At 36.2% G+C, this 52,124-nt stretch overlaps 1 protein-coding gene across 1 annotated transcript; it reads left to right on the forward strand.

Annotated features, from left to right (window-relative positions):
* Positions 1–6,881: 6,881 nt before the first annotated feature.
* Positions 6,882–36,229, forward strand: LOC134171549 (keratocan). Its single transcript, XM_062633893.1, has 5 exons — positions 6,882–7,213; positions 10,132–11,028; positions 16,437–16,587; positions 30,404–31,296; positions 36,027–36,229. The coding sequence occupies exons 2-5, from the start codon at positions 10,152–10,154 to the stop codon at positions 36,197–36,199; spliced, it is 2,094 nt and encodes a 697-aa protein (XP_062489877.1). The 5' UTR covers positions 6,882–7,213; positions 10,132–10,151; the 3' UTR covers positions 36,200–36,229.
* The last annotated feature ends 15,895 nt before the right edge of the window (positions 36,230–52,124 follow it).

A 52,124-nucleotide genomic window follows, 5' to 3' on the forward strand; every position in this document is an offset into this window, starting at 1 on the left:
TGGAAGCAGAGGACTGTCTTCTAAAGCTTGATTTGACTTTCAAAAAATTCCCTATTTTATTTTTTTTAGTATTATGATTTTTAAAGGTGGTAAGAAAATGGAAAATACCTTTGGTGGAATAGAACATGACTGTTTCCAGTCTTGCACATCTCATTTTGCTTGGCTCTATTTCTGTGACATTTCTTTGCAGACATTGTGCTGAATGATCAGTTAAGAGAAGTCTACAGAGAAAACTGTTGGAGAAAATAATCTTCAGACAGTTTACGTAAAGTAAGGATATTACCTCACAGGAGACTGACTATCTCCCCGACTGGCACTCCAAGGGTATCAAAACACGTCTAATGTCATTCTAGATTACTTAGATGTGTCTGGCCTTCAGCCACTACTTCAGGACAGAGCAGGTTTCTTCAAGATCCTGAGTCACAGCAGCTAGCCCCATTTGGATATGCTGTAGTGTCCAAGGCATGTGAGACAGTGGTAGATGTCTTTGCATCACCAGCTCACTGAAGCCCTTTGAAAACAGGCAATTGCCTAAATGCAGATGCCTTGCTATTAGGCACTGTGGGGTACAGTGCTTTATCATCAGCTGCCACTTGAAAGGTGACAGGTCTTCATGTCCTTTTTCATAACTTATACAAATGAGCTGGATGCCTTAGAGCTTCTCAAATGATACTAGATGCCTACATTCAGGTAACTGAAGACTTTTATTGCATCTATGTTAAGGAGTTGAACCACTTCCTAGGCTCTATAACTCTATATACTAGAACCCCATTGACCTTGAAGAATGCTTGGCCTACTAGCACACATGTAGACACTATGTCTGCTGTTTTTCAGGACCAAGCGTAAGATACAGTATCTGAGACCATTTATAAAAGAGGTGGTCTGTATCACACAGAGAAATGGAGGTAATCTTCATATAAGATGGAGCAATTTATGGAATAAACATCTTTTGTAATGGGAATTTTTTTTCATGAGATGTTGCTAGCAGTGCTATGCAGCCCATAATAGAACATTAGTAGAGTTTCACAACACTGCATAATTCCTAAGACAAAGGGTATTGGATACAACATGAGGTAAATACATCCTGGACCTCATCATGATGAATAAAGACAAGTTAATCACTGGATTGGACTATGTGGTTGCCAAAGCTGTCCATTTAATATGGTTAAAAGCATATTTCCAGCCAGTATTTCAGAGAAGCTAAATGTCCCAAAACAGGAAAAGGATGATCACATTTGTCTGGAAGAAAAAAATTACAAGAAAAATAAGAATACCTATAATTGAAAAGAATTTAAGAGATTGTCCTCAAATATCTTATCCCCCTTGAGTTTACAAAAAAAAAAAAAAAAAAAAAAGACCAATTTTAGCACAAAAATGTTACATTGAAAAATGTGGGATCTGAGCATGATGTATGGAATGGTATGGGATAAGGGGTGGATACTGTCCTGCGTTCAGCTGTCACAGTTATTTTTCTTCTTCCTAGTGTCTGGTGCAGTGCTGTGGTTTTGACTTTCAGCCTGGGAGCAGCGCTGCTAACACACCAATGGTTTTCTTTGTTGCTAAGTAATGCTTACATTGATCAAGGACTTTTCAGTCTCATGCTCTATCAGTGAGGAGGGACATGAGAGGTTGGGAGGGAACAGAGACAGGAAACCTGACCCAAACTATTCGAAGAGGTATTCCATACCACAGCACGTCATACCCAGTATATCAACTGGGGGAGAGTTACCCAGAAGGCCCAGATTGCTTCTCAGGTTGGGTTGGGTGTCTGTCAGTGGGTGATGAGCAATTGCATTGACCATCACTGCTGTTTGTTGTTGGGATTTTTTTACCTTTCCCTTTTAGTTTTATATTCTCTCGCATTGTTATTTCCCTTATCATTATTATTATTGATGGCAGCAGCAGTGGCTTTGTGTTATACCTTAGTTACTGGACTGCTGTTATCTCAAGCCATGGGATTTACATTCTTTTGTTTCTTCTCCCCATCCCTCTGGGATTGGCGGGGGGGGGGAAAGGAGCAGAGTAACCAAGAGGATGTGTGGTGCTGAGTTACCAGCAGGGCTTAAACCATGACACCTGGGAACAAGCCCTCTTCTTCTGGGTACTGCCTGCAAGAATAACAAGGATAAAAACTAATAAATAAGCCTCACTCAATTGGCAGTCTAAATTATGTCAGTTGCCACACCAGGATGCAACCTTCTGCCTACAGGTAGGAAAGTTCTGAGTACCTGTCATAACCGGCCATATATTGAAACCAGCCTGGGCAAAAATTAATAGATTCTTGCACCAAACTAGAGACCTCCCAAGCTTTCCATGTCTTGACCATGGTCATACGTTTTCTGAAGCATAGGTAGGCAAATATGTTTTGTTGAACTCAGTATAGCTGTAACAGGACGAGGTTCAGTGGTTTGTGTTATACAGCACATTGGGGTAGACAATGCAACATCCCATCTGACCTTAAACAATAGTAATCTGAAAACAGGCAGACGTTACTAATGCTTAGATTAGGGGAAAGTGTTTAGCACCCGATTATTTTCAAAGGAGGTCTATGTTGATACAGAATCAGTATACGCAAACAATAGACAGTAAGCAAGCCAAGTCTAAGTTCACCTCTTTCTATTCCTACAGATTAACTGTACTGTTTAAAAAAGAGCTGCTACTAAAATTTTTATCTGTAACCACAACTTTCCCACAAACTCAACAACTCCTTGAGATCCTCTTACTGTCTTTACATTAGCAATCGTTTAAATTGGTTCATGTTTCAGGGCCACCTGACTTTCTTTTATACATGGATCAGCACAATTTAAACACTTTAATACAATATGCAGTATATATACATAGAAATCTGTTTTAAAAACAGTATTTTGCCCTCATCTGTGAAGCTCTTGTCATAAAAGAAGTTCAATCAAAGAGTTTTGAATCAACTCAAGGGAATTTTGTCATTGACAATTCAAGTAAAATTAAGTGAAGTATCGTGCAAAAACAGTCTGAAAAGCAGTGGAGAGGAGGCTAAACAGTATTAGAATACAGACACTGTCAAGTTTGAGGCAAAACAGTGAACAATTTTTTTAGAATGACAAAAACAAAGATTCATGCACAAGTAAAATATGTGTTGTGGTCTGCTAATAGGTTGTACCGCTATTACCATTTTTGTAAATTTCCAAAGCTGTTATTTCCTTTTTAGGAGAGAGGCAAAAAAGGATTTGGATTACCACAAATTTTGTAATGCTTATAGTATGTGTTCTAACACTTTCCATTTAGCATGGAAGTGCAGAGTAGAGGCTGAACAAATAAAATTTCAGTTTGGAGGGATGGAAGTTTTTAGATGAAAAAATAATAAGCACCCACAGCCTTCAGAGTCTGGAACTGAATTGTTTTTAGTGGAACTCATTTGATATGGGCCAGCCTTAAGTGTTATTTCCAATATGCTGCAGGACTTCACAAAAACATTGAACTAATTATTACTGGAGATTGAGTTAATATCATATTTTTGTTTATTCAGCATGTATTGGCTATCAGGCTATATATTCATTATTTAGAGATATGGAAAACATCATATGTAAACACTATTACGTTATAATTAAGTGGCTTGCTGCATGGTGCCCATGGAATTGCCTTTTTCCTTAATGGAGATTTCTTTACCTTCTGTTGCAAGTAGCCAATTAAATTGTATTAATCTTCATTTCATCTTGAGAGTTATATTTATTTTAAATTATGAGTGATTGGTGGGAAAACTCATTGCTCGTTTTGTGTGGCAATGTGAAAATTTCCACAAGTACTTTTTCTGGAGCTATATGCTCCTAAGATCCAGATCTCCTACCCCTAATTCTGGGCACCCAAATGGCTTGTTTTTTAGTGTACACAGCTGGTAAGATGGCTTAAGACTAGAAAAAAGTGGTTGATGTAGCTAATATCTGTTAGGTTTTAGTAACTTAAATTGTTTGTGAAAAATGGGATTAAAAGCAAAAGAAGATTGGGAAGAGTTTCCATTCCTTCAGTGTATCAGTTATAAAGAAGGTTTTTTTACAGGAGAGAGAAAGCAGAAAGTGTGTCACTTCTGAGTGAAGAGAGAAAACTGATGCTGTAACTTGACAATATCTGAATGCTAGAACTAGTGACTACAAAGTGATATACAGATGCAGTGATCTCTGCTTTCAGATTTTTTCACTGTAATCTATCAGACTTCTTGGCCATCTCCAGCTGTGAAAATATGAATCAGCAAGAAAAGAGCTTTGAAACAAATAAAAGGAATATTTCTGTTCATGTCTCAGAAGCTGAAGAAAACTAGATGAGAATAGGTTTTGATGACATTTTACATCAAAGGAAAATGAATAAATAAATAATAGGAAGAAAATTAATTTTAGAAAAAACATACTGAGATGGCTTAATTAGGAGCACAGTTGCCGTAAAGGTAAAATATCAACTACCAGGTGTGAAGCGTATTCATAACCATTTTTCAACTTAGATGTCATAGGTGAATTTACATAGTATTTTGTGTATTCCTTGGAAATTAGCTAGACTATGTTCACATGCTGTTCAATGGCTTTTGAGAGCTACAAAAAAAAAAAAAAGATCACCAAAAACCATGAAATAAAGCCAGAAAGACAAAATCACCCACTTGCTTTCCTACCCTTTGCTGCAGAAGAAGCCATACCTTCATTTGTTGGGCTTCAGTTCCTACCTGATCTCCCTCCCATACAGAGGTTTAGGAGGTGAGTGCTTCATGATTCAGAACAATAAAATCAGAAAAGCATATAAAATTATGCTGAAGGGACAGTATTAAATAACAGAGTGGGAAGGTTAAAAAAAAAATCTTATTAAAAAAGGGAAAAAAATCTATTGTTTAATATTTTATCTTTAGAAGGCACATGATTCTTCATCTCGACTATGCAATTCTAGCTAATTTAAACCACTTAGCAACACAGGAATATTATGAATGAAAAAGTCTCAGCTGAATTTTATGTGACCCAAACATTTACCATGTGTTAATTGCAAAAAACACTTCTGTTTAATAATATTTTTCTACAATTTATAAATATATGCATGTTTTGTAATTCTGTTAATAGAATGAGAAAAAGGGTACATATTGGACCTACAGAAATCAGTGTAATAAAAAAACTGGTGCATAAATATAACCGTGCCACAAACATTTTAAGCCTGCACTATCCTGTATTTGCAGACAATGTGCAGTTGTACTGTAAATATAAATCTACATCTATTACCAAAAATCAAAATATGTATTAATTTATTACAATACCAAGCTTCAAAACAAATCTCTACTGACAGAAAACACAAAGAATGATTTTTACTGTGAATTTTAAAATTCTGTTTACAAACATCGTGCTCCATTGCTCAGCTTGCTGCACCCTTCTTCAAAAGAACAAACCTCAGTACTTCCTTAACGGGAAAATATTTAAAAATATTTTCTTTATTCCAGTTGATCTTTTGCTGAATGCCTCTGCTTGTTGTCCCATTTGTCAAAGATACAGTTCAGCCTTTCCTTGGTCTGCGGAAACTAATTCAGATAAGAATCATACTGTGCATGAGAAACTCCATCTGGTCTCTGGTTGTCCACAGCCAGAACAGCTTTGTCCACTTTTACATGTCTAGTTCTGATACCACGCATCTCAGTGTTTCACATTCATTTACTTGCATCATTTGGTAGTTATAACCTGTCATCAGCATGTTTCCTAATGTGTAAATAGTTCTCCCATGATAGGAATAATGTCAGAACATCAAAAGAGTAGTGCTCACTCTCTATGGGCTGCACTGGTATTTAGCACTCTTTCTTGAGAAACTTTGCTAATTGTGTTACTGCAGAAGCACGGGTCTGTAACTGGTTGGCGCCTTTCCTGTTCCCTGTGAAGGGCAGTGAATTATGCCAGGCCTTTCCCTGCTCCCAGTAACCTGCACTGACATGGAGGCCCAAATGCACCAGCAGCAGATTTTGGGGGAAGCTCACATCCAGGGTCCTCTTCTTCAGGAAGCTGTTAGGTTTCTCCAGCCCAGCCACATGCTGTACCACAACTTTTCATAAAGATAGCCAGTAGATAACAAAGAAACTTAACTTGTACGCACAACAACTAAACTTAAATACAATTAAACAGACAGGACACTTTAAAATGTCTTGCACATGCTTTCTATATGCACATTTCATGTTTGTCCCTATACAACTTTATAAGAAAGAGCTTGCCTCCCATAAAAAGGGAAGACATCCACCATTTAGAGATAAGGGAAGGTTCTCATGGAAATATTAAGACTCACTTTAAACAGTTACTTAGTGCATTATTTTTTGGCATTGCCTGGTGAAAATAACATCTTATCCAAGCCTTAAGATGCATTCTTGAACTACATCCATGGAATAAGAAACAGACAACATAAAGCTGAGTAGTTCCAGATTCTGAAAAGCAGGAGAAAGCTGTAAGTGCAAAAATGAACAAATGTATAAAGTGAGTTTACAGTAACTGCTGAAAAGCCATTTCTGGGATGTGTTTTTATTAAGCAAACATACATTTAGTCATCAAAGAAAATCTCCAGACCAAATAAATTCCAGTGCTTTGCAGAAGAAGCTTTAAACTCAGTATTTAGTGCTGTGGAAAAGGTTACAATTTAAAGATAATCCTGCATCTTTGGTACTGATCATTAAGCTAAAACTTTTATTAAGGGTGCTTTACTGTGGACATAAGATAGTTAAAAAAAAGGCAGAAAAAAATGAATGAGTCACTTGGCTGAAGAAGCCCAGCAGCATTGAGGTCTGAGTGCTATTTGTTAGCTCATGTCTAGCAGCATAAAATAAGTTGGAAAAGAAAAGTCTGTTTGTAATTCATTTTACAAACTAAAATGTTTTCCCTCTAAAATACAAAAAAATCTTGTATAAGGTTATGGCTAGTGGTCTAAACTTTCTCAGGTTTGTGAAACACTGATCATTCCTTCATCCCGCAGGAATAACAGATGGATTGTGCTTGTACAAAATATGGTATCCACCTGCACTTCATTAGAGGGCTGCATTTTTGTACATGCCACACCACAAGATCACCATGATGACATAGCAGCTTCAGAGAACAGCGTGACTAGGGCTTTTTTTTTTTCTCTTGTAACACAGAGGATCTGGCAGACTTGTACCTCCTGACACCGTTTACAGCATATATTGGTCGATACAGTCCCTTATTGCATCTGCTCTGGGAATTGAGGAAAGCAGCTTCAAGGAAGTAAGGTAAGTGCTGCTGCATGTTTTAACCGTAATATTCAGCTATTTAAAAGTGGCTGTAATGGGAACGTGAAAACATGTCAGGCTAAGTTTGCCAATTTGTAAATTGAACACAAATCAACTGTTGCTTAGTGGATTCACTTTCTCTGTTTCCTTAAAACCTCACATATTTTGTGCATCAGCATTGGACTGTTGCACTTTTTTTACAGTCTGTTTGTTCTGTTTCAAAAGAGGAGCTGATGTACAGTCCAAAGACATTTTTAAGAATACTCACTGCTCACTTATTCATTCATAATTTGTTAAATCATTTCGCTTCATATACAAAAGAAAAGGTATCCTGATATTTAAATAATTAATGAAGTAAACAATGAGAGGAAAGTTATAAGTATTTTGAAATTTTGTGTTAAATTTAAAGCACATTTTAAGCACACTATTGAAAATTTAACTTAAGGTATATTTAACTTAAGGCTGATTGAATGATACATTCATTTTTATTTTGTTTCACGACAACTTTAGTATTAAAAGTGGCATAGAGTAGCTCCAAAATACTTTGAATAGTTTGTCTATATTGTAGTAAGCATTTTCCACAATCAGGGATTTGTCATTTAGTATATTTTGGCAAGTCGCCTGAGCAACTTCAAAAATATTTTCACAGGTATTTTACAGCATAACTGGTCAGAACAAACACAGGCAATTAGTTCAAGGATGTTTATGTTACAAGAGAAATGTCTAAGAATGTATTCTGATTTTATCTTTTGGATTCATACAGTTCAATGCAACAAACAACTCTGTGTACCCAATCTATTTACCTTTTACACTTCTGACACAGAAACATGAATGAGAAATCCACGAATAAAACAAGTTAACCATGCTACATATGTACTTTACTGTGCTCTTTTATGTTACTTATATGCCCTTGTACTACAGAATTGTCACCCACATTTTAAAATGTTGCTGATAAAATAATTCAAAACACTTGATATTTAACATTTTAAATTTCTTCCAGGGTTCTGCAGGGCAGTTAAACATTGTATGTTGCTTAAAAGAACTGTAAGCCTATGATATCAATAATCAAATTTAGCATTAAAAATATGATTTGAAACTAGAATAACAATAGAATTTGAATTTAAAATAGGATGTTTATGCCACTTTATCAGGAAGACTATAAAATGATACAGATGTCTAAAAATGTCATTGTGAGGCCAGAGCGTAGTCTAAGATGTTCATTACATTATACTTTGAATACAGAAGCAGTAGTTGTCCATCCTTAATGTTTAGTACTTAAACAGGACCAGATTTTGAGCTGAATTGGGCCACTGTAGTGTCTTTGCTCTCAGCAGAGCTGTACTTATTTATACCAGCAGGGGACTGAAGGTTGAGTTTGCATGTTCTCATGCAGCAGTGAAGAACAGACAAAGGAAATTACACTGATAACTCATACAATGATCACTATATTCTCTGTTTTGTGATGTAATGGGAGCAGCACCACGGTGAAGGTATATTCCCCTTATTCAGGGAGCAGCTCAGTACATAGCAAAGGAACTTTGTGGGTAACTGGAGATAACATGATTTTTCAGAAATTTTGTGGTGTACTGTATGAGATCAACAGGCCCTGCCCACAGGTACCTCAGTTGAAATTATTAGCTAACCAGAATGCGATGTGGCTTTTAGCAAGTCAATAAAAGCAAGAAAATTTAGAATTAAGGAAGACTATCTAACTATGGTCCTGCATTTTACCACTATGTATTCTGTGTAACACTAAACAATGACAATAGCAAGGCAAACTTACTCCGCTGGAAGATTGCCCAGATCTGAGATTAGTGTCTGGTGGTCTGTTTACAGGCTTTGCATACTTTCTGAAATTACTTGAGAATAAGAAGGTTCTAAGGATTTTCCTAATCATCTCACTCTCAGAACAGTAGTTTTCCACACAACAGCTATCTAGGTAGTAAGAAGTAAAAGCAAGGTACTAATCTTCACATATTAGCATCTTGTGGAGTATCTGATGAGAAATGCCCTTAAAAACTAAGGTGAGATGACTCACACTGGATCACAGCAAAACAGCTCCAAGGGCACTGAACATTCTTTTACTGTTATGTGAACTGGGAGACCAACTATATGAAGCTTTATGGCTCTATTGAATTAGAATGGTTCTGCAATATGATCAGTGCATTTATTGTTATATAAGAGAGCTTGCAAGAACACTTACACTATCTCAAATCCAGTCATTTCAGATCTGTGGTAAATAGAATATACTCATGCACACATAGGCAGTGCTGCTGATTGTTTGACATGCCCAGGAGAATATGTTATGTATTTTTATTAGTTTGTTCTTTAAGTGAATATGAAAATTAGTGGACCATGCTTTACTGGATGTGCTCCATGAGAAGATATTTCAAGCTACAGGCATCTCAACAACACACTATACAGTACAACATTACCTTCAGTTTGTAACTTCCCTGGCTTTTTTAAACTTTGGTAATTTCACAAAGTGTTATTTTTATATAAAGCAATTTAGTATATTAGGAATGCTTAATACAATCTAAGTGGCAGAGCCGCCTCTGACCATGACCTTTAGCAAAACTTTTCTGTGCCAAGTTTAAAAACCTTGGATTTTATCATCCTTCTTGTGACTTAATGAATGAATTTGGGGAGATGTAAAGAACAGTTTAATTACAACAGCAGAATGGCCTGTAGTTTTCCATTGCAAAAGCAGATTATAACAAGACAGGGACTGTTATAGTAGTTTATAGTAGTAACAATGTAATATTAACAATTTAATATACTTTTTCCTTAATTAATAGTTTTAGACAGGAAGTCTTAATTCATTTTTATTTGTAATACTTACATGGTAAAATATCAAATATTGCTGAAACAGGAAAACAAATAAAGTTTTAACTTTTTTATTTCCTTTTACCATACAGGTACAAGACGCATTGCAAAGATGGCTTTAAACTCCCTACCCATCTTTCTGTTATTGGTTAGTGGCATTTGTTGCCAATATGACTATGGTCCTGCAGATGATTACGGTTATGATCCTTTTGGGCCATCTGCAGCAGTCTGTGCCCCAGAATGTAATTGTCCACTAAGCTACCCTACTGCCATGTATTGTGACAACCTTAAACTGAAAACCATTCCAATTGTACCAAGTGGAATAAAATACCTTTATCTTCGAAACAATATGATTGAGGGCATTGAGGAGAATACATTTGATAACGTAACAGACCTACAGTGGCTGATCCTAGATCACAACCATTTGGAAAATTCAAAAATTAAGGGAAGAGTCTTCTCTAAACTGAAGAATCTGAAAAAACTTCACATTAACTACAACAATTTGACTGAAGCTGTTGGACCACTCCCCAAAACTCTGGATGACCTGCAGTTAAGTCACAACAAGATCACAAAAGTCAATCCTGGTGCACTTGAGGGGCTAGTGAATCTGACTGTCATTCACCTTCAGAACAACCAGCTGAAAGCAGATTCTATTTCTGGGGCTTTTAAAGGCCTGAATTCCCTTTTGTATCTTGACTTAAGCTTCAATCGACTTACAAAGCTACCAACAGGACTGCCTCACTCCTTACTCATGCTGTATTTTGATAATAACCAGATCTCAAATGTTCCTGATGAATACTTCCAAGGTTTTAAAGCCCTGCAATATTTACGGTTATCCCACAATAAATTAACAGATTCTGGAATACCAGGCAATGTCTTCAACATCACATCACTGGTTGAGTTGGATCTCTCCTTCAATCAGCTGAAGAGCATTCCAACTGTCAGTGAGAACCTCGAAAACTTCTACCTCCAAGTCAACAAAATTAACAGTGAGTTAAATTTAAGTATTTTCATTAGTATTTGCCACAGTCTAGACACCGATGGTCAACGCAAGTATCTAAAAAGGTAGATCAAGCCATCTGAAGAAATGGTACTGGTTAGATTGTTTAGTACACTGACACTTCTCTGTTGTCCACATTAATGTTAAAAGACAGACACTAAGCTGTTTAAATTATCCTTAAAGAGAGAAATTTCTGTCCTTGTACTACTGTGTGTATTACTGGGCAAAATCTCATGTAAATTGGAGTAAATCCATAGAAGACAATGGAGTTTTATTATACAGCTGAGGAAAAAGAATTGGGAAAGGACTAATCAGTGTGAAAGATGTTCAGGATTAATAAGTCAGCAAAAAGAGACATATCAGCAGAGCATCAGACTATGGTATGTGTAACCCTTCAGGAGGCTGATAGAGAAAGTGCTGGAGGGAGGAAAGAGGGAGAAGACAACAAATTCATAAGGTATCAGGCACAAAGCACAGTGAAAATGATACAACAAAGTAGCTGCTTTTCTCTCTTTCCTCTCTTCTCTCACGCAGAATTGCTCCAAATCCATCTTGAAATCCAAAGACCTGCAACTGTTTCTTTTAGTTTTCATTCCCATTTCACACATGGTATCATCAGGTGGCAAACTTTTCTCCAGTCGTGATTTGAAAAAATGTTTCTCCTGAAGTCAATAAATGTCACACCTTGCATGAGATCATGGAGGTTTTTTACTGAGATGGATTTTACAAGGTTGTCCTTATCCTGAGGTGGGAAGGAGGTGTTGGAGAGCAGTAGAGGCCTCAACATCATGTCAGAAGCTCTCCAGCTGCACCTGTGTCAGCGGTGGTCTCTGACAAAGAGGCAGATATGTCAGACATAACAGTGCTTCTGCAGGAGGACTTACATTATCTTGCTAGCTGTCATAAAACAAACCATAAACCCCTCTCTTCTGTTTGCCTGGTTGCGCCTATCAGGGTTTTAGAATGTCAGTGTTATCTATTCCATGCACAGCTAACTCCATGCAGATGTAGCCTTTAAAAGACAAATGTTTTAGTGTAGATCATACCAGCCACAGAGCAAGATCTTTCAAAAGGTTTTGTATTTACTATGCTTCACATTTCTTTCAGTGTTCTGATTCTTTTTTTTTTATTTTTTTCCTATTAGATCTCAATCCCTTGTTTTGCTGAGGGGGAAAAAAAAAAAGATTTCTCACCTAAGGCACCATATACAGTGACCTGGAGAATCTATCAGATACTCCTTCTCTCCTAAAAGAGCTAACAATGATGTTTAGTTTCTCATGAGATACATAAGGCAATTTTACACACTTAGAGTAGTTGTTCTGAGCCTCCTGCAAGGTACACACATACTGAAGTTTGCTTTCCATTCACATTTTCAAGGGCTTCCAAGTCAAAGGCTGAGACAACAATTTAATTTTGCAGGGAAAGCCGTAATTCCAGAATGGTGGTCAGCAGCAGAGCGTGTGCACCAGCTACTGCTGCACCATCATTGCTACCCTATGGACTCATGCAAGCTAGCACAAGACCATGAAAGGTTTATAAAAGCCTTTGATTTTTCCGTACCTCAAACCTAAACTTCAAATAGAATCTTGTTTTTTAAATATTTCTTATTAGTAGTAATTTAAGGGTGGAATTTTCTCTTTAATAACAACAGTGGTTTGCCACCATGTTTTAAGATGCCGTTAGGATTATGCACAGACTCACACACACATACAAGCACACACACAGAAGCTTGTTTTACAGACTCCTCAAGGAGTGGAAAAAAGTGAAGGAATCAAAGAGAATCAGTGACACAAGAGCACCAAAGGCAGACTTCACCATATTTCATTTGTAATTGTAGGGGATAAAGGAGATTTGTTGCTTCCACATGAAACCCCAGCAAGAAGACACCATGTGAATGAAGGATAACGAGGGGGAATGTGAAAATGTTCCACGGAACAGTTAAGAGGCCACGTATTCTGCTCCAGTCCATTGTCTGAATCAGTACCTATACGATAAATCATACTTATTCTAAACCAGAGTTAGTTATGGAGGTTGAGGTTTTTCATAATGGCTCACTCCACCAGCCCAAAAAAAGATTTTTTCAATGGCCTGTGCAAAAATGACTAATGTATGATTACTGTGGGACCGCAAAACGGCAAAGATGACTATGGGACTTCAGATACCATTAGGATTGCCCACTGTATCGCACACCTGAACAAGGAAAATTTAACACAGTTAATCTTCCTCTCAGCTAAAGGCTACTTACACTGCTGGTATAAAAGGGGTAGACTCTCACACAGCATAGAGTAAAAAATTAATTCTGTCTGAGATATGTGTTTCTATACTCCCATTTTGCTCTATAGTCTTGGAAGAGGAGGAGAAGGAGAGGAGAGGAGAGGAGAGGAGAGGAGAGGAGAGGAGAGGAGAGGAGAGGAGAGGAGAGGAGAGGAGAGGAGAGGAGAGGAGAGGAGAGGAGAGGAGAGAGGAGATGGAAAAGAGAGGAAATGCCTTTTCCTGTTTCCACCCACACACCCCCCAGATATTTCAAATATACATGTAGCTTGTTAGAATATCTGAATTTCTTATGGCAACAGACACTTTTCATGAGAAAGTAATTGTTCAGAGGAAAAATCCAGTTTTCATTCAATTCTTTTTATCCTTAGTGTCTAGTTCATGCAGGAATTCTGTGTTGGGAAATTATGAATGCTACACTAATGGGAAAATTCCAGTTACACTGAGCCTGAGTATTAGAAAATCAGGAAGAGATTTTAACACCTGCAACATTAGTAAGTGTAATAAAGGAGGACGTAAACTACTGACATATTTTATTCAACTATGCTATAGTCTCACAGACTGCAGCTTCCATACAGACCATGTAAGTAACAGTACATTAAATGCATTTACCAGATCCACTTATTTTCTGCAAGTAGAGACTGAAATTAGAAAACAAACATTTTTAATACACTTCTAACAAGTGAAAATTATATGAGCTGTATAAAAATTTAATACCCAAATGAAAACAGTGCACATGAAATACTGGAGTCAAATCCCTCTGAAGTCTATGATAGAGTTCTTTTGACTTCTGTGAGGACTAGATCAATATTCACTTCCAAAGTGGTTTCAGTCTCAAAAAATAATCAGCACAGGTTAGTATTTTGGGAACACAGAAAAATTCTGTGGTTTACATGCACAAAATTTACATCCTTTGAGTAGTTAAACATCTACCCAACTTCTATAAGCACACCTTGGTTTGCAACCAAATGCTAGCATTTTTGCTGAAAACTAACAATATGGTAAAAAAAAAAAAAAAGTTTTTGAATGCCTAATTTCAATGAAAATTTACTTACAAGGTAGTTGTTGAATTACAAGAAAAATGGGAAGAAAAAAAATCTATATTAGAATTTGTGTTTATTTTAATTTCTATAAATTACACCTAACTATCTGCGGAAAACTGGATCTAAATAGTTAATGGTATAGCCATTAAGCCAAACAAATGAGTTCAAAGTCTCAGGAACTTATGTTTTCACTTAACAAAATTCCACACAGATCTAACCCTATAAACATTTATGAAATTATTTGATCCTAACTCACAAGAATCATCAGTTCACTTCAGCTGGTACATTCTGAATCTGAAGAGTATCAGAATTAGTCTGCAGTCTTAAAATTATTGTAATATGGACTGCACAATAAATGTGCATTAAGGATGCATTTTATCTTTCAGCCTTCCAAAAGAAGGCTGTACAATATACAAACCCTAGGAGATTGTTCTGATTTGCTTTAATCAAATTGGTGATCAAGGTCTAACATTTGAAATGCATTTCTTTAATCCCTACTCAAAACAACTTACTTTGGGAAAGATACAATCTTTACCCATTCTTCAACATGATATCTCACTGTCCAAAAAATTACCTAAGCTCTCATACTTTACAAAGCTGCCTGTACAGATGGGAATAAATTTTTACTTAGTTTTCACAAGCCATATTTCATTAATGATAGCAGATTATCATAGTGCCTGAAAGTATCCAACTGAATTTAAAATGGAGATATAAAAATACTTCCTCCACTTCCTTTAGTAGTGGAGGTCATCACATTTTCTTAGATACATTAAATAGTTATACAGAAAAGATGTACAAGGTGGTGCTTTCAAAACGCCATGAATGACCTATGATTGGTAGCTAAAATGGCATTTGATTTTGAGAACACTACCTTGGTTTCTCAAAATTTATGAGGGCTAGTCATTTGCAACATAAAAGCAACTGAAGATATGAAATTTGGCTGCATACTGGTGAATGGGTTCATCAAAGGAGTCCCTGTAAAATATTTTCTATGATGTGAATTCAATGGATGTAAATGTCCTGAAAAAGAAGTCTCTCACACTGCTTCTTTAGTAGTGATGGAGCTTTTCAATAGACTAATCCTCTCTGACCCAAAGGAAGCACATGTGACAACGAAGGATCATCTTTACAGAATTACACAATGTGGTATGTAGGGGACATCAAGTTTATTCACATACATTCTCTCTTGAGGATAGATCTCTGCGTGGTATAGGTGTATAATATGTATATGTATATATGTATGTATAACATGTGTGTTTATGAAACTGAGTACAGAACCCTATTTCATGTAATTTCTAGCTTACAGTTAATACTGCTCATAAGATGTGAGACAGTTTTACATTCACGACTGGTCTGTTGCTGTGTGAATAAAATAATACTTCAACTGAATAGAGGCTACATATATCACTACATAAAAGTTATGATAAATATAAATACGTTTATAGATATTTTTTACATTTATACTCAACTTCCAATCCTGATGTTCTGGAAAGGTTCAACTGTACAATTTAAATAGAAAACTCTTCTCCAACCCCAGCCTCAAATTTCATTTTGAAAATAGTAAATTGAAATGACACATCCAAAATAATATTTGACAAAAACATCTATTGAACAACCCATTCTTTAGTGAAAAGCTATATCATGATTTCAATTTCTCCAGAAACTTTTTCGTTCTTCAATATTTTACCCTTCCATCATAATGTACCCCTCCACAATTGATTCCTCCCTCTACACCTCCAGTTTTACTGGAGATTATTTTTCTTTGTTTTCTCTAACTGTCAGGTCAGGCTTCCATACAAACTCAAAAAATTAAATGGGTACTGTGAGCATAGCACTTGAAAAACTCGTTCTTAAAATTCTGACCTCTCGCAACTAATGGAAAGAACCTCTCCTAACAGAAGGCCCTCGAATTCCAGTAAGTGCATGGAGAATTACACCAATGGACATGCAAAATATTGAAAAATATTTTAATAAATTAAAGCCACATTTCCCAAACAGTATTAAACAAGTAGAAAAATAGTGAGTTTGCCCTATTTGTCCTACTTATTAATGCTTTCTCTTGTTCATCTCCTTTTCTTTTCAGAGTTCCCATTGAGCAGCTTCTGTAAGGTTGTTGGGCCAACAACCTATTCCAGGATCACACATTTGCGCTTGGATGGAAACAATATCACTCGGGCTGACCTGCCACAAGAGATGTACAACTGCCTCCGGGTGGCTGCTGAGATATCACTGGAGTGAGATAGCTGGGAACATCCATATCCCTTCTAGGGGGAGTAACTACAGGAATTACATCATAATAGCTCTTTAAAACTAGGATATGTCTTAAAGAAGTGTCAATCTGCATATTATCCATGCTGTTTGTTAATATTTAGCATGCACTTGGCAACCTTAACAAAATGTGTGCATATTTTTAGAAACGGTTGTATTTAGGAAGCACAATAACCAAATGTGGTGCAAAATGTGCCTCCATCTGGATAGACAAGCTGATGGCAAGCATTCAGCTTCATAGAAATTGGTGTTCATGCATGCAATATATGCCAGCTGGTACCAGGCTTACATGGAATCAGGTAGGTTTAATCAGAGTGCTGAGCTGTACGGGCTAGCCTGTGTAAATACAAGATTTTTCTCCAACCAGTCCAACTTTCTTAATTATTCACACTTTTTCATATTGCTATAAATTACAGAGGAAAAAAAAGAAAAGAATTAATAATCTAAGAACAATTTGTGAAAATATGTTTTCAGAGGTCATGAATGTTAAATTAACAGAATATGTTTTCAGGTTAAAAAATTGTTTAGTCTTCTTTTTTGTCATACTTTCATTTAAACTTTCATGGTAAGATTTTTATCCATTGCTGATAAAATTGTTATGTTGAAATAATTATATATACAACTATTTTTATTCAATTATTTGCATGCTACTTTTAACCAGACTGTAGAAAAAAAAAACATAGCAAATTCAGGTTAAGATAAGATAAACTAAGCTATTCGATTATTATTAAAATTTATTGTAAGGTTAAATAAAATGTTTTCTCTACTTTCAAGTATCAAAATATTTGTAAACATATAATTTAACTTACTCCACTGCACTTGTGTCGGCCTTTTAGTCAATGCTTTATGGAATTTGCAGTATCGGAGTCACAACACTATGAAATAGTGCAAATTAATTTCTCACTATTGCCAAAAGGAAATATAGTCTCCAGAAGCCACAAGCAATGAGTAAAATGCAAGCCTAGCTACTGATGATAGAGAGATGGTAGTATATGCCATCTGGGAATGGATAGTCCAAATATTGTCAGCATTTTGGAACACACAGTAAAATAAATGTGCTAGTAACCGAGAGACACACATGGTTTGCTTGCAAACACAGATCATCCCACAGGTACTATTTTCCTTTCAACTACTAGACTATTAAACCCTCAAACAGAAACTCTGCTAGTTCTTATTGCAAAACCAGAAACAAACACCTCTGAATAAAAAAGCAAAACCCCGTACCAAAACATTTAGTAGGCACATTGCTGATTCCAGATGTTTAGAATCAATACACAGTTCACAGAAAAACCTTGGACTGAAAAGGAGAGATGTAGGAGACAATAGAAATATTTCCCTCTTATTTTTTGTTATTTTGGAATTCATAAGTGTCATTTCTTTTATTATCCAGATACAGGAACAACTGAAAATAACCTTTGTAAGTAAGCCAGAATTTTTATAGAAGAATAAAGTCTAAAGCTGAGGCTTCCTGAACACATCAGGGTGGGAATCATTATTGTAATATAGGAGAAGAAGAAAGAAGAGCATGCAAAAAAAAAAAAAAAAAAAAAGAAAACAAACCCCAAAGCAACCTAAAGAACATAGAAAGATATGGGAAAAAACCTGATACTGAATTGTGCCACCACACAGCTGTGATCTAGCAAACAGGACATAAATGTTTTCTTTGCAGCTTGCTTCAGCAAACCAGTTATCTTTATGCAAAACAAAACAACATGAACAGCGAAACTGAGAACAGTCCACTTCAGGATAGACTAAAACTTGCTGATCAGGGTATTTTCTACATACATGTATGTTGCAAATAAAACATCCACAGATATTCACAATGCATTTTGAAGTTCTGCTCAAGAGACACAGTAGAAAGAAGCCCTCTGTGAGAGTATCAAAAAGTACCAATAATCTCTCACTGAAACTGGGAAACTTGCACCTTACAGTGAGCACTTGGACAGCTGAGAGAAAATGGTATTTGGCAATGCAATTTTCATCTTGAACACCTCTTTCCTGTAGTTCAGAAATTCCCAGTTAGTTGGGGAGAGATAACATTGCATAGCTTGCTCTTCACATTACCTGTGAAAAAAATACAAGGTCCTTCTGGTAAAAAACTGGGACACTGTAAATGTGCTTTCAGGAGCCACAGAAGCACGGGTTTCTACTTCTGCAGTAATGAATTGGTCTAAACCACTATAAAGTCTAAGTTCCCAGTCTCTACATATCTTACAAAACAAATAGGCAGCGATATACATGTATCTTTTTTTTCAGTTTATGAAAGCTACATGAATTGTTTTCTAGGCACTAGGCAGAAAGGCAGGTGTTTGGAATATTTAACAGAGCTCGATCCTTGGAAATTCAATCACTGCATCTTCATGGAAAGGAAGGTGATTGAACTTGGTTAGAAATCCCTCAGTATTCTGGATACTGAAAAACATGATGCATACATGCCTGCTCCCACTTAAACTGATCATATTATAAAATACTTACATGTACAGGTGCAAACACATTGCTTAAAAGTAGGCAGACATGAACAGCTAATACCACAGCTGCAGTAGTATGGAGACAGCTGAGAGGGTGAGTTAGCCTGAACTAAATTCGGTTTAGGGCTACATAATATGTAGTCTACAGTATAACTTTGCAACCTCTTTACAACATATGTCCCTCCTCCTTTCAGGTCAAAATGGGTAAATTTGCCAGGACATGTTCATGTGAAATTTCATATGGAGGAGTGGACAAAAATCAAGATCTTTTGGAAAGACTTGAGTTTGAAAGTATACATAAAAAAGAAAGTTTGCTACTAATGTCATGAAAAGCAGTATTACAACAATATACAAATTCAACAGACAAAAAATTTCTATGAAATTTCAGGAACTGGTCTGCAAGCATATTCCACAGCCATTCACAGTTACCTTTCATACAAGTTTTGTCTGCCTTAAAAGACATTTTTCTTATTAGATTAAATTATAGACTTTTCCTAAAAGGAACAAGTAGGAACTCATGTGAATTTCTGGACATACACTGAAAGTAAAAATCCTACATGTCTTCTATGCTTTATAAAGTCCAGCATAGTCCAATGCATCAAGAAAGGAGTGAGCAGTGGTTGATCACAGCTGTCCTTCTAGTGCAAGGAACCTGACAGGGTCCCATTGGTACTTGCACATCTTCAGTTTTACTGAAAGGTGATAAATAGTAGTTGCTTAGCATAAACCAACAGAAAACCCCAAAAAGCAACAAAAAAAAAAACAAAACCAAAAACAAACCCTGGAACAAGAAGATAAAAAATCATTAAGAAATGCAGACTGAATTGTTATACATACAGCTGCACCATGCATAGACCAAGGACAGTAGAGAAAGTGAAGTTCGAAAGCAAGATTAAGCTCAGTGGAGAGCCACCAAGATGCAAGGCTGCAAGGAGTTCTCTTAGAAAGTGTTCTAAAGAGAACACTCCTCAGCCTTCTTTTTTCCATGCTATGCCAAGTCACTTCCCTTAGCCTTTCTGAATATACCATATGCCTCAGTGCCATGATTTGTTGCAGGCTTCTAGTGCCTAAAAGAGCACTATAGAAAAGGGAGCCAGATTCAGGGATGCACAATGAAATGAAAAGAAGGCAAAGGAAAAGTTCCAGAAAGAGAAATTCAGGCTGGACATACAAAGTAATTCTTCACAATGAGCATGTAAAGCACTGACACAGATTACCCTATGGACTGCATCGTTGGAAATTTTCAGAACTTGCAATGCCAGTGCCCTGAGGAACTGAGCTGGCTTTGAAGTTAACCATATTTTTAGGAGAAGGTTGAACTAAATGACCTTCAGGTGTTCCTTCAAACTTATTTATGATTTCTGTGAACCTGTGATTCTAAGAATACTAATAACCAGTGGGGGACAATGTCAATTTTAAAAACCAGTTCTACAGCTAAAGAATTTTGAAGTAAATTCATGTGTAAAAATTATTATTTCAGGTCCCAGTCCATAATTCAGACTCCTGTGATACTCACAGAATCATAACTTAGCTAATATTTGGATATAGAATCCATAGGTAAAAAATGTGGAAACTTTCCTTCAATGCCCAGATGTCTGCAGCTGGTTTGTGCAAATCCGCTCTCATTTTGAAATGTGAGAGCTACTGAGTGAAATCAAAGATCCATCCCACCTAACTGCCCCATGTGGGACAGCACAAGACAAATATGCTTAGATGTCTACATAAAATAAGGGAAATAGTCTATTGCAGTGGTCAGAGTGCTAGTGGAGGACAATTTGCTCTTGAAGTTTTTGCAGATTCAGATATGGATAAAAGATTCAATCTGTAAAAGCATAACTTAATCAGTAGGCTATATAGCTTTCATGGATAATAGCTCTTAAATCTTTTCTATTTAGAGTGAACAGTTCAACATCAGTTAGCACAAAGAAAAGTAGTATTAGCTCTATGCTTTCGGATGTTCACCTTGAATGTAGGAATGTCAGGTTCAAGTTTCTGGGCAAACGGTTGCTTCATTATGCAAAGCAAAACAGCTTTAAAAGAAGAGGCTGAAGCACTTTAAATCTCTGTACTCTGCAGCATCTGAGGTAAAATTATGCTTGTGGGCTAGATAGGAAATAATTGTGCACCTATCTCCACATGTTGAAATCAGAAGGATCCCACCAGACCTCTCTGAAAGGTAACCTGCCTGAAGGTCTCAAATAGGTACAGAGGTAAGGTTGAATTGCTCAAGGCTGTGTTCACTGAATCACATAAACACTTTGCCCTGAAGATTTCACTTAGGATACTTCTAGTTGTCATCAGTTTGATAGTTCTTGTGGACTCTTAAGGTTCTAGATGTTGCGTTTGTTTTGTTTTGCTTTATTTTTTGTCAGCCCTATATCCCTCCAACAATGTGTATGAAAGTACAGACTTATAATCAGGAGCCCTTGATTTCAGTTGGCAGCAGTGTATCTGTGAAGCTATGTATACTCTTTGGTATTATAAACTATGATTCTTTGTGTATGTTAGTTTTCTTTTCAGAATTTGAAATCTTAATCTGCAGATCAGAAAACACAGCATTTATAATTCATATGTATAATTTATAATTATTTATATATTTAATTTATATATAATTTATAATTATTATTTAACTATAATCCCCCTTATGCAGTATGTCCATGGTACAGCATACCTTTTCATTGTGGAACTGTTAAAGAAAAACAGAAAATGAAGTCTTAATTAGAAGCCTGTGAAGAAATGAGGTAAATACATGAAGGAAGAAATGTTATTTATAGTTCAGATGACAGTGTGGAAGCACAGAGATCTGGTCAAATGCACCCAAATTCTGAACCAAAGGAATTTTGGAAAAAGTACGGCTGTTCTGGTAAAAGGGAGAAAATCAAGCCCACCTCAAAAGATAAAAAGGATCGCAGAGTTTTTTATTCCCCCAGGAAAGCAACTTTAGTGACATTTTGAACAATAGTGTCTAAATCCATTGTTGGAGATGTTTAAAAATATTTTAAATATTCATGAAAGGAATCCCACATTGTTTAAAATGGTTTATAAGTGCTGCCTATACCTTCCAGCAGATCTGGTTGTAACAGTGAAACCACTATAAGGTTATTCTGATTAGCATATAACCCATGCTTTTATAGTTGCAGAGAGATCCCTACTATAGTATCTCAGGCGGGAAAAATCATCCAAGTATTTTCTCAGAATCATGGCCTGCAAGTGGAGGGTTTTTTGTTCCCTAAGGGACAGGCGTGAACGTTGGTGACAGAAAGCAAACGAAGTCTGGGATACTAATGTGAATTGTAGTACATTTCTTTTCCAGAAAACATAACTAGCTGCTTAATATTACAGAATTTACAGGGTTTAGCCTTCTATTCTTCTCTCCTTCATCTGTAACACAAAACCTCGCATATCTCATATCTGTTGAGGAGCTGCTTGCTAGGTCCACCTCTGGGCATAGCTGAGCTGCCTGCAGGGCAAGTAATATGCATTTTCTCAATAGATAGATGGACTCCTTGCTGGGGCAGATGTACCAGCGCTCAGCAGAGAAATATATTAGTAGATCATTGGCCTGGAGAGCTTCCATGTCAGGAGTTCCATGCTAGTACAGAAGTTGTGGCTCCTGTTATCTTTCTTAGTCAGCTCTATCAACTTTCCAGTATGTCATTGTGTTCATCCATCTCACTCTGTAGTCTGGTTTCCAAACTAGATAAACAAATGTTTCCTGAACTTCAGGTTTGAAATTCATTATAACCATTTTGCTGTAAAAAAAAAAAAAAAAAAAAAAAACAACACAAAAAAAACCCAAACAAAAACAAAAACCCAGTAAAATTAAGGTCTCAAAATTATGTGCAAGATCACATAGTTTTCAAGAAGAACTTGTGATACCATGTGTAAAAATTAGATGTTTCTATTAAGGTTCCTATGTTTGGGTAAGAAAAGTAATTCCCTGCAGTGTTTTCATTCCCACCCTAGATTCAAAAGATGACAAGTATGTTGTGCCTAATGAAAACCACAGCCCTGAAATGAGGTGCATGTTATTCACAGAATGTGGAAAGGAGATGGACATTCACCTCTGGGATTCACAACAGCCACTACAATAAGCAGGAAACCCTTTAAATTAAGCTAAGGCAATGCTGAAGCACAGCCCTATCTGTTTAGGGCTTCTGGAGTGCGGCATGGTAACTGGAAAGGGAAGGATGCATGAATTCTCCCTGGAGCTAGGTTCCAGAGCTTCCTCGAAGAAAAAGGTGGTGTCAGCACCAAAGTGCTGGGTATTGAGGACTTTCATTTGTAGTATAGTTTCAATATGTTCCATCTGAAAGGATAATTAGTGACTGGAGTATTCATGGTCAGCGATATTCTAGCTTCAAGTCAGGACTCTGGAAGAAAACTTGAGTGCTTTGGGAAATGCAAACTCTCAAAAATTATGACCAACATGAGAGTTTAAGAAAACAAAATCACCTATTCTAATGTTTAATTTCAGGAATATCTGCATTAAAAATTAGACTAAACCCGCTACAATTAATGGAAAATAAAATATGGGCTGGTTTTTCACATATGCTATTTGGCTTTTCTTTTTAAATAGTAAAAAATCACCTGAACCTTGAATTTCTAATTTGTCAGAATCACTATAGCAGAGCTTATTATAGGGGGACTAAAATATTCTTTTTAGTTAGGTTATGGGAATACTTTTTTATGAAACCATTGTCTTGTATTTTAGAGGACAGATCTTTCTACAAGTCTAAGCTTCTCAGAATTTATCATCCTATGGTGAGAATCTAAAATACAGCAGTACTAAACTATTTTTGGACTTTAACAACAGAAGTAAAATAAGGGAACAAAAGTAACACACTTCACAGCCTGTTTTCACTGTCTGTATGCTATCTTAGAATACTTAAATCATGATTTTTTACTTTTCAAAGCTATGTATTTACAGAATGGGCATCAGATAACTAGTTCATATTCTAACTTAGAAGTAGTTGCTTGGAAAAGATTAATCATCTAAATATCAGGTGCAAAAAGCCAATGTATGTGTTTATTTGATAAATAAATGTATGTGTGTAATTAATAAATGCGTGTCAGCTTTTTAATTTAAAATATGTTTAGTTATATATCTATCATTTTAAAATTGAGGTTTCTGTGTAGTACAATTTTTTTTCAGTGTTGAAATTGTTGAAAGCATGAAAACAAATTCAGGGAAGAGATAGTCAGACACATTTACATAGTAGGTATACTAAACCTAGCTAGCCAAGATAAATAGGAGATCTTGGCACTGTGTTCTGGAACCTTTATGATGTCAGACTGGTAACGAGCTCAAAATAGAGAGAGAAATGAAAGAGACAGCCAAAAGGTTCCTTAATGAAGCATATTTAGGAGGTCAGTATATTCCCCATAAAATCTGAGCCCTTTTCCATAGTTATTCTGTTCTGAAATGTTTTGGTCTTCAAGCTGAGCTATTCTGTTCTCACCGTGATTTTTACAAGGGAGTGAAGGTGTGCAGAAAGCAAACTGACAGAATCTTGCTTCTGGACTTTTAGAATAGTCTCATCATCCTAAATCCTATAGAAAAAAGGGCTCAGATGACATTTATATTTCGCAAATTAAACCAGCCCAACTATTTTCCAGTGTTTCTTTAAACAATATATCCTGGTCTTACCTGAAAACTCCCCAGGTAAATTCACTATGCTTTAGCTGCCTGTATATGCAGCTATTTAAGCAAGAGATGCAATTTCTCCTACTGAGTGGTCTAGGCAGGCAATTCTAGGCTTTTAGGAGAGGTTCAGAGCTTCTGCTCCTGTCTGTTTTGTTTTTTCACCAGGAATGATGTAGACTAAGATCCATCCATAAGGGAAGAATCTGGAACATCTGTGTTGGCCCTTTTGATCTGTCTGTACTGTCCTTTAGGCTAGCCTGAAGGGATCTGAAGCTCATCTGTTTTATTTTAGACTCTTTGGACTTGCTCACCTTTTATGGCCTCTTTAAAAAGCAGTAGCAGATACTAGTCATTAGGATATATCACTGTCTGGTGCCCAGAGACCTATTTGTAAACAGAAGTTTTGTTTTTTTTATTCTGAGTAAAACTCAGAACTTTTTCCTCTCGATTTCACGCAGCAATGCAAAACAGAGAGAGATATCACTGCTGCATGACAGTTGGAAGTGAAAGGGCAGACTCAACCCTGAGTAAATATTAAAACCTGCCTTAAATGGTCTGCATGGCTGCCTGGAGGTACCAGTAGAGTATATGGTTAGAGTTAGGTACATAAACTGGACTTACTCTCTTCTTCAGGTTTTGAAGCATCAAAATTTTACCTTTTCTCTAGTCACCATGAAACAGATTTAAGTGCCTGTTTTAGATAAACTGATTGTCCTTTGGATCAAGACGCCTAACATTTCACTAAAGTACCACACTAACTGGGCACATTGGACTGCAGCCTTTGTTAAATAGAGCAATCCACAGGGTCAGTGAATTAGTCCTCCTTGTAGTATACTCCTGGGTTTGCTGGGGATGAACCATACACGTGCTTGATGGTTAACAGACCTTGCCTTGTGTTAAATCTGAGACATATGGCAGCCATTACTGAAAGAAAAAAGTGCATTTTTTCACTGTCAGCAACTTCGATGCTGAAAGAGAACAACAGCTCTTACAGCACTCCCAGTTGTCCACATCTCCTCCCAATGAGTCTTTCTAGTCTATCTCTTTAGCCCTTCTAGACTTAAGCTTGTGGGCTCTTCTAATCTCAAACATGAACATCAGTCTGCTCAAGGAGATGTTAGCACCCTCTGAGGTTTTTGGTGCTCCTCACTTTTTGATTTTTTTTTTTCTAATACAGATTCTTTTATTACACTGATTAACAACGTGGACTGCCATATGGAGACATATGGAGCAAAAGTCCTGTAAGGGCTTGAGATATCTTCCTCAAACTAGACTACTCCGAACAGTATGTTTTAAAAGGTCTCCAAAATTCGGAGAGGAGACTTTCACAGTATTTTTACTGTAATAACTTTTCTACTTCCTTTCATTGTTATGCAAATACATTGCATACTGTTACTTTTGGGGAGGTTGCTCATGGTCTCAGGAGCAGTTTATGTTTCAATGATATTTGCCTTTGCTCAGCTTCACAAGCTAAAACTTACCCCATTACTACAAATTCCTAGTCCTCTCTTACTGAAATAATTAAAAGAAATAAAGCCCTGGGAAGTGTTTCAGATTGGATACTCAAAACAAAAACCTCCCAAACCATTAGTCATTTTTTAAAAATCCTGGCTGTGGTCCTTTATCAGCTTGTAAAACTTTATCACCATATATTGCACCCTTTAAATAATAAATGGTACACCAGATCATAGAGGACTGAACAAAACAAATGCATGACTGAGTATATGTGTATAACATTGAAGGTTTCTGGAAAGCAAACCTTTCTGCAAGGTCTACTTGGGCACCCAAGCAACCACTTCTTCCTGCAGAAATCTTTTCAAAATTTTTGAGCGCACATAAGAATACATATTAGAGTAGTTGCATTGTTTTTTCCTGATTTTGAAGATATTTCTTGTCATTTTTTTCTGGTCTTTGTTTGCATCAGGAGAAATGAAAACTCACATTATTGAGAAAGTCTTAACAAATGCTTTTGTTGTTTTCTTTTCCTAGTGAAGAACTGCTTCTGTTAATGGGCTGGCAGGTTATGCGCTTGATAAGGATACCTGTCCTCTAAATCCACAAAGGGTAGACTGTGGTGTGCCTCTCTCTTGCTGAAGAGTAGTACATACAAAAAGTCCCACTGCCTATCACGAGGTGACTTCTGTGTTAATATAATGAACATCTGAACATGATTAGAAGGTTAAAGGGTAAATTCAGACCTCCATGAAGCATAAGATAAATCACTCTTTCTTTTTTTTTTTTGTTAAATGTGCAACATCTGGCAACTTGCATTTAAGTGTGTCACAACATATCTACCACCAGGACTCGCCATTTTAAATCCTTCAGTGTGAATGTCTTGGCTCGTTCTTTAACGGTAAGCACACCTGAGTGCCTCCATATTCTCCCTACACACGCTGAAAATTTAGCATAGATGCAAAATATTGCACTGCCTGGCTTTTACAATAATCATAGATCTACTTTTCATGGTGAAGCCTCTTTAAATTGCTTACAACTTAACACACAAGTATTTTAACCTTCATACAAGGGTGCCTCTGTCTCTTCCCACTTCTCTTCTGAGGACTCCAGCTGAAAAGCCTCCTCATCATGGATGTGTGGTATCACGCCTTCTGTGGGAGGTCAAAGAAGAAGTTTTAAGCCCAGGTGTTTAGAGTCATATTCACAATGAAAAGGTTGATACATCACGTCTAATTTTTATGCTTATAATTAGTACATCTCTTTAAAGCTAGAGCCTTTATTTTTACGTATAAATTGATTTCATCTAATTTAAACCTTTTGAGTATTTAGTTTAGTATTCATGAAGGAATCAGTTTTAAACCTGGCTTATACGACAGCTCTAATAATCTCCAAGAAATGTTGAAGGGTCTGTAGTTCTAGCAGAATGAAACACTTACTTAAGCACTGGGGTTTTTAAGCACACACTTAAGCCCTGTAAAAATTACTGGTACTATATATTTCCTAAACAAAAACCAAAGTAGTACAAACATACACTTATGAAAAAAAATATTATGACTTATTTAACATTAGACTTGCTTAAGTCAGTGAAAGCTGCCCCTGTACTTAAGGGTTGCTTTCCTTCTTTTGATTACTTATTACTTTTGTTTATTTCTAGAATTCTTCTGAGATATTCTTTGTTTAGGAAACAAAGTATTAAACATTACAAAATATGCGGATAGAGATTTTTATTCCTAAAATGTTAGATGAAACTGAATTAAAATAATTATATAATTTAGTTTTAAAACTAATATAAACTTATAAAAGGTACCAAGATATATTTTCTGTTTTCAATATCTTCATAAGTTTTTTTCCTTAAAATACATATGCTATTGTTCTGGCTTTGAACATGGCTGGTTTTCCTGATATTAAGTTGTAGCTTTAAGTTTAAACTAAAAAAGAAAACAAAAATCTTCCAAAATACTTAATATGAGAAATATGTGTCATTGCCTTGAATAGCAAGTTGGCTGGAAAGGGTTTACTTTAGATCAATGATCAGCCAAGTTCATTAATTTGTACCTTGGTAATTAAAACCAGACCTTACCGCAGGAGGCACTGGAGAGTATGAGAACTTTGTAGAAATTTATGTAAATCTCTCTCAAGAAAAAGGAAAACATATGGTTTAATTTTTTAATGAAAATAAGTTATTAAAAAATTCTTAGCAAATGTTTTGCTATCTCCTTCTCCTAATCAAGAATTGTCTTTAAATGTCATGGCAGCATCTGCATTTGATAAAAATCAAATAAAATATTTCCCTAGAAACAGATGGCACTGTTTTTAATTCTCTGTGGCCAGTTCAGTTATTATGAGAATGAATTATGATGCAAGTGAGGTTTGCATGTAAAGTATCTTTTGACACAAATTTTGAATAAAGGTGCATTTTGTGTTACCTGTTTCATCTAGACCAGTTCATCTCATCAACTAAACTGTAAGAAACAGATATCTTCAGCTCTGTGGCAGCTTATTATTAAAGTCAGGATTTCCTGTCTTTTCCTGCCTAGGTGCTGAGGTGCCTTAGTTATTTTAGGGGTTAAAAGCTGTAGCCACTGATGCGTATATATTAGGCTGTATTCATAGAACACGGCTTGTAGCCTGACTCAAGCTATTACAGTCTGACAACAGTGACCAATAGAAAGAAAAGGAGATCCAGGAAAGCTGAGGTAAGCCCAAACTCTGAAGAAATGTCAAATTAGAAACAATAGCTAATAAGGTGTATATGGTAATACATCAGGGAATACTAGCACGTGCGTCAAGTTTTATATGCTATTAATACTTGGGAGGACAGGAAGCTAACATAGAGGTTAGCAGCCAAAAAGCTGCAAATTTACAGTGATTTCTAACTGGCTTCAGATAGCTCCAGGAACTTGACTAACAAGGTAAATTACTTTATATTCTTTTTTAAAAATGCTATTAAAGTTATGAATATTTACATAGAGAGAAGGTGCCATTTCACTGTGTAAACTGGAGATGTTATTCTTTAGAAACATTTTATTTGTCCTTTTTTTGGAATGTTTCCAGATAGCAATTTCTGAAGCTAGAAGATCTGTAGGATTTTGCACTTGTTACTGCTAATAATGTTGAAAACTATAAAATGCGTACATGTATGTATCAACTTAAATGAGCTTTTAACCTTACTGGTTCATTAATCCTTTTAATACGTTTTATTTTTTATTTTTTACTTTTTTTGCCAAAACTAGACTCTTAATTTTGACTAGAAATTTCAGCTATCAATCTCTTACCTCTGCAAGCAAAATGCTTGCTAATCTTCATCAGGAAGCAAGCAGGTTAACAGAGTTTGTGAACCACTTGTTTTGTGCTGCACAAATATTTCTTTCTGGAGTAAATTATCATTGATTATTCTGTTCGCCCTTTAAGGGTGGAACAAGCTAAACAAAGCAAATAATTAAGTAAGTAAAAGAGATACAAGATTCATGAATGCATATGATATAATTTAGCTAGGACTTACTTTTTGTGTTATTTAGATCAGGCATTTGTTTTGGCTGTTTGCTTTAGAGAAAGAAATTCGTAACTTTGGATATGAGAGTGAATGCAGGAGGAAAATGGATTACTCAAACATATTCCCTCTAAGCTTTTTAAGAACATGTCCAACAAACAGCTGTTAAAACAGTCTTTGATCTTTCACTTCTCTGTGATGAGAAAGGACCCTGGAAAATCTGATCCAGATGACATTAGAATTTGAAAGGAAAAACAGAAAAGAGTGTATGATTAATTTTAAAAGGAGAAACACTGAGTATAACAGTATTTATATCATCATGGTATTGATAGCTTTACTGAAAATGGCACGTTATATAGAGTAATGTATAGCTTTATACAGGAAAAACAAATTTATACGAAACAGTGATTTAATGTCAGGAAAACGATCCTTACTTTCATGATCTTTGAAATGACATTTGCATGAATATCAGTTAAACTGGTAGCCAATGTGGAGTCTAAGTTGAATCAGGAAAATGTTCTTCAACATATATCACTGAAATTTATATATCTCTTATATTTCTGATCAGTTTTTTTCCTTAGCATACCATAAGTAATATCGCAGATGACAGAATTTGGCTGTTTACAAAGTACTATTTTCTATTTAATACTGGTTTGTTAATCTAATCTAGCATGCTGTTAGAGAGTTCTGTTGAGAGTTGGCTTTTTTTTTTCCCTTCCAAGGCAAATAATGACTCTAAAAGTCTGTACAAGCCTTTTGATCTTATTCTTATTCAATTCTGCATGGACTCGAACTGTGAGGCAAGTTTATGATGAGCTGGACCCTGAGCACTGGTCTCACTACACTTCTGAGTGTCCACGAGAGTGCTTTTGTCCTCCTAGTTTCCCCAATGCATTATATTGTGATAACAAAGGACTTAAAGAAATACCTGCAATCCCAGCAAGAATTTGGTACCTCTATCTTCAAAACAATCTAATTGAAACAATTTCAGAGAAGTCTTTTGTGAATGCCACTTATCTGAGATGGATAAATCTGAACAAGAATAAGATCACCAACAGAGGAATTGAGAGTGGTGTACTGAGCAAGCTGAAAAGGCTGCTTTACTTATTCCTTGAAGATAACGAATTGGAGGAAGTGCCTGCCCCATTACCAGTGGGCCTGGAACAGCTAAGACTGGCTAGAAACAGAATCTCCAGAATCCCAGAAGGAGCCTTCAGCAACTTGGAAAACCTTACTATGTTAGATCTGCACCAGAACAGTTTGTTGGACAGCGCTCTTCAAAGCAACACATTCCAAGGACTCAACAATCTCATGCAACTCAACATAGCAAAAAATTCACTCAAGAAAATGCCTTTAAGCATCCCAGCTAACACACTGCAGTTGTTTTTGGACAACAACTCCATTGAAGTGATACCAGAAAACTACTTCAGTGCAATACCCAAAGTGACTTTCCTCAGGCTGAACTACAATAAATTATCTGATGATGGTATTCCCCCAAATGGGTTTAATGTTTCATCTATCCTAGATCTACAGCTGTCTCACAACCAGCTCACTAAAATTCCACCAATCAATGCTCATCTAGAGCACCTTCACCTTGACCACAACAGAATCAAAAGTAAGTGTGTATTGTCAATGTGGGATCCTACCAAGACAGTTATTTTAAAATGTTTATATAACCACAAAAAAAAATGCTCATTGAAATAAAAAAGTTGAAATGTGCTGTAGATTATAGGAAGAAGACAAAGAGGACCTCCCACAGACCAGTTTTCAAGTCAGGTCTAAGATATGACAACCAAATATGTGCATGGAACTAATACCATACGTAAAAAAAATGTTCGTATGCATACAGATAAACCACTTTGCAAGCAGATTAGAAACATGTGGGGATTAAGGAGAATTTGTGCATTCACATTTCACTGTATACATGCCAGTAACTATGTTGTAGAAACAAATTAATTATGCACAGAAGAAGCAGGACCAGAAAAGCAAGAAACAACAACTAAAAAGTGAGTGCCACAAATGAGGATATTCAATCCACATCTGTATTGACTGTCAGATTTTCAAAATTCCTGCACCTTAGGGACTCCATTAAACTTACAGAACTGCTGTATGTTCAGTTTTGAGTATCTCTCTGTCCACCTAAAGTAGTAGAGCTCTTAATGTGATGCACCCTTAAGAGAGAATACAATGTTGTCTGTAGTCAACAAAATCTATTTTAAATATGAATAATTAGAATGTGGATATTGAATATTTTAGGCTTGAATATATTCTTCATACTTTACTTCTTCATGAAAAATGTAGCCTGTTCAGTTTAAGAAGTGTTTTGTGTCTAGGTAGTATTTAAAGGACTGCCAAATAATCTTCCTTTACTAAGTAAGTTAAAAAGAAGTTAAAACCATGAAAATCAGCCTCCGAAGTATGTCCAAACTCAAATCCTGTTTTCCAATGACACATGGGTACCCACGAGCATAAATCAGAGTAGTTTTCCACAAGCCTCATATTCCTTAATGACTTTACCATTTTTCAAAGTTAATCGCTATCTTAAGCACAACACTGTTCTTAATTAAAAATGAAGTCTTTATTGTTAATAACTATTTATAAAGTAGTACAGAAACATTTAAAAAGGCAACCTGACACTTTAAATGAAATGCAGATATTATATATTTTACCACAAAATATATTTGTTCAAGAGGTAAGTGATAATGACACCATCTCCAGGAGACACTGCTCTAATAGACAATATCTCAAAGGGCCTTCAGGATTGCAAACAAGGAATGTGATTCCATCAGGCAAGAGTAATAAAATGTGGCATTAATTCTGCAGATTGTTTTTGTCTTCTTAAACCCTGGAAGTTCATGATCAATCATACTTTAAGATAGCCAACGTAAATGATTTGAGAAAAATAGCTGTAAAATCCTGGGTCTGGTTTCTCTGCAAAGGAGTCTTCCTAAGGGCTTACTTTTATGTGTGCAGAACAAGCCCTTTTTACAGTACTAATTGTCAGATACCCCTGTACACCTGCCAATTGCTGCTTTATTTTCTCTTGGCAGCTCACAGTTACACTGCTGGCACTCCAAGCTCTAGAACATCAAAAGTTCTATGTTAATTGCATTTGCCTGCTTTAAAATCACTTCTTCACATAAGTCCAAGGCCTTATTCCTCCAGAAAAAAAAATTATAAAGATATAAGGCAATATCCTGAAGCCCAGTGAAATCAGTGATGGCCTCATCAGTGGTCTCAGTGGAACCAGGGCTTCTCCTGTGGTCTCTACCCGAAGAATCAAAATGTGCAGAATATAAAAAAAAAAAAAAAGGCAAACTTAAAATTTGGAAGCAAAATCAACATAAACTTTAAATTATTTATGGCTACAACTCACCACACTTGCTCCATTTAATTTTAGTTTTCTTTTTTTTTAAACATATTTTCTTAAGCAGGAGGGTGAGGGCAATCCATCTACATGTTGACAATTCACCCTACCTGTTTATTTATGAGATACACAGGTGAGGCTATGGGGAGACGTCAAATGATGAAAAAGGGAGTGTTAGAGGAAATAAAAAGAGGAGAAGGCATGAAACGATGTGGAGAGTGAGCCAGGGTAAGCAGGTGGTGTTACAGTGCTATCAAAGGAATGGTAAAAAGAAGTGGACAGTAACTTCCCCTAGAGGAACACCAGGAGTTTGGGGTATGTCCTCTGAGATAGTACTATACTATCTTAGAGAAAGGGAAAAGTCCTTGGGCCAAGTATCAGTGCCAGTGTGTCAGAATCCATTATAGGATATTGAAAAGAAATGGCTGAAGTTACAGAACCTGACTTACTGTCAGACCTCTCTGCTATTGGACGGTACTAGCTTCTTTGCTAGAAGAGCCCAGAAAGGTAAAGATTTCCTGGCTGATCTGTGGCTGCTGCACTCAAATATTATGTGTCAAGGAGAAGGGGAGTCCAAATATTTGAGCTGGATTACAGTAAGTGCAGCTAGATGTTTCAAGAATAGAGCAGAAATACGCTCGCACTCATATGTCAGAATGTATCTACCTTCTTGCCGAACTTATTTTCTGAATGTTTCTAAATTATGACTTTTACTGGAAAAGAAACAATATCTTCTGTGTTCAGATGTGTTCTTCAGCAGACGTGCTGTTAGCCATTAATGAGAACCTCTTCTGCAGTTTTCCCCTACAGCAGCTCAAGTCTGAGTTTTAACTATTACACCATTTAACAATACTGTTGACAACAGGTGGAATTCATCTTATTTGAATTAATGATCCTAGATTTTTGCATCTAGTTTGGGCTACTGATACAGACTATCTTCTCAACTAATGGAAAGACATACATAATTCTAGAGGGAAAATCAACCCATCTTAAGGAGATGTGAATCACCATTAGGAAGTGTTCATCTCTCTCCAGAGTTTATAAAAAGAGTCTAAATGGTTTACTTATAATGACATTTACCCTCTACATAGATCAGTCTAGGTAGGGTGAATTGTAAACATGTAGATAGGTTGCCCTGACCCTCCTGATTAAGCAAAATTCAGCAGTCTACTTATGAACAGGATAACAAGGGAAGAGCAGAGTGGGAGGCTTTCACTCATCTGGTAGCTTGGGTAGGATTCACTGTTCACGGGAAGAGAATAATAACCCAAAGTACTTCATACCACACATCATCAGGAAGTAACTTCTTCATAGGTGGCCTGTGGTTAGATAACTGCTTCCTCACTTTAAGATTGGAGTAATTAATCCAGTGAAAACTTGTGGAGTGGGATAGCTTTTTAGTCAGAGAACACAGAGCTTTAGAACACATCTTGTCCCCTAAGGACAGCAATACTGACCTGAAGAGGCAGATATTGAGTCACTTATAAAATTTTAATAACTGCTTTAATAATAAAACCTCACTCTCCAGCTTCCTGCTTCAGACATAAAAATAAGTTGTAGTTTGTTTCTTCCAAGAATATCAAGTGCTTTACAAACACTAAACAAGTTTCACAACATAGACAAGGACATTTTGATATCATGGATATAATAAACGTTTTAGGCCTTGGCCAATTGGATGTATTTGTCTGATTTCCATGGCAAAGATAAAGTCCATTTCCAAGATGTTTCAAGCATCTTGTCAGTTTTTCAAAATACGATTTTTTTTTAATTTAAAAAAAACCAAACAACCCAACCCAAAAGAAACCAATCAAACAAAAACTAAAACCATGGCAGTTTTTATTTGTTAACAGTTAACTAATTTGTGGTATTGTAATCAAAAACTGTATGCATATTATCATTTCTAAATATATGGGGAGAAAAGTTTTTGTAAAAAGCTTTCCTTTTCTTATTTATGGGCTTAAAAAAAAAAACCAAACACACCAAAACTGTGCTCAAATAAATCTGTTATGCACACATTCTTCATGCAACCACTTTTTGCAGGTGATCTGGGCCCAACAACATCCTCAGGCAGTCAGACCAATAATTAAATGCCATGATTTTGTCAACGGAATCTGACATCTTTCATAATAAAGCACCACTCTAGTGTTTTCTAGAATAAGGCCATTTTAAGGCTGAAATAGTGCAGCAGCAGCCTCACTAAGACAAAATATGAGGAGAATTTTAGGCAATTGACAGTGCAGAAGTAACTTAGGGGACACTATGTAAAGAACCCAATCTATTCAACTCTTATAAAACAGGTAACAATTTAAGCCATAGTTTCACATTTTATCTGAATTGTAACAAGCTTTGTGTTATTTATAAAGTATTTTAAGGACTTGGCTTTCAGATTAGGAAGAGAAATATCCCACTGCGCTCATTATATTCTCACAGTTAAAACCAACTGTACTGAAGAATTTGAGAGAACAGGAAAGTACAGATGTTAAAAGTTTCAGACATTATATAAAAAGCTCCTCTGATTCAATATTGCGATTATTTTGAAGGCAAGCTATTCGGTGGAGAGTATTATCTGCTAAAATTAATGTATTGTAATTGCAGTAAGATGTTCAAAATCCGTCAGCATTAACCTTGCTTTGCTCTTTCTGAGGGCAGAGAGCTATTTCTCAATGAATATTTACCCAATAGTTGTCTAAATTAGAAACTTCTCTCCAAGGTAAAACTATGCATCCAGTGGCCTTCATTCGCAATTCCATTATGTTAAATATTGTGATTCAATGATCTAGATTACATTATGCTAAGATGCTCTCTTGCTTGATCAAAAAAGCAATTTGTTATTTATTCAGTATTTTCCAACTCTGATAGGAGAAATTGTCTCCCTTACAAATATCATTGGAAGCCTGCTTTATTTGTTTTCTTAATGAACTTTGTCATCATAAGCCTTTCCCATGAAAATTACCTAACATGTTGATCTATATTTTCAGGTGTCAATGGTACTCAAATATGCCCAGTCTCAATTGCTATAGCAGAAGACCATGGTTTTTATGGCAACATCCCTCGCCTCCGATACCTTCGCCTGGATGGTAATGAAATTCAACCTCCAATCCCACTGGACATCATGATATGCTTCCGACTACTTCAAGCTGTTGTCATATAAAGATCTCACAGTGTCACTCTTGTACTGTAAGAGTGCTAAAATACAAGTATTGCTGGTATCAAACTCATCAAGAAGTAACATCTTTATTTTGACTTTAACTTTTTTCCTTCTTCGCATCTTTTCTACAACTGGAAAGTAGTTTTTTCAGAAGAGATTTTGGATGTACATGAAACATTTGCTTAATGCTTTACCTAAGAATTCCTAATGCAAATATATTGAAAGTCATCTGTGTAAGACCCCAGATATTCCAAAGCAAATTCTTGTCTACTCCATCTTTTTTTGTCAAGTGTTACACTATCCTGTTCATATCATTGCTACAGACAAATTCTATTTCCTCATTTTCTTACGTAGTAACTAACACAGTGAATTTAAGCGCACTTAGCTAAATACATATGCTAGAAAATTATGAGTTGCATGACTACTAGTTATCAGAATTGCCACTGTCTTTTTTAAGATAGTGACTAATGGAGAGCAACCACTTAATATGTAAATAACTCATAAATTGCTGTTGTCTTATGAAGACTGATACTTTTAAGGCATAAGTGTATGAGGCTCAGAGTCCAGAGCAATATATTGAATATATATATTGTTGTATGGATTCATTTGGTGTAGGATTTCAGAATTGAAATACACTTATCAAAACTCAAAACCAGGGACAAGGGAACATGAGATAAAACCTTGGTTTATCAAAGTGACAATTTTCTGCTGTTTCATTCTTCACTATTTAATTTCTAGATTTGACATAATTTCTTCCTATAGCTTTGTGATAGCCATTGAATATTTGGTTTATTTTAGTTTCCATAGGTATAAAACCAAGAACAGTAATGATTACATATTTTGCAGACTAGGTACTTTACAAAAATTGGAACGGCTACTTAATATAATGGTCATAAAGAGAAAATTAAAAAATTAAGAGATACGTCTCCTCCTAATTATTACCGAACTAGTCAAATATCTGCAAAGGAATTGTATCAATTTAACCAAATGTAATGAACTCAGGGCAGTATTTAGCTATCTGCTGACTCATACACACACAAGTGATAACAACGCATTTTAGAAAAGTCCAGGTATTTAGAATACAACACATTCACAATTCACTAACAAGGGCAATATCAGCGGTCATCTTTTTATGAAAACTCTTTTATTTGTGAGTTTGCTTTTGCTTTTTTTTTCCTATTTTTATAAAATAACAGTATTTCAGAGCAGAACTTAAATATTACAGTCAACTATTCACTGGGAGAGTATGACATTTTTATTTCTGATAGCCAGCACAACAGACTCTCCATCAGTCATATTATTTTAGTCTTCTCGTAGTTGTAGATAAAAGCAATTAGGTGCTCTTTGATAGCTTGTATCTATTTAAGACATTTTAAGACTGGCCTCAGTAGCAAGCATTTATAGACTACACGTATGGTAAAATTTTTCTTGGAAGTTGAAACATTTTCTTAAATACAGATTTTTAAAAGGGTTGACAACTTTAATTTCTAATATTCAGCTCTTTTACCTGAAAAATCAGGCCTTACTCTGTTCCACTGCACTTGTAGAAATAACCCAGTATAGAAACCCAACATAGAAATAACCCACTCAGAAATCCTATAACAGAAAACATTTATTTTTGCAGTTCTTTTTATGTGATTGTTGAGAAACTCCCGCCTTTCTAACAAAATATTTTCTGTACCTCTGTGTTCACCCTATATGAAAAAATACAGATTCTAAAAGTCTCTGCAACATGTATGTGTGTTTACCTATATTCTTCACTCAATAATAGCATAGTAATTATTTCTTTTGACAAAAAAAAAAACAAACAACTGACACTATTACTAATTAAATTATAACAATAATCACGCTTGTATTTGGAAATCAAATTCTACTTTAAAAAAAGAACAAACATACATACTACAAAATGAATATTTACAGGCATATATGCATATTTTTAACATTAATTGCAGTTCTAACTGTATAGCAAAGTATCTTGACATTCCAGCCAAAGATTATGACCTTTTTAGACATTATATACATGTAAAAACACAAAACCCTTTCCCAAAGAGATGTCAAGCTTATATATGAAAAGCAGTGATATGCAAAATTATATAGGAGCACTGAAGCATCAATGTACTCAATTTTCTGGGTAGGGGCATTATATGATGAAATTAGGGGCATATAATCTGATGAAATCACTTTTAACAGTTATTTTCCACCAGCTGACCTTACAGTAATGGGCTTTTCCAATCCACTGTAGGGTGGAAGGCCTCATAAATTAGTTCTTCAAAGGTCACTACTATCTTGTGGAACAATCTTTGGACACATGCAGGTCGATGCTTAAGACTTGTCCCTGTCAAATCCCAGTTAATCTGAGTGAAGGCAAAAATTCATGATACATCCTTGGACAAAATTCTATTGGGCTGAAGTTTTTGAAGTTATTTACTGCTGCCAAGTGCCCTGTTTTCTATACTTGGAATGCAACCTGCTGATTCCACACGTAGTAACTGTTTAATAAAGAGAAAATCCTAAGTATCCTCATTTAGCAATTTTCTCCATCTCGATTGCCTCTCCCAGAACCAGCATAAGGTGGACTGAAAAAGTTACTGCAGTGACCTTCACAAGATAAATGAACCCTGGCTGGGATTTGAGGTGCTTTACTGCATGCATGTGTCTACTTGCAACAGTCTTAATATTCTTAAACTTTCTGGGAAAGTTGGTGAAATTTCCTAATAGGTTACAATAGCAGGTCTAAATTGCATTACTGTGTGGAACTAAACAATGTAGGTTTTCAGCCACACCTCATTCAATCCATTCATTAAGCCAGAGAACTATTGAGGAAAATGTAAAACACAATGTCCTTTTCCCTGTGAAGAGGGCCCCTAAAACAATGTAAAAAGCATCACTGTGCATGTAAGTCTGATGTTAACTCTTCGTAATGTGAAGATGGTCTAAGACTCTGCCAAAATTTCCTAGATCAGAAAAAATTGTGATCTATTCTATTGCAAGTAGGAAGGAACAGGCTTTTTAGTTGTCGTATCAGAACCCACAGCTGCTTTCATAAAGCAGGCATTGATTTCATTTAATTGTCACAGCACATCACAAACAGTTTTAAATATACAGAGACAAAGACATTTACAAGTATGAGCATCTGAGAGCAAAGCAGGTCACCTTAAACACACTGCAGTTGTGGTCAATCGCTAACCAAACGATGAACAGCTAGCGCTTTGCCAGAAATGTGTATTATGTGTGAGTTAATTTTGAAATCATGGTCGTTAACACAGATGTGCTACCACCTCAGCTGAGGGTATAGACAGCTGCTCTGTAAAGAAAAGCATTAAAACAAAGTGAGAGGCTCAAGAACTGAGAAAGACCCAGACATTTCTGACATGTCTGCCAGTTTGATTGCTTGATGTTTTATCAAAAGACTGTGTGGTTTTATAATGTAGCTGGCTCTGAAGAAAGAAAAGTCCTTTAGAGATGCTGCCAGCATAGTTAAAAATTCAGCCATATGCCTGAATCTCCCTGTTCCACACTCTGGTACTTTCTGTTTCTTTCTCAATATTGCAAACAGTTTGCTACCAGTTTCTTCTTCAACATTTTAAATGAAAAACACCATCACAACAATCATCTGCAGATGCCATGGACTACAGCAGCTTGTTTGACACTTGAAGGGAGAAACACAAACACTGAGAGGTAAAAATTTGTAAGACAACTAGAAAGCAAATTTGCATGATTGTAATTACTAACTCCAACACATATCATGTGCCTTGTTGCACCCAAATGGTTTCCAGTGTTTGCCACGAATGCTTGCTATCACTTTTCCTGCCTAGAAAAACTCTGTTGGTATAATATTGCAACTAGTTTCATTAGCTATCTGTAATCACAGTACTGTAACATTTAAACTGTGGTATTGGTTGCTGAACAGCTAATATCACACTTCTGCTGTTTGTGGCAGAGAATCTCTGGCATTGTTGAAGTCAGCACATAAACATCCTCCTGTTGCCTGAAAGTCTCCTAGTTACATCTTTTTCCTCCAGAATTGCTTATCCATTTAAATAGAAAAGGTAGCTCCACAACGCACCATACTGTGCAGAATGATATTCAGGAACAGTACTAACCACTTCAGGTCAAGCATATGAAGCAATATGCAGTGTCTATATCATGTTCTGCCTTAGCTAATTTACTTTTTTCCCCATTAGTATAGGGAATATTGCTTCTGAGTCCTGTGCTTGCTCTGTCAGTACTGGTTCAAACAACTCTATACTGTAATGAATTTGAAACCTTTCCCAATATAATTATTTCTTATACCCCTTGCACTGTTGCCAGCTTCTTAATGTTTTTGTCTTGGTTTCTGCAGCATACACATTTGACAAACTTATCTGCCTCTCAGCTTGAATTAGTTTTGTTTCTTCAGTGTTTTCCAGCTTCAGCATGTTTACGCATGCTGCACTAATGGCTGTTCTGATGTCCTCAATTTCAGATGCAGATCACTTGCATCTGTTTTTTTCCAGGGGAAGCTCCATCCGGACTACCACAGCTGAACAGCATGCCCCTTTCCTCACAGCATTCACACCTCCTCCTTCACACCTATGTGGACTCAAGCTAATGCTGCTGTGTAGATGAGGTAAACCTGGAAACCTCTTTTCCCAGGCTTCCTCTCCTGTCCCCAGTCTTTTCTGTAGGAAAATTAGTGAATCACATCTTCCACAAACAAGAGCTGTTCCTAATCAAGGGCTGGAGTAATGAAAGTTACATGTGGAATTAGCAGCTCTTAGTGAAGCTAGGCTTCTTCAATAAATCATTTATTCATTAAAATGCTCTACCACGGTTTTTATGATCAGTGATTTCAGAAAAAAATATGCAAATACTTTCAGACATGGGAAATTTAAAAAAAAAAAAACCCACACCTCAAAACCAAACAACAAATCATTGCTCATTTCATTATTTAAGAAGCCTGTTGCTAAGTCATCCATGTAGCATGGTATATCCTTCTCCAGGAAATGAAACCCCTGAATTTGAAATTATATTACTACTGCTAGGAAGAGTATTTCAAAGAGGGTAATCTCCTTATGATTCTCTGCTTTGTTTCAGGACTTCAAATAATCACTGATTCTCTATCCTGACAGTGAGAATAGCCTTCATGGTATTATAGGATCTAGGCTCAAATCCTTGTCTGAATCAGAAGCAGTGAATTGGAGCACAGATTCTTTTTCTCTGAGGAGGCTGTTTTGAGCACCAGACTGGAGGTCCCCTCCATTTTTGGAATCCTAATATTTGTTTCTTTTAATGACAGGACCTGCTTCAAATTAGAAGACTGGTAGCAAGCCTTCCCAACACTGCTTAGCAGCAGAATGAGCAGGCACAGGGCCCCCAGATTTCCTGTCTCTGAATTACTGGCCAAATGGGAAAATGAAAGCTGTTGGTGAGGATTTTTTCAGAAGGTCAAGGTGTTATGGGTCTTTTAAAAAGCTATTCATTTATATGTTTGTTTTGGTTTGATAGGAGTTTTTCAACCTTCAATTTAAAGTACAATATATAAACAAGGTGAGAGGTTTCTTTTCCATTTCAATAAGATGAAAATTAATTCTTAGTCAGATAAACATAAATATTTTTATATTGGCCTGACAATCAAATAAACATTTTTGGCTCTGTTCTTGAGCCAAGATTTCCATGCTTTCCTTTTCTCCTCTCTTATTTTTTTTTTACAACAGCCACCCACACAGACCGATCTGAATGTCCATGAGCTACCTGGAGAAAGACACCTTGCACTTCCTGACCTTCTATTCCTACAAAGGAGTCTGGAGGCTGAATGAGGGGGAAGGGAAGGAAGGATCCTGAGTTGGCTGAGGAAATTTTTATGTCAGCCACTATACTGAGACATGAACCAAGCCTCTTAGATTAGGACATCTAAACAAAAGGGGAAGGTAACCTAAAAACAGGAGATTCTTTTTAACTAACTTTTGGATTTTAAGTTTTTCATAGGGTTTATAGAATCATACATTGTCCATGTGAAACAGGACTAAAAATTTTACCTTTTTTTTTTTTTTTTTTTTTTTAAACCAAAGCTGAAATTCTCTATAATCAGTGACTTGAGCTGAGGAACAGAATTTTACCAGTTACTCCCCCACCCTCACCTGGTTCAGTGACATTTTTCAGAGTGAATGTAATGATTTGTTGCAGCTGCTTCTAGTCATGCTAGCTTAACTCATGGGTGCAGAGATCTTTGAGATCTTTGGAAACCTGTGCATGAAGCTTGGACAGTTCAGTGCTGAGGCAGAAAACCAGGAAGAATGTTTCTTCAGAGAGAAGAAACAGTGAAAACTTGTGAATGTAGAAATGGCTTTTCCCATTCCCCAAAACTGGATCTTTTGTTTTCATTGACTTACTTGAGATTTGCAGAGTTTTCTGATAATGCACAATGATTTGTGCCTTCTCGTTTACCTTCTCAGGTGTAAAGAACATAACGGTGACACGAATGGGTTTGTGACAGCATTTTTTTTTCCATACTGACCATTGTGATCAGGTTTATACTGTCATCAGCCAGCTCTCCCAAGACTCCAGAAACTGTTTAAATATAACTGTGCAGGAACAGCCCAGAAGTTATAAGTGATGCTTATGTAATCATATATTTTGTTTAAAAAAAAACAAACCAACCAACCAAACCAAAAACCCAAAAACCCCACATCACCTTTGAAAGCTGTTAAGTTATTTCTTTCAGGGAGAATATGTCAAATACATCTAGAGTTTTCATTAACTTTCTATCATTTCAGAAACCATTTCCATAACAATCCCAAATGAATTCCTGCATCTTATTTAAACAAAAATAAACTTTGAAAAGCATATCTCATCATTAGCAAACAAATTGAAATGTTTTAGATAAATCTTTTCACACTGACTGTCTAAAAACACATATCCAATTGAATATTTACATACCATTAAAACGAAAACACTTTAAATTTCTAATTTGTCCTTTTTCTGTGTGAATGTAGAGACACATATTTTAATTTTGTTTTTAAATTCAGAAAAATGCCTGAAGAACTGGAAACTGCCTGAGCTGGTGACTGCAATCTACTTGCTTGCTGGGTATAGAAACTTCTGCTCTTTCATGAGAGTAAGCTCTTGGACCAAAGCCTCTTAGCTGTCTAAAGATGAGTGGGACATGCTGAAGCTTTGTGCTTCAAAGCTTCAGCTAAAAAAAAAGCTGAAAGCACTGCAAGTTAGCTAGTTTACACAGCCCTTGATCAGGATTAGGTGCCGTTTCCCCATTTGCATCTCAAAATCATGGGGTTATCACTTGTTATCTGTGAGCAAATGCAAACATTGTGGAAAGGGAAGTGATATGATAAAACCAGGTCATATGAATAAATTGGAAACCAGTTATTAGATTACAGCCAAAATGTGAATGGTATTCTTTACTTAGAAGGATATATTAGCTTTTGCCACACTGATGGTCTTTTCCACTTTAAAAAAAAAAAAAAGAAAGCCTCTTTACAGTATTGTAGTTGTGGAAAAACTGCCAGTTTAGGGATAATTCTTAGAGTTCTCAAAAATCTGTGCTAGACCTCCAGCCATTGTTGGTATCAATTTTAGACAGGACTTCCAGATACATGAAAAGGCTTTTGTTGCAGCAAACATCTGGCCAAGAAGTTAAACAACTGTATTTGTCATTTGCCATGTCACCAGTATAACCACAATTTGACAAGGAAGGAGACAAAGGAAGTCAAGTACTTCAAGAAAGAAGTTACGAGATGTGAAAAAGAAGACTAGGGAGGGAAGATAAGACATTTGGGATATAGGATGAAAGAAGAAGAAGGAAAATAAAACCGATTTAGAAAAGAAGGAAGATTGGGAGATGTCTTTTCAGCATCCCTTTACATGTGAGGAAAAGGTGAGGAAAAGAGACAAAGAGCTCAGATGTTTTTTGGGAGAAAAACTGAGAGCCTGGAAGCTTGGAAGCTACTGGTTGACAATTTCTCTTATAGCAGAGCTGTGCTTTTTCCCTAAAACCTGAGACTCATAATGCCTCAGCCTAGTCTAGTGTTACTTCTTTTGGGAACTGGCAGGACAGCAACAGCTGATAGTGAGTGTTTAATATTTGTAATGCTGTCTAAAGTGCTGTGATTAATATATAATCCAACATTTGAGCTCTGTCCAAGCACAAAGAAACTGTGCGGATGTGAAAAGAACACCCATGAGCTTTCTTCAGATCATGCATTACTATATTCTGTGCACTGTTTCATGCTGATGTGGAGTTGCCTTTTAGAAGGAATTCCAGAAGGAATATGGTAATATGCCACAACCATGAATTTCTTTAAAGTTTTGTTGGAAACTACATGAAGATGCAATGTCAGCTGGCAAATCAACTCCGCAGTGTTCTCAGGCTTAACCTTTATCCTGTAAAGCACGTGCTTCTCCCTGTGCTTAGTTTTACCAGCTGATGTTTCATACTGGCTGATATAAGGTCCATGGTCCATAAATTTTCAGTGGCATGCTAACTTGTTGGGTTTTCAGAAATGCTATGGCACTTTTAGTACTTTCAGGTGCTGAATCATGGCTCAGAAGTACTACAAGCTCAAAAGCAAAGTTTTGCTACTTGCCAGCCTCCACTGAATATCATGCAATGAAAAAGCCCTCATTTAATATGAATTCAGGATAAAAGGGTGCCCATGCAGAAGAAGAAAAGTCAACATTGATTGGTTATAGAAACAACATTTAAAGAAGTTTTAAGTACAATCACAATACTGGTTAACTATGAAATATACGACATTTTTACTCTCATAAATGGCTTTGTAAATTCAACTCATACATGACACATACAGAACTGAATACTTAATCTTGACATTATGGATCAAATTCAGATTTAAATTCAGATTGCAGAATATCAGAAAGCCAACTCACAGGAATGTTTTCACTAAAGAGCAGGTTAACTTTTCAGATAAACATTTTTCAGGGTTTTTTTTTTATTTGTATTTTTTTTTCTTTATGCAAGTAATCTAAGAATGAAACACTTACTACATAGATAGATCAGGTTACTTTGGTCCCAGACTGATTCCTGTTAACAAAGAGACAGTGAAAACAACAGCACTGTTTTGATATGGCCATGGCTGCATTAGCAACAAAATTTAGCTGCTCCTTCCTCTGGACTATGAAGTCAGTAAAGGAGTCATACCCAGATACTGAGGGAGGCTTTATGTGTTCCTATTAAAAAATGAAGGGAAAAGAAAAGGATAAAAGGAAAACTGTGTGAATTTCCCTAAGTCGCTTTCTACTTTGACAGTATCTAGAACAGCGCAAAAAGAGATTAACTTTGAGAGCCGAATTTCAGTGACAGAAAGATGAGAAAGGACTTGATAGCTCTTGTATCCCCTCTACCCACAATATTGCTTTTTTGGCTCAACCTTGGCATGATATTTTTATTTCAATGCATAATCTAGTTAAGAAAAAAAGTTGTTATGGATCATGCATTCGCTGTCCATATCTACACACCATCTTGTCAGTATCCCACAGTGGTAGGGTTGTTCTTTATGTCAGTAGCACATAATTGAGTGATATGTACTCTTGTTTCAGTATGTTGTTTTCCAATTCAATGCATGTGTAGCACACAAAAGGAACACATTGCATACGCATAAGACACCGGGTAAAGGAAGGGGCACCAGACTGAATAACAGATATTATGAAATTAAGACTTCCATGAAACTGGTTGCAGCTAGAGAAAAATGAACTTTTAGCCATAATCAATGCTTCAAGCTATTCAGGAAATAATCCAAGAGAAATTAAATGAGAATAAGATACATGAAAGCTTCTAGGTTTTCAATAGTAACAGCTGTGCCTAGAGAACCTGGGCAAGGGGGGTTGTTATTCAAATATGTCTGTTTTAAATAGTATTTTCAAGCTTACGTCTAAGTCCATTAAAGCAAAGGAAAAAGCCAGGACAAGCGTGCAGGACGCAGTCTTATAATCAAACACCATGTAATTAGAGTAAGAATTGAATGCCAAAAATGCATTGTGATTCCATGAAATGTACCCTTAAGGATTCGTGAAAGAGAATAGATATTCTAGGACCTGTGCCCATTTATCCAGTTCTGTTCCACATGAAAGAAATTATATTAAATCAACTGAATATCTGGAAAGAATTAAATCATCGTCTCTCATTGGCAAGCCTAAAGGAAAAAATCGCAAGAAAGCAGTTTAATATAATAAAAGTTCTCATGTTTCATGGAGTAAAAGGGAAAAAAATAACTGCCAAAAGGAAAGGTTTTGTTGCTTTTGGTTATTCTTCTTCTCAGACATTATATTATGGAGTTCTCCTCTGCTCCCTTTCATTATCTTTATTCAACAGTCTAAAGTTGCAGACATAGTACCCAGAGTTATTTAAATGAAACCATTTCAAACTCTATCATAGAAAATCCTACAGGAACTAATTTTTTTTCTAGCAGCTGATACGGTGACAGTCATTGGCACTATGCAATAGCAACCAAAAGAGACCAGTCCCCTCAGCAGGAGTCTTTTTAATGATAGAAATGTGTGGCCTTTTTACTGCCCTTGAGTTCTTTTTAAAGTAGCATGTGGGCAAGAATCTGCCTTTATTAATGGTGTTTCAGAGGTGTAAATGAAAGCAAGGACTTTCTCCAGCAGACTAAGCTCACCATGGGCTCCAAATGATTTATCTCAGATATGGCTTTAGTTTGGTAATGGGGTTTTACAAGTCACACTGCACTATTGTTAATGTATATTTAGTTTTGGCATATCATGCTTATGTATTACCCATCATTATAACACCATAAAAGGTTCAGGGCTCAACTTTCATAAACACAAAAAATCCGGTGATTGTCACTAGGTGAGGATGTGTCCCTCAGACTTTACTAAGTAGAAGACATAATCATCAAAATACTAGAGATTACAAATGAGATGCACACTTCCATGTCTGCATAAAAGAGAGAAGCTGAAATTTCTGTTCTCTTTCCAGAAAATGATCATGTGAGCAACTGGTGATTTAGTGCCTTATTTATGGTTTTTGAAGCAACACCCATTCCTAGGTGTCCTCAGGTAATTCTTCAGTAGATCTTAACTCTAACCTTACTCTCTCCCATGCCCTGCTGATCTCCTATTGCTCATTTTCCTTAGACTACTGAATTTATTCACACTACTTGATCTTTAACCTCTGTGATGAGGATTCCCTAATCTCCTGCTGAAAGCTGTGTTATAGAAACTAGAATTTAGAATGAAAAAAGCATGGAGCTGGATCTTTTTCTTCTGTATTTCTCCACAGTGCTAATTTTGTGTCTTGCTGTTATTAATTTCTCCTCACCTCTTCTTTTGAACCCTCCTTCTTTCTGCTGTTGTCTGAATTTTGTCACTACATACTATACTGTTTCCTATGCCTGAACTATTATTCCTATGCATGGCTTTTGTCAGTTGCTCCAAAACCTATTGCTCTTACAGTTAGAAAACTTTTGAGTTCCCACCTCAATTTATATGTGGCTGGTGTAGGCCCTTTTGCCATGGTGCCAGCAGATTTTCCTTTTTCTGGTTACTTGCAGTGGACCAACTGACTACCAAAAGGAATCAGCAAAATAACTGTGGGCATCTGGGCAAACAGCACTATAATCACCACATTGCTCATCAAAGGACAGAAACAGAAAGCACCATTGGTACAATGAAACTTAACACTGTTTCCCTTATGCTTGGATGGAGAATTTTGCTCTGCACCAGAGCTGGAGTAATTCCCTCAGCCTAAAGCTGGATGAGTCTGGATTATTCTGACTTTCCTGATTTCAGGAGACTTGTAAAATGAAAATGTTCATCGGCACAGATTTGTGTGAAAACAAGATATTAGGAATCTTGAAATAGCCCTGAGACACACTACATGTGCAGTTACTTTGAACCTTAAAACTTTCCTTTTCCCTTCTATGTCTTATCCAGTCCCTGAGTATTTTCCCAACAGCTGCTTAGAGCCAGTGCTTAAGGTTTGGTTTGTCTCCTTTGGGCAATATACACCCGTGAAATTTCACTTGACAAAGAATTTTACCTGTATTTTAGCTGTATTTGCTGTGCTAGATAAAAGGCCTTTCATCAGCTAACTCTGATCCTGTTTCTGTTCATGGCAATGCAGAGATGACAGAGCTCACAGAGCAGAGACCACATGGTAACTCGTTGCAGATGGTGAGCTGAGCTAATGCTGATTGTAGTTTAATTTTAAGCAGTGAGAGTCAATAACACATTGTGAAGGCAATGAAGAAAAAACAAACAAAACCCCCCAAAAGGCAGTCTCGCAAATTAGACTTTTTGAGGCCATTTGATTGCACTACCTTGAGATCCTGTGATCTGTCAGGATCTGTCTGTGTGTCTTCTGTATGTGTATGTGCATAAATTAGCAAAAACACTTTTGGGAAATACCACGTATATTTCAAACAGAAACTGAAAAGTGTCTTAATACTTCAACCACAAATAATCAAAGTACCAAGTTATGTATTTTTCTTGGGTACTTGCCTTTATAAATCTAACCAATTTCTGACCTGTAAAATGGTAGAGAGAAATTTACATGTTGCTCTTCAACCTGTGAAGAGTTATTCAACCCATTTACTGTCATGCTAATAGTAATCTGCAGTTTTGCTGAACTGGGTCGATATTTCATATAAGTTAATATTTTTTAAAAGATGTTTTTCAAATATTTAAATTATAGAAATGGAGTTCTGGCTAATGTTGTATTTCATTCTTCTTTACAGCCACAGTATTTTATAGATCATAGATAAAACTCTATGGTAATTCTAACAGCTAAAGAAAATTAATATTCTTCCTTAAAGCCTATGAGAAAAATCTAGAGCCTCACATTCTTTGTGAAATACTGTCTCAAGGGACATGTTCCCAAGTCTACTCAGAAAAAAAAACAACAGTTTAAAGCAGAAATATTGGCTGAAGGGTGGTGTGTCTCTCATTTACAGTGCCAGAGGTCCTGGAGTCAGGCTGCGGTTAGCCATTGCACAGACCAGCTATGCCTGTCTCATTCTGTGTGACTGGCTCAGAGCTCTGCCCCATGCTCCCCGACCACATCATCCATCTCCCACACTCACTACTGAGTGCCACAGTTCCTCCTGTGCCTCTCAGCTGTGCTCAAACCTGGTGACTGCTGAGAAACTGGAACCATGAGTCCAAAAGACGGGAGAGCCTGAAATACTGTAGTATACTTTGGGTAGGATCATTTAACAGGACGCACACTTTTTCAGAAGCTCTCCTTGGAAATACATCTTTGGTTTTAGCCTGGTCACTCACTCATCAGATGACCTAGTGCTGATGTAGATATAGCAATTTTATCACCCAGGCTACATACATGTACCTGTGCAGCAGACAATAGTCTTCCTATCACATGAAATAATCTGTGAATTCTGTCTTTTGCTAGGAGGAGCTGTAAGGAGGGTTACTAAGGCTGGCACATCTTCTCCCTTCCCCCTTGCTCCCTCTCTGATGCCACAAGTCGTCCTGTAGGACATGGTGGTGAAGCTGCTCCTCTTCTCTACAGTTTGTCTAAAACTGCTGGTACTATTCCTGCGACCGTGGAGCAAGCCTGGATGATGGCCTTTTTCTTTTTTCTTTTTTTTTTTATAATATAAAATATTTCAAAATAAGAAACTGGTGGTTAACAGAAAATAAAAACTGGAGACTGTAATGAGTAGGAGGGGAAGAAAAACACTCTATGAAAACATGCAATTTCAAAAGATCATTTCCATGTTATTAGAGTAATGGTAAGAGAGTGTAGTGTAGACAGTCAGCTGGACTGGCAATAGTAATCCTGGTGAAGTTCAGCTCAACTCTGGATATACTGATAAATCTATTTTGCTACAATCACTTTCAACTATCATATGCAGCTATAATCTACAGTGCACATGCTTAAATTAATTAGAAAAATAATCTGCTTTACAGACCTGTATATTTTGAGAACCTTAAACTTAGATTTACAATTTTCATATTTTATAAATGCATTTCAATAATATACACACTTTGTTCCTTGTTTTTACAATGGGATAAAAATTATTTTTATTAGAATTTAAAATAACTTTTAAGACAAAGGACTTTTTTTTTTGTTTGTTTTGTTTGAAGACAGTAAAACTGTAAAAACAGTTGAATAAAAAAGAGAGTTATTTTATTGTTTGTACAGCAGCTTTATAATGAGCATTTTTCTAGCTTTTTTCTTTCTTCCAGAAGAAGAAGACGCTCTTATATTCAATCCATGATTCCACAATAGATTAAAAGAATGAATATGTTTTCCAAATGCCAGGCCAGAGCAATGTAGGTTAATGTCAGTGGAGCTTTCCTTGAGATCAGTGCCATCAGAGATGTTAACATGGCTACTGTTAGAAAGAGACAATCAAAAGGAGACAGTGCATAAGTGACATTGATGGATGCAACTGATCATATGATAACATGAATGCCAACTGACACACTGGTGTCTGAGCGAAGTGTGGTAATCAGTAGTTTATACGCTGCACTAATAACTCCCAGATTATGTTCTACAGGTTTCAGTAATTATAATTTATATGGATCAGTGTAGGTGAGAATTACTTGCTAATGAGTTGCACTGATGTTGTAAAATTTAAGATTTTATAAGCAATTAATATTAAATCATTTTACAACAAATTCAGTGAAAGCAGAAGTAATTTTTATGTTGCAACTATAGGATTACATGATGGCATTCAAATGCAAGCAATCGTTATCCTCTTTACAAGCATTTTTTGAATATTTTGGAAGAATAATTATTAATTAATACAATTATAAACTCATTATGTTACATAAAATCTTTCACAGTCTCTATTCATGAAATAAGTATAGTGTAACGGTCTTCACAATTTCTTTTGAAAATATGGGTATGTCAACATACAATATACAATACAAATCTTGTGTTTTTGTGGATTCCAAATCCTTGTCTTATTGAACCTTGTTTCTGGTTTACTTTTCCATCCCAAGCAAAACATCATACATCTTTTAGCGATAAATATGATAACCCGGCTCTGAACCGTACTTGTTTAGTTAAGCAAAATACAAGCTGAAATTTTCCATCTCTGGGGCCAGCAACTATATTTTTCTGAAAGGGCCTAACACCACCAGTCAGCAGCCTGGGCTGGAACAGCAGACAATAGCTCTGGATGTTAATAAAAAACATTCTGCAATGCCACATGCTTGCACACTCAGCAGTGCTATCTTATGGTCAACTATGGTTAAAGAAAGAACAGAAATTTCTTTCCCAGCTCCTCAAAACTGATGCAAATTATACCTCTTAAACAGCAAACTGTAAATCTGGTTTTAGAGGAATGGCAGTCTGTCTAACGTGAGTAGAATACAACCCGAGCATGGGAGTCTGAGGCTGTCAGTCCTGTTCTTGACTTCAGTGTGAATTCCTGATACTGCTTTCATCAACCAGCAGTATAACCTGCATATATATGTGTGTGTGTGAACATAGCTGATAGACCAATGAAACACAAAATGCACTTTGTTGTCATTCAATTAATCTCAAAAGTATGAAAGGATTCGAAACAAAGTAGAAAAAAACTGACCTGTTATTCTCCATGAAAATCTTTAGAAAATACATCTCTCTATCTCTCTTATACCAGTTTACATGGAACAAGAAAAAAAATTTTCAACCTTAAAGACCTACCTCTATTTAGCTTATATTTCTGTATTACCTGCCAATTATGTCCAAACCAAAATTACTAAACATCCTGAGAAAAACATATTCTCTTAAAACTTTTGAATCAAATAAAAAGAAAAAGTAAAAGGAGTATAATTGATTATAAAAGCTGTTTCAGACCTGTTTTATCAGAGTTTGGATAGTCAGAGCTCTCTAATTTTCTAACTGCTTTACTAACTTAACCATATGGTTTATTCGTATATAATATGTAGTAATAATCTGACAAGCTTTTCATCTGCTTGAAAATTTATAACATGCAGAAAG

The sequence above is a fragment of the Pezoporus occidentalis genome, unplaced genomic scaffold, assembly GCF_034315485.1.
Source record: "Pezoporus occidentalis ecotype Australia unplaced genomic scaffold, CSIRO_AGI_Poc_V1 ctg112, whole genome shotgun sequence".
NCBI lineage: Eukaryota > Metazoa > Chordata > Aves > Psittaciformes > Psittacidae > Pezoporus > Pezoporus occidentalis.

Excerpts from the sequence above, each read along its gene's own strand:
- LOC134171549 (XM_062633893.1), top strand. The coding sequence starts at position 10,152 with ATGGCTTTAAACTCCCTACCCATCTTTCTGTTATTGGTTAGTGGCATT. Across the intron at positions 11,029-16,436 it reads CCAAGTCAACAAAATTAACA|AGTTCCCATTGAGCAGCTTC; the intron begins GTGAGTTAAATT and ends TTTTCTTTTCAG. Across the intron at positions 31,297-36,026 it reads TGACCACAACAGAATCAAAA|GTGTCAATGGTACTCAAATA; the intron begins GTAAGTGTGTAT and ends CTATATTTTCAG.